Here is a 72,089-nt window from a genome sequence, read left to right as displayed (position 1 = left end):
ATGCGGATGACACGATATGTGTCAAAGGTGGCCCTGACCTTACGCAGCTGATAATTGCAACAAACCACTCCCTAAATAAATTAGATACCTGGCTAAAAAACAATTTCTTGCTCCCAAATAAAGATAAAACGGTTTTTATGGTATTTTCTAACATTAAAAAATCGCGCATATGTCATGCGCAAATTAAAATGGATGACGTTCTTCTAAACGAAGTTAATCAATATAAATACTTAGGGGTGTGGTATGACCCTCACCTAAGCTTTAAGCAACACACGGACGGGGTAGCAAAAAAGGTAGCTCACGGTATCTATATTCTGAAACAAAACAGAAACATCTTTAAAAATAAAATTCGTCTACAATTATACTACGCCCTTATATACCCGCATTTAACGTTCTGTATCTCAATTTGGGGGAATACGTCTCAAATAAACTTAAACCGCCTCTACCTGCTCCAAAAACGAGCCGTCAGAATAATTGATTGCAAGCCGTTTCTGGCTCATACTGACCATATTTTCAAATCTCTGGATCTTTTAACCATCTTCGAAATTTATGACTTCTTTGGTTTGGTGTTAATTTATAAAGCTCTGATATCTAAATTATTTAATCCCTTCAAATTTAACGATCGAAATATGTATAATACACGACAAGTGAAAATTGTAGATCCTAGTTTTGCACGTACTTCTCTTAAGCTTAATTCTATTTTCTATAGATCGGTAAACCTTTTTAATGCTTTTAATCCTCCGGCCAATAGCAGCTTAGGTAGCTTTAATGCTCTGGCCCGTAAATATCTACTAAACAAATGTAGTAATGTAACTTAATCTTATTGATTTTGTTAATTTAGGATTGTTGAATTATTTTATTCTTTTTCTGTTGTTTGTTTATTTAAATTTATATTAATGTCATATATATTGTACGATTTTTTCTGAAGGCCTAAAAGTCGCTTTTCGACTTGGCCATACCATAACTTATGTACTAAGACAACTTTAAAATAAAATAAATATTATTATTATACACAGCGCTTTCCCCCACGCTTAACGCTATGGAAAAGTTAGCCCGTTTGGCATTCAAAACCTATGGTAATTTAGCATGGGCTTCACGCTATGGGAAAACCAATATGCGCTATGGTAATTTTTGCCGATTTTTAACTTAAGATCTGTTTAGTTGAGTGTTTTAAAATTTTTAAGGGAATCTTAATTAACTTTTTAAAACACATTGATTTACAAATTATCGTCAGATGGCGATACATCTACCGGTCCAGAAACTTTTAATTTGAGGGTGTAGCCTTCATTGGTTATGTCTCTGGTCAATCATCCGAATAATGCGAAAAGTAAAATGGCGGATTGCCGCCATGCTCTAGCTCGTCTTTTATATAAGCCTTGGCTAACACAATGAGTGTTACCCATTTCGTATTTTCGAATATCACGTTCGAGTGTAGTCGTATGGTTAAAGATGAAAGATCTACGCTACTTGCTCCTGGAGGGAACACGAGTTCGAATCCCCTAAATAAGCTTAATAAAACGAAATTGATTTTAATTATTTTTTAATAATAATTATTTAAATTTATTTTTTATTAATAATTAATTAATTTTTATTATTAATTATTAAACTATAGGTAGTGTTATTTTAACATTTTAATATTAATATTATTATTCATAACTATACATATATATATAATATAATTTTAATAATTATATATATATATAATTATATTATATTTATAATATTATAATATATAATATTATATATAAATATTATATATAATATAATTATTATATAAATATTATAATATTATAAATATAATATAATTATATATATATATAATTATTAAAATTATATTATATATATATGTATAGTTATGAATAATATTAATATTAAAATGTTAAAATAACACTACCTATAGTTTAATAATTAATTAATAATAAAAATTTATTAATTATTAATAAAAAATAAATTTAAATAATTATTATTAAATTATAATAATATATATATATATATATATATATATAATATATATATATATATTATTATATTATAATATAATATATATATATATATATTGAATTGAATTGAAGTGAATTGAAATGGAGTTTATTGTGCTATAAAACAGAAAATACATTCCAGCAAGTTATAACACACTAAGTTTTAAAAATAGCCAAAATAAGAGCAAGGTATAGTATAATTATCGCGGTTTGAAGGGGGGAAAAGGGGGGCAAGACCCGGCGTCCATGGGATTATTTTTAAAAAAACGTCAAATAAGTTAAAAGAGTCCGTTAATTAAAAATAGAAGTAAATAAAATAAAATAACAATTAAAAATTTGGATTACGTTATTATGACATTTCGTGATGCGATACATTTTTGGAAAATATTATTTCTGTTTCCATGGTTGTTAAAAATTTTCATAATTCAATTAGATACAGATTTTTGTTGTAGGTCTGGGTAAAATATGTTCCGATTCTGATTACGCCGTATATTACAATTTAGTTTTACTGTCTGCCGAAGCTCAGGACATTGAATACGTGACACAATTAGATTATTTAAAAATTTTATATCAATTTTTTTAGAGTGTTCCTAAGCTTGTCTAGTTTGTGTTTTATTAAAAATTGATTGTATTCCGCATCTGTTAATTCTACGTTCAGGTTTCCATTAATGGCATTAAATAAGTAATAAACTTTTTTCTGTATATTTTCCAGTTTATCTAAATTGGTCTCACACGTACTACTGTAAACTACGGAACAATAGGTGATAGAAGGCTTAATTAAAGATTTATAAAGACTAATGAGACATTTGGTAGATTTCAATTGTCTCGAGATTTTATAAGCCACGCCTAAAAGTTTATTGGCTCTTGTAATTACATGACTTATATGAGATGAGAATAAAAGTTTACTGTCAAATGACATACCTAAGTCTCTAACTATATTTTGCGTGTTTAGTAATTTGTCATGTAATTTATAATTTCCATAAATTTGATTAATTTTGCACGTGAAAGAGACTACAATTGTTTTGTCATTGTTAATCGGAATGTTGTTATTCTCACACCATTCATTTAAAATGTAGAGGTCGTTTTGCAGTGATTTGCAGTCGTCATAAGAAATGATTTCTTTACAGAGTTTGTGATCGTCTGCTAGTTGAAACAATTTAGAACTTTTAATAATGTGAGCAATATCAAATATATATATGTTAAAGAGTAGAGGGCCCATCGAGGAACCTTGGGGTATTCCGCACGACACGTGATAGGACACTTTTGTAATTTCCCCATTTATTTTTACAAAGTTTGAACGACCCGTAAAATCAAACCGGATAGACCATGGTGCGTTAATTTATGCTACAATCTTGGGCGAGGGGGTAACCACTAGGTTTTTTAGTGTACACCGGACTACAGATTACTTGGTACTACAGAAATATTACTTGTACTACACGTATTACTGAATATTGATTGTATTACTAATTATTACACCGTACTGCCATATATTACACATTGTATTACACGGTACTACTCGGAATTACATGGTACTACGCCGTAGTATTACAGCTACTACACCGTATTAAAGCTACTGCACAATATTACACTATACTACAATTTCTGAAAGGAATTTAACGGTATTACGCAGTGTTACAGGTTTTTAATGGTATTACATAATAATACCAAGAATGTATTTATTTATACCTAGGGGTAATGTCTATGTCGAGATGTTTTTTAGAGTTTCTCCCAATCCACCCGTGGTCCCCCCCAGTACGCTCCGCTTCTTAAAATAAATCCAAAAGTCCTGGTATTTCATTGGTGGCTAATATTTACGTCAAAGGTTTTCATTCGCTCGTACAAAGTACACCCTTTTGTAACTCGACGCACGGCCAACTTCGATCACGCACTGTTCGCGCTACAGCGGCCAACCAATTCGTTGAGTTTCTATGTTAACCTATGAGCAAAAGATATGTGTATGGTTTGAGCGCCTCTAGCAGAATATTATTTTTAGAATAGTTTTCGCATTGAAGCCAATATAAAAACGAGTGTGGCGCTGAACTCCTACCGGTTATAGTACAGTTTATAGGGATAAAGGTTTTGCTCACGGTATTTCAACGAATGGGTTGGCCGCTGTAGCGCGAGAGATCAAAGTTGGCCGTGCTCGACGCGATGGAATCAAACGCTGGTGACGTTTATTTCCCCCCCCCTACCCCTCGCGACGGGAGGTAAGGAGTTCAACGTGCCCGCCGATTATAGCGATATAATATTTCTTCCTAAATATAAATAATTACATTATTGGTAATACCAGAAATAAGTAATGTTATTGTAAAACAAGATGGCACAGCCAAAATAGTAACCTCCTCCTCTTAAGACCTAATTTTACCGCTAGCGTTATCTAAAATAACATTTATTCGATTATCGAAATAGCAATGATAGCAACCTATACGAAGAAATTCCCAATCGGGGAGAGAAATACCCCTTTGATTAAAATCCGCGGCTCAGCTTTTGCACAGATAGATAGAGATAACTAATACCTATCAAATGACGCCTGAAAAGGACCCCGAGAGCGACCCCGAGCCCCGGATTAAGAGGGAAGAATACAGTAAAAGCCTCTTTTTCGTTCAAGCTGAACGTTTCTGTTTTAACAATTACATAATTGAATTATATTTTTCTTATTAGGCTGAACCTCCCTCTAGTGCTTAAAATAATATTTATAATTCTAATATTAATAGTTAACGATTTATAAGGTCCTAACTAAAGGGTAGTTTGGGCGCTTGCCCAACTTGTTTAGCTCCGGGGATCCGAATTAAAACGTAATAATTTAATAACTTTTAAATTTAAAATTGTCAAAATTATTTTAAGCACTAAACAAGAGGCTGTTATACACTTAAATATTAATTTTATAAGTTAAAATACTAAATTAAAAGAGTTCAGCTTGAAATAGCGCGAAAGTAGACTTCCCCCTTAACCCGAGGAAATAACATTAATTATAACTTACTGAGTTTACAGCATACATTGCTGCGATCGGACGATATGACCATGGACAGTAAATTAAGAGGACAGGTTTTCGATACCCTTCCACAGTGCATTTTATTTCTCCCCGCGTATCAATCAGCTCGAAAGACTCCGAGGGAGTCTTACAAGGTCGTTTGTACCACGTGATCTTAAAATTTCAAAATGGCAATCTATTGCGGTTGATATTGTTACGTAATTATTTGCGCTTTATATTTTAGTAATTTTTATTTTTGGTTTTTTAATTCAATAAAAACTATCAACTGATATTTAGTATATCATATTTAATCTAAAAACCGTGAAAAAAAAACCTTTTGGTGTAAAAATGTACTTCGTATTTATCTTTTTTCTTTTCGAACACTTTTAGCAATACTAACCTTGGACGACTCCCTTAGTGTGATTGGTTTACGGGGGCTAAAAACCAGGCTTTTTAACGATCCTCTAAAATCTACTATCCATGATATGACGATACCTTCGCTCGACTTACGCTCTCAGTTTCTTTGACGAAAAACAACGAGAAAAAGCCTCGGAAAAAGCGCTAACCGAGGAGTTAACGCGAGCGGACTGTCGGAGTGAACTACCGTCGGGACAGGAGCGGATCCAGGCCATCAAGTAAGGAGCCTAGGCGGGGCGATCATGGGCATTCAAAAGTCGTCTGCTATTTCTTCACAAATTTAGTTGGCAGGTATTAAAGTAAATGGCGCTATCGTTTCTAAGCTCGAAGCCTATATGGAGCGTGATTATGTAACGTGGAGCTCTCATTTTCGTTTGCTTAAACGAAGTACTTTCTACAACTAGAAAGTCTAGTATACTCTAGTATATATAAATATATTTCAATAACTTCAAAAATTGTTATGTTTTTTCAAGTATTCTAAGGGGGGGGGGGGCGATCGCCCCCATCGCCCCCCCCCTATGGATCCGCCCCTGCGTTGGGAACTAACCCATTCCCATTTCCATAAAATGGGGGATGATGGGTTGTTGTCTCAGTTGTTGTACGCGTAAAACGAGGCATAAACAACGTCATACCATCGGCTCGACCATTGGTGATTTTCCCGCTCGGGCTATGCGAGTAAACGTCGTCGTCCACCCCCTCTTCACTTTCAACTGGAATTTCACCTTCGCCCTTGCCTCAGAGTTCCACTGGTTCCCTCCTATGTTCCCTCTGTCTTTCCTAAATCGAATTTGAAAAGTATTTTCCCCTATATTTACAATATTACTTAGGTATTACACAAACTCATTTGGTAATACATGAGTTTAAAATATTACGCAATAATGCACTGTACTATATAATACTACATCTTAATAGACAACGTACTACACTTACTACGCGCCATATTACTTGATATTACGTGATATTACACAGTATTACACGGTATTACACAATAATTCACCATATTACAATACTACGCTGTATTACAAAGTAATTTGTAGTATTTATTCGTAATACAAATAGAAGTGTACACCTACTACACGAAGTGGTTACCCCCTCGATCTTGGGTGAGACACACGATCGAATGCCTTCGACAGGTCGACATAAATAGTGTCGCCCTGACCGCGGTTGGATACAATGGGTTGAACGTAGTTTGTAAAGCACGTTAGGTTGGTGTCCACCGATCTTCCATTTACAAACCCATGTTGCGTTTCGGGAAGGTATAGTTTGAACCATTCATATAAGTATTTGTTCATTATATAGTCAAAAACCATCGCGAAAGAATTTAATACGGTGATAGGTCGATAATTTTGCGGAACACCTTGGAACCCTTTTTTGAAGATCGGGGAGATGACACCAATTTTCCAGGTAGAGGGAAAAATTCCATTTTGAATCGAGAGGTTGAAGATATACATGAGCATCTTGATTAAAATAGCGCTACACCCTTTAATGATAAAGTTTGGAATTCCGTCAAATCCTGAGACGGAAGTGGATTTAAGTTTCTTAATTGCGTTTTTTACATTCTCCTCAGTGATTCCTATATTTGAAAAGTTATTATCCTGGGCCACATTAGAAAAACAAGTGGCGAATTCTTCAGCTATTTCGTGATTTGAGTTGAGTAAGCGGTCGTCTTTTAGTAAATTTAGATGATGTCTTGAGGTTTTCCGTTTCTTGTTTACATACGACCAGAATGTTTTACTATCCCACCCAATGGAATCCGCGATGCTTGCTTCGTACGCGGTTTTGTCTCTGGTCATGAGACTCTTCGTTTCTGATCGTTGTTTGGAGTATCTTTCTTTATTATTTGTGGTTGGGGCACGTTTAAATTTGCGATGAAGAGAACGTTTGGTCTTCAAAGCTTTGTTAAATTCTAGGGAAAACCAATCGGGAAAATAAATGTTGTTTTCCCGTTTGCTAGTAGAGGTTTTCGTAGTTTTAATTGGAATATGAAGGTCGATGGCCTCTTTTATGTATAAGGTGAGGGATGCAACCGCGTCGTTTACTTCGGGTTTTTCGTACAGTGGTAGCCAGTCAAATTGTTCTAGGTGCTTATACAGTGAGAAGTAATCCCCCTCTTTAAAATTATAAACGTACGTTTTTGATCCAAACAGATATCCAAGCCATCATAATACGTTACGCAAAAGGCGGGGTGTAAATTATCTTCCTTAACTAAAGGAAAGTGCTTTTTGATGACGGCTTTATTTTTTTTATAAAGCATAAGTTTAGAAGATTTCCTTGGAGATTAGGAATATGATTTATTTGCGATAAGCCGAGAAATAGAGATAAATCGAAAATTTGTTCAGATTTGGCTTTTGGATAATATCTACAATTGTTATTATCAAAATGTTCCCATTCGACGCCTAGTAGATTAAAATCTCCTAAAATAATTATCTGCCCTCTGTAGGTCACGAGGTTTTCTTTAAGTAAATATGTTAGTTTTTCGTAAGTTGTCACGTCTTTCGAGGGTGAAAGATATATATTTCATAATAACAACGAAGTTCCATCGACTAGTTTTAATTCCAGCCAAACAGCTTCAAAGTCAGATTCTAGATCTTGTCGACGTATATGGGATATGTCATTACGAATTGCGATTAAAGCACCGCCTGCAAAACTATGACGGTCAGTGCGATGAACAACGTATGTGTCTGGGAAATAATCGGAGTTGAATTGTTGATCTGGGGTAAAAAACGTTTCGGTAATACAATAGAGTGGTAGGTCAAAGGAGGTTATGTTTGTAAAAAACTCGTCTGCTTTAGTGCATATACCACGTACGTTCTGGTATAATATTTTAATATTGTTATCCATAGTTAAGATATTAAAATTATGAAATGTATAAAAAAAATAAAAATTGTTAATTGGTCTGGTTCGCGTCACCTTGTTTGGTAGGCGTATATATATATATAAAAATACATTCTTGATTCAATATATAATATATTACATATATATGTATATGTAATATATTATATATTGAATCAAGAATGTATTTATTTATAGTCAGGGGTTATTGTGAATATGTCGAGATTTTTTTGAGCGTTTTCCCAGTATGCTCCTCCGCTTAAATAAAATAAAATAATACTGCAAGCTCATTATTTCTTACAAAATGACGTTTTTCGACGCGAATAACTTGCTGCGAGTGAGCCTCCTATTTCCCCCCCATAGCGTGACCCACTCAGACACACTAAGTCAACATTTCCATTTTGGAAATAAAAGCGTCAATAATAATTAATTTGTACAAAATAATTAATTTGTACAAAATAATTAATTTGTACAAAAAAATTAATTTGTACCAAAAAATAAATACTCGTATATTCTTGAATACTCATTATTATTATTATGCCCTGTTTTTAAGTAGAAACGGAACTGAACATCTGCGTAATAGGTCTTTCGATAAATTCAGCTACGCTTGCCGAACTTGTTTAAATGTTGCTCTTACGTCAGGATGTCATAGCTTTATTTTAATAGTTTTGACACGCGCTCGCGAAATTCCGAGTTTAATACACCCTGTAAATTGCAAAAATCCGGAGGGTATTTTAGACTTTTTTCAAGTAAAAAAAATAGAAGAAAGTGGTATGAGCATTTGGGAAAAAAATCTGGATTTAATGTGTTTTCCGGACTTATTTGTTAGTGGTAATTATGGAAATCAAAGGTTTCTCGAATAGCATCGACCATTTGTCCCGTATGAGTGGAAAAAAATATTTCTGTTAGTTCGCTAGTTAATCAAATGGAAAGCAACGATAAGGAGCTGGAAGCTAGTTTGACAGCTTGCATGCAAAATATGCGAGGTACTCAAGAATATTGGTATAAGCGATGCGGTGAAGTGAAAAAAAATGTGTTTTTATTATGGTCCACCTACGTGGTTTGTAACTCTAAATCCAGCAGAATACGATTGGATTGAACTACATGATCATTTGCGATATTTTTACCCGTCAAATGAAATGGGTTTAAAAGTTCCTGTTGGTGAACTTTGCAATAACGACCCAGTTGCAGTAACACTACATTTCCACAATAGGTTTCAAGCAGTTTGGCAAAATCTCATAATGAGTAAAGAAAACGCAGTTTTGGGGGAAGTTGAACATTTTTTTTTGGAGGGTAGAATATCAAAGTCGAGGTGCTCCTCACATTCATTTTATTTTATGGATAAACAAGTTGGCGAGCCAAAATATACCTCTCCTCGGAAGAATTGTCCCTAGTGGTATTAATCTCTCGAGATGACCCTTAAAGATATATCCGCAATTCAGAGTTATTTACTAAAAACGTAATCCCGGTCGAATCCCACCCGGTATAAAATTTAAATTTAAATTTAAATAATTGAGACCAAACAACCGAGTTAAATTTATTCAGAATAATATAAATTAAGTAGTTACAACAGCGAGTTAGACGTACTAAAACAATTCACAATTGAATTTAACCCTATTTACAGAACAAGTTTATCAGTTAAATATAATACGAAGAAAATTTTAATGAAAGAAATATCTACAGAGGGTATTTGTATTTTTATCACCCAGGAAATCAACGACAGCATTAGGAATCGTAGATATCCAAATTTCCACACCAAATGTATTAACAAGAAGCAAAAACCTTACCATCAACAATGCACAGAGAGCCACTTGACGAAACGACCGCTCTTACATCAATACACGTTAAATAAACGCTTTTGCATTAATACAACTTTTTTAAAGACGATAATAAAACTCGTAAATAAATAACAAAAAACCCACAGGTTCTACCCTTTAACCCTCTTATCTCTGCTGATAAGATTTGACCTTTAAAATAAATGTTACATGTATCGGTGGTTCTGTGGTAGAACATTCGCCTGCCATGTAGAAGGGTTCGGGTTCAAAACCTGGGCGGCGCATTCTTTTTAATCAACAGAGAAGACGCTACATTATAATGTCTTTGATGCAATAATTTAAATGGAACCCGAAATTTCGTTATATTTTAATAAAAACCAAAATTTAATACTCTGTTAATTTGTAATAAACGCTTCCGCTTAAGCCGAGCTTATAATTTTCTGTGAGCTGTAACATGTATCGGTGGTTCTGTGGTAGAGCACTCGCCTATCATGCAGGAGGGCTCGGGTTCGAATCCCACTCTATGCTATCACAAATTGAAACTAAGACGATTACCGTAAACAATTGGTGGAAACCCTGCCATTGGAAGTTGAGAGGTTGACATAACACTCAGCATTCGGTCCGTCCCAAAAGTCAACAAGAACAAGTTGGAGAGAAAATGCACGTACACACTACCAACACAAACATAACACAACCAACACTAACATAAAACACTCAACACCCACAACCGTCATAACACAAACTAAACATTCACACCGTACACATAAACTTTAAAATAACGTAATATCCAATCAAACAGCATCTACAGTCGAGAAGACACTTGTTTGTATGATTGGGCCCAATTCTATTATCGAGTTTCACTAAAACCTAACTCAAAGAAACCGTCGGGAATATTGGAATTAAAGGAAGGAGTGGGTTTCGTGAAAATGAGGGTAAAGCCCTTTCTCGTTCAACATCCGAAACACGATCCAACTAAATCTAAATCATAAGCTGAAAAATTCTACTATGGCATGTTGATCCTGTTTTTACCTTGGAGAGACGAGACTTCTTTATTAGGTAATTTTATGTCTTTTAAAGATTCTTTTGAAAGCCATTTACCGAAGTTAAAAGAGATGATGAAGTGTCATGAAAAGTTAAATACGTTATTGGACGCTGAAAAAGCACTAGAAGAAGCACTGGCTAAAAATACACCACCTAACGGGCAAAATACTTTGTGGAAGATCTCACTGATAATCCGATTGAAGGTAGAGAATTAATAGAAGCTGAAAAGGCAATGAAAGAAGTGACCTCAGTTGTTAATGAAAATTTAATTTTAACCCCTGAAAGTCTTATTGATAAACTTATACCTATGTTTGCAGATCAAAGGAGTATACTTGAAAATATTGTAAGACATTTCTGTGGCTTAGATCCACCAAAAGAAGGTTTATTCGTATTTGTTAGTGGATACGGACAGGGGGTAGAAACGTACGAGAAATGCGTTGTCTCATGCGATTCCCTAGTGGGAGAGGTGGGGGGGGGGGAGTTTAGTCTGAAAAGTTTCAGCGGGTTCGTCTGCTTCGATATATGGACCTCGTGTCCTCGTTCGGGCCTCGGGCTAAAAAGGGATCACGCTTATTGTCAAAAGAAACAACCAAAATCTAAAAAGCCGAATGGTTAGTATTACAACTTTAATTATCATCGATGTAGTCATAAATTGTTTGTTTTAAATATAATTTCAGGGGTAAACTTTAAAAAACGCTTCAAAATTCATATCTTTGCCCAATGAAGAGATTGAATCTCCTGATTTACCTTTTGTAAAAATATGTTTTAAATGCTTATTTTCAAATGTTTTTCTATATTTTTATTCTTTTTAAACAGCTTTGCTTAAATAAAAATTAAGGCAAATCCAATAAAAATGATGACAAATGAATCATTCCATTACCAACGTATTAATAAACTTCGCTACAATTTCAATTTAACCCAACTTATGATTAAAGATGATTTGAGATAGTTCTTACAACTCTTGAATTGGCAAGATTTTCCCATACTTAGTTTACACCTTGGTAAAATAAAATAAACCTTAGTTTAATATTATATCTGGTTAATGTAACTTAAAACAAATAACTTTGAAATCCAATCAGTAAAATAAAGAAAATTTACGCTTCAAATCAAACTTGGTCGAACCCTTGGGCCTCGTCCTCGAGTCCCGATTTTTTTTATTTAGACTGAAAGCAGTCAGCACCGACCGCGAATATGAGATTTAAAACTGAACGGAACTGAATTTTTCAGACTTTTTACCCCACGCTATTACATTGCCCCCCGCAACTAGGGAATCGTGTGGTTAGATGGGAGCCCGTAGGAATCTCGCCGCATTTCCAATCTAGGGTACGTAGTCTAGATTATCTTTGATACGGAGGAACAGGAAAGAGTTTCTTGATAAAAACTCTGAGAATTGTTCTGTGTAGCCATCTTCAGGACCCCCTTTGTGTGGGTTTGGCAGCTCCTACCGGATTGGCTGCTCATAACATAGGAGGGGTTACCTTACATCGTTTGTTGATGCTGCCGGTTCAACGCGGCAAAACAGCAAAGTATTATAAATTGGGTCCCGACTGTTTGCGTGTTATGAGAAATGCTTTAGGTTGTTTGAAGCTACTTATAATCGATGAAATTTCGATGGTGTTTTCAGCTTTGCTCGCTTACATTCATTTGATATTTTGCGAGATAACTGGAAAAGAGGAACCATTTGGTGGTATTTCAATTTTAGCATTAGGAGACTTGTTGCAATTACAGCCTGTAAAAGGGGATCCGGTATTTTCAATTTTATCCCATATAAAAGCTCGTAAACTTATTGGTTCAGTTGGTGGTTCTAATCTATTTCGTCAGTGTTTCAAGTTTGAAGAATTAACAATTAATAAGAGACAGAAAAATGACCATGCTTATGGAGAAATGCTTGCTAGAGTACGGGTGGGTGAGGTAACAGAACGTGATGTTGAAGTTTTGAAAACGCGTTTAATTCCCAGAGCGGACAATGTTGAAGAGATTGCTGACTATTATGACATGTTGTCTAAAGAAGGGAAAAACCAGTTTGTTTATTACCAACTAACAAAATATGCGACACTATAAATAATATTATGCTACAAAAATGTGGTAATCCTATTTTAGAAATAATGAGTGTTGACCAATGTCATGGTCACCAAGAAATACAAAAATCTGTGAAAAATGAGTTAAAGAAATTGGAAAGTAATATCTCTGTTACAGCTGGTTTGGAATCGAGATTGTTGCTTTGCGTCGAAGCTCGAATAATGCTGAGGATAAATTTAAATATGGAAAAGGGGCTTGTTAATGGAGCCATGGGTACTGTGAAAGCTATTAAAACCAACGCAGAAGGAATTATTTCTGAGCTATTTGTTTTGTTTGATAATCATGCCATAGAAGAGAAAATTGAAAGAGTTAGGGTGACGTTCGAAATTATGACAAATGTTTCTGTTCTAAGAACTCAGTTCCCTGTGGTTTTAGCGTACGGAGTTACCATCCATAAAAGTCAAGGTATGAGTGTAGAATGCGCCATGATAAACATTGGAGCCAGTGTTTTTCAAAGTGGAATGGCGTATGTGGCTCTTTCAAGAGTTATGTCTTTAGACGGTGTCCATTTACTTGATTTAGATCCTTCCAAAATATTTGCAGATTGGAAGGCTATATCAGTGTATAATCGCCTCAGAGCTGAGTTTAGGCCGGATTTGCTCAAATAGGGTTGTTTAAAAAGAAGAAAACTAAATCAAATTTTGCAATACCTGTTGAGGTATTACAACAATCGGGCAACGACATCGATACGTGTGCTGAACTTGATTCTTCTAGAACTATGGTGCCTAAAAGCAAAAGTGCATATGTTCCGAGTGAAGTTCCTTCTCTTACATTGAAAGGTTTCATCAATAACGGTAACTCTCGGTATGCTATATCTATTTTGCAAGTTATTTTATACGTTCCTGAATTTCTTAGAAGTATTCAAGAAAAGGTTATTACTCCAGGGTCAACAACTGCTGCATTGCAACAATTGCTGATAGATAAATTAGATTCTAATATTCCTTATTTACGAACCACTAATTTAAGGAACACACTTGAAATTCGATTTCATGGTTTTAGTCAAGAGGACCCCGTGGAATTTTTAGTTACCCTTTTACAGAAACTTAAAGACGAAAATGTTTGTATAGGAAATTTATTCTCACGTCTGCGGCGAGTTTTAAATCATTCCCCTGAAGATGGTTATGTGTACATCGTTAATGTTTTGGCTGATAAAAGTAATTTAATTTTTAACGATTTGTTGGACCATTGGGAACTGTTTGAAAACAAATGTGTCCAATGCCACAATGAAGTGAAAGAACGTCGAGCCATATTATATTCTTCCAGTAAGTACCTCTTTTTAAATTTGGCGAGATTTTCTTATAGAGGGGTTGAACGGTTTAAAATTGACACTCCAATTAAAGGCTTCGTTTCTGACAAAGTGAAAATTAATGAAATATTTTTTAAAACTAAAGCTGCTGTAGTTCACATAGGAAGTGACTGCGAAAGCGGTCACTACATAGTTGCTCTAAAGAACCCTGGGATTGGGACAGGATGGACAGTTTGCAACGACAGCAAAGTATCTTCGAGAAAAAGGTTTTTCAGCAATTTGACTGATGTGTATTGTTTACTCTTAGAAAAGGGTTGAATTTGCGAAGTATTAGGAATTACAGATACGTGAGATCTTCCAAAAAAAATAGCGCGAGGAAAAATTTCAATATAGTGCTGAAATAAAGAATGCGTAAGACATTATTATTGGATAACTAAAGGATGCTAATTGAAAATGCAACTTATATACATGTTTTGCCGAAAGTTACAAATGCACCAGCTAATTAATGGTAAACCGGACCTTAAATATTTTTTCGCTTGAAAACAACAAAGTTTATTTGTTTCGTTTTTCTGCAGCAAAGTAAGTAAATTGAAAAGTAATAGTTGGTATGTGTTTATAATTGTTGAAAGTATGGTGAAAAAATAGAAATGGAATTTATTTGGCGATTTAAATATCGAAAGTGTGACTGAAATTAACTACTTAGTTTGTAAAGGCCGTTATATATAGGCTGAAAAGCAAAACCCCCTTCTCAATACACTGATTGCATTACCAAATTAGGTACGATACTACTTAGAGCGATGCCACTAGGTACTATATGCCATTTAAGGCTATGCCACTAGGTACGATTCTACTTAGGGCGACGTCCCGTGGTACGATTTCACTTAGTAAAATGTCATTAGGTACGATGCTAGTTAGGGCCTTTCAATTGGCACCATCTTCTCAAATACCTGTCCCTTCTTGGCCGCAGTAAAATGCCCAGGGTTACCTATATATCACCTTCTTTACTCAGCGTAGCTGAGCTTTTTCCTATAATTATTATTATTATGATTATTAACTATCCAATTTTTGATGAAATTTGGTTAAAATTTTGGTCCACCATTTTCGTAAGGGTAGTTAGTTATTTAGAACCTTGAACAATTGCAATAAAACAGTTTCTTAGATTCCAGGCCGAATCGTAAGCGCCATTACGAAGAGACATTGAATCATGTGTCATCGCGAGACTTGGATAAACAAAAGAAGAACACGATTGAAATTTGAAGTTAAATCACGAATGACAAACGCAACAACTGGAAGAACAGAGAAAGTGGGAAGAGAAGATGGCCGAAAAACAGAATAGCGATTTGAAAACGTTATCCGAATCATGGCTCAATCGTTTAGTGACGCTGTCGATAAGCTTGTTACCCAATTTTCAAAGACTCCCAAAATTCGTTTTCTAATATATTCCCTGCTAACCCACCTGCTCCTCCCTCTACTGCCCATCCCAACTCAACGTTGTTACCTCGCACTACTTTTGATTACAACTTATTATCAAAATGTTCCTCTTAATATCCCATATTTTCACCATATTTCGACCATCCACTCTCCCCATCCCAAGTACAGAAATCACCCTCAAACTAATCAACCCAGGAGCGATAATAATTCGTTCTTTTCTCAACTGTATAATTCCGTGTATCCAGCTACCCGCCCCTCTAAATAAATAATGAACAGAAATTGTCTGACAATTGAATAATTTCTTTAATTAACGGATATTTTTTCTCAAATCAAGTCTTAATTAAATGGTCTCATTGTTTTCAATAGTTTGAATTGGGCCATAACGCGTCTCGGATATTAGTGGAATTTTCTGCTGGTTGGGTAAAATCTTCTGTAGGCCTTGGTTGGGGATGTTGGTGGTTGGTTTCATTGACGGCATCGCTCCTCGACTGATTAACACTTTCCTTGGCTCTTTCGCAAATGTTATGAAGAACGCAACATGTCGCGACAACTTTTGGCATGAATTTATAATTAATTTCACTCCTTTTGTACAATCTTCTCGATTTCAGTCTACCAAATGCAATTTCCACGCAAATTCTTGAAGAACTCAAATATACATTAAACGATTCTTTTTCTGGTGAAATATTTGACGTCATAGTGTAGCCTTTCAAGAGCCAAGGTAACAGTGGGTACGTAGGATCTCTCAAAACTAAAAACGGAATGTCAACTCCTACATTTTTGGTGCCCTAATTAATATAAAGCAACTTTAATGTTCTTTCATAAAACTACAATTCTAACAGTTCATTATACAAGAGATAATTAGACTACACATCGCTTTCAAGTGAAGAATTACGAAAAAAGTAGTATAACCCCAAGTCTTTCTTTATGAAAGACCCCAGGAAAAAACACTAAATGGCAACAAAAATATTTTAACCCAAAGGCGGGAGCGCCATATATTGGAAGCTTGACCGACCCGATTAAAACGCCAAACATTAATCTCCCTTTACGAAATAGAATAACCTTTAAAGGGGAACGGCCAAGCTTTTCCAAATATGGCCTTATTTCCGTATCAAAAGATTAACAAGACGTTCAATATACTAACACGTACCTTTTTTGTCTTGAAAAAATAGCTTTTTGCCCAAAAAGTTGAAACGAAAAAAAACGCCAGGTGTTAAGGTTTGAATTTTCGCCGCCATCTTAGGGGCTGCCGCCAGCGCCCCTAACCCGGTATGAGTGATTTGCGAAATATCCTAACTTTTAAAATCGCGCAATTTAGGCTTAAGTCTCTTATAACTGGAAGGCGCTGCGCGTGCGAAACAATTTTTTTGCGTCTTCAGCAGCGCGCGCTTTTACTTTGTTTTCCTGTCTCACCGACTTCTCACCAGGTGTCGCGGCAGACGCGCGCTTTTCGATTTCCCGAAATTTCTTTATTTTATAAAAAAATAACCACTATATTTTTTGATGCGGTTTTCTCCATAAATTTTAGTTTTTAATGGGCTATAGGGCTATCTAACTGGTTAAAGCTTGACCGTTCCCTTTTAAAGGGTTTTCTGCGAATACAATAGGTCTTTCTAAATATCAACGTGGCATTCTTGTTTCGGGAATCGGGAGGTAACGTTGCCTTCAACGTCACCGCTCTAGACTGAGAGCCCGTGTCCCGAAATTTGCCTCATCGAGTTCATGAAAAACAAATCGCCAGTAAAATGTTCGAAACTCGAGCTATTTAGGGGGCGGATCACATTTCAGTCCATCGAGTATGGTATCAATCGAGAGATCTCGTCCTTTGTAATCGGATATTACAAAAACCGACCATTTTAGATGTAAATTGCCGAAGTAATGAAAAGGAGAAATTTGCATTGTTCCCAAATTCACTGTTTTTAGACGGCCATAAATACTAAATGCCTCAACGAACCACGTCATATGTTATATTTATCAATTCCAAACAATGATATATCTTAGATGATATCGATTTTTTGTGCGTACTATATGAGTAAGGGTGAGTCTTGAGGAATTTTCTAATTTCCTATGGGTTTTTAAAACCAACCCAAACAATAACCTAATGCAAAAGTACACGAATGAGGTTGAAATCATCTGAAAGCCCTTGGTGCTACAATTTGTTAAATATGAAATATGGCACTGTCCGTTGAGGCATTTTACTTTTATGGCCGTCTGAAAACGGTGATTTTGGGGAAAATGAACATTTCTTCTTTTCATTGATTTCGCAATTTAAAACTAAAATTATTGGTTTTTTACGATACGATTCCGAAGGACGAGATCGATTGATACCATAATCGGTTGAATGCAATTTGGTAAGGAAATGTGACCCGTCATTTTTTCTCACACCCAAACGCCCCCTATGTGATTTTAGAAAATTTTCTGTCGAATTTTTGTTCATGTACTCGATGAGATAAATTCCGGGACACGGGCTCTCGGTCTACTCGTAGTACTGTGGAAGCTACGCGCGGTGAGTCCGTGACGTAGAAGGCAACGTGTTCTCCGGAAACAATAAGACCACAATAATTTATATAAAGACCTATTAGTCAGTTAGAAAGTAGGGTTCTAACATAACGTTTGTTCAATGGTAGTTTTTATTAAGTTTATAACATTTCCCTTCAATAATTTATTATCATACCTTGGGTATAATGGTATTAGAATTTCGGTAAATATGTGAATTATAGGAAAAATCTCAGCTACGCTGAGTAAAGAAGGTAATATATAGGTAACCCTGGGCATTTTACTGCGGCCAAGAAGGGACAGGTATTTGAGAAGATGGTGCCAATTGAAAAGGCCCTAACTAGCATCGTACCTAATGATATTTTACTTAGTGAAATCGTACCACGGGACGTCGCCCTTAGTAGAAGGAAGGTAAGGGCGAGGCATCGTTCCTAGGATCGAGGATCGAGGATCCAGGATTTAAGGGGTGAGATGGGGGTAAAATCGTCGAAAAGTCAATGTATTTATGATATTTCTCGCGACGATTTGTTTTTTCGTATATCAACATATTGTGTTCAAGCCACCTTGTTTATTTATCTCCGCTTATCTCGAGTGACTCTTGAACGTATATCTTATCACGTTTTATCGTACGGAATAAGTTGAAATGATGTAAAAAGTCATAACCTGGGCGGCGCGCGTGCGCGGGGACGCGGTTAATTTGAATTTAAAACACCGAGTGTTTTGACGTCATGGAATATTCGTTGTTAAAATGACGTAGAATGGGAATATTTTTAAACTTCATTTTAATATCATTGTAGTACTTAAATACGATGGGCACTTGAACCTATCTCACGAGTATTTCACCTGGGTGAGAGATAGCGCGCGCGTGCGAGGATTACCTGGGCGCGGTTTTCGCGGCGCGGTTAATTTAAATGAAAACATGGATTTGAGTGTTTAAAGGGTTAATGAAAATAAAAAAGCTCTCGACTAGCTCATTTCAAATGGCTATACGAATACGTTAAATTACATTCCAATGTACAAATTTATACAGGGTGTCTCAATTTGCTCGATCAGGCCATTTTTCTCAAAATGTATTTATGCTAGGATTATGAAATTTTCAGGGTTTATTTGTTAGGTATTGAAGGCTTTGGTTACTAAATTTCAGAAAAATCGAACGATTTTGTGCCGTTTTGGAAAATTTATTTTTTCACCGGTAGGTGTCACGCAAAATGTTTCAATAGAAAAGTTGTAAGGCATAGTCGAAAGTGTAAAACTAATTTTGGTTCGGTTGAAAAAGACCTCTTTTTCACTGAGTTTGGAGGTCGGGGGAAAAACAAGTTGTACTAGCTGGCAATAGCCTTTAACGAATTGTTGGTAACATGCATTTCAGTTATAAGATTTCGAAAAATAAACAAATAATAATTAGCTCAAGTGACAAATGTTTTTTAATGACTTTTACAAAATGTTTTCAAAAATGCCACCTTTTGATGAATGCACAAATATGCACGATGTTGCATATAGCGAAATGCTCCCCGAACCATTTCTGGAGTCACCCGGCGACATGCTTCGATGATTCTTTGTCGTAAATCTTCAACGCTCGTCACAGGTGTTTGGTATACGTAGTCCTTTACGAATCCCCCAAAAAAAGTCGAGTGGTGTTAGATCAGGGGATCTTGCAGGCCAACGAACAGGACCAGTTCTTCCGATCCATCTTCCAGGAAACTCGTCGTTTAGATATGCAACCACGTCACGATATTGGTGAGGTGGCGCCCCATCTTGCTGGAACCAGATGCGTCTGTACTCGGCCAGAGGAATGTCGTCCAACACGTTGGATATTTCATTTTGAAGTAGTTTTGACCGTTCAGACGATTTGGCCGGAAGAACGGGCCAATAATTCTGTCCCCTAAACAGACCAGCCCACACATTTAAGCGAAACTGCACTTGGTGGGGGTGAGGAAATCCCCAGTGTGGATTCTCGTAGTCCCACATATGTTGGCTTTGACGGTTGAAAGGCCCATCTCTTCCGAATGAACATTCGTCGGACATCAGTAGTTGATCGTGAAAATCCTGGTGTGCGTCAGCCATGAGGCAAAACCAATTGCAGAAGTCGAGTCGGCGCTGTCTATCACCGTCATGCAGTCCTTGGTGAAGTGTCGCTCGATAATGATGCAAATGGTGTTTTTTGAGTGTTCTCCAAACGTAGTTTCGATCCAACCCTAAGTCAAAGCTGGCAGTCCTGACACTCGCTCGAGGATAGGCGACGAAGTAGGCAAGTATGGTGTTCTCCATGTCGATGTCCTGGAGACCACGACCATGAAACCTCGGATTGATATTACCCCAGTTGTCGAAGTCGCGGACCACTCTAAGAAACGTCGTATGACTTGGTCTGCAATTGGGAAATCTTCGTCTAAATAACTGACTTACTAGAGTAGCATTACGACGACCTTCTCCGTAAAATAATTCTAGCATATGAGCGCGCTGATCTCGAGTGTAAAGAGGCATACTGGAAAACAATCGGCCAAGCTGAGATAATGTTTTAACTTTTAATTGTAAACGCTTTAAATACTACTCGGACAATTGATATTTCACGTTAAAAAACAACAAAAGAAAAATAATCGTAATTTTTGGTCTACAAATCTTTGTTTGATGTTCTTACTCGTAACAACGTCGAAATGGAAGTCGCGGTCTTTGTCTACTTTGTCTAATTAGGTGTTGAACGTAATAATTTTCTTTAACAATAACTTTTTGCAGATCTGATTATTAACTACATAGCTGAAAGCATAAGTTCCCTAAAATAAATGTACATGTGTGTTGTGATTATGTACGATTGTTTACGTTAAAGGCTATTGCCTGCTAGTACAACTTGTTTTTCCCCCGACCTCCAAACTCAGTGAAAAATAGGTCTTTTTCAACCGAACCAAAATTGTTTTTACACTTACGACTATGCCCTACAACTTTTCTGTTGAAACATTTTGCGTGACACCTATTGGTGAAAAAATTAATTTTCCAAAACGGCACAAAATCGTTCGAATTTTCTGAAATTTAGTAACCAAAGCCTTCCATACCCAACAAATAAACCCTGAAAATTTCAGAACCCTAGCATAAATACATTTTGAGAAAAATGGCCTGATCGAGCAAATTGAGACACCCTGTATGTGTATATACTCTACGTTCAATACGTTTAATGCAACAAAATACAATTCCGATATTCAAATATTTAAAAATACTTAATTAATGTACTAAGTTACGTTTAAAAGAACCTTTTGTAAACACGCTTTCTAGTTTTCTGCTCTCTTCCAAATATCTTGCAATATTTTCAATCCAATTATATCTGTTTTTATATCTTTAACTTTATTTCTCAGTACAATTTCTCTTTGACTAACTTCATCAAGCTTAAATTTCCACTCTTCAATATGCTTTTCCATGTCTTCCAAATGCTTTCTTATGTCTTGCACATCTAACTACGTCTCATTATACTCTTACACTATTTTACTCGCTTCTTCAAATGTATTGAAATCCATATAGTTATAAGTAATAAAACATAATTAATATAAAAAGTTCAGAAATGCTAAAATTTAGGTCGTCTGAAATACCCTTCTCTCTACTACGTCACAAGAGTTTTGTTAAAGTGAATCAAATTAATTATAAACTCCATTTAATATCATTAAGTGCCTATACCAAAGTAGTGCTTATTATATCTCAAGTTTTAGTATGAGAAACGTATATTTCTCAAGCCAATTGAAATAATAACAATTTCAATGTGTAAATATAGGTAAAAATATGATAAAAACAACTTACCTATATTTTAAATACGGTAAAATACAATTCTTATACACAAATATAGTCGGAAAGATTCTATATAAAATCACAAAAATGAAAATAAAATAAAATTTGTGTGGATAAGATTTGTAAATATAATTTTGAAACTAATAATTTTCACGCTTTATTTAAGTTAAGCAATTACATTTTTAAAAATGAAAGACGTTAAACAAAATAAAAAATAAATAAAATATTGTAAATTTTTTAAGACAATAAAGAAATTAAGAAATGTTTTAATTAAAATCTCATTTATTTTCTACAATAGTTACCTTTTATTACTATAAATATTCCAATATTAAATAGGAACCGCGTATGCGTAACAAATCCAATATGCAAATATATTTTAATTACGGTAAATTAAAAATACTTAATTAATGTACTAAGTTACGTTTAAAAGAACCTTTTGTATTAATTCCAATATGTAAATATATTTTAATTACGGTAAATTAAAAATACTTAATTAATGTACTAAGTTACGTTTAAAAGAACCTTTTGTAACAATTCCAATATGTAAATATTGAAATATATGAAAAAATACTTATGAACCCGCCGGAGAGAGAATTTTAGTTGAAACGGATATAAGCATTAGGGTACCTGCGGGTTCATATTGACGTATAGGTAATTATTTATTAATGGTTACTAAAATTATTCTTCTTTAATTTATTCTATAGTACATGTATCTTTAGCTCCACGTTCAGATCTAGCAATACGCAACGGCATCGACGTTATGGCCTAAAGTCCATTTTTCAGGTATTAGTAAGTATTTCATACAAACTAACTTCTAAGTTTGAAGAAATTATGAATTTAGTTCGTAAATAAAATCCTTTTATAGTAATTTGAAGGACTCTTAATAGGTTTTGAACTTGACTAAAATTAAAAACAATAATCTAAGATACCCTTGAAAGTTAAATTCCTTTAGAGATTATCAGTAAAACCTATATTTACATATTGGAATTGTTACAAAAGGTTCTTTTAAACGTAACTTAGTATTTTTAATTTACCGTAATTAAAATATATTTACATATTGGAATTGTTACGCATACGCGGTTCCTATTTAATATTGGAATATTTATAGTAATAAAAGGTAACTATTGTAGAAAATGAAAGAGATTTTAATTAAAACATTTCTTAATTTCTTTATTGTCTTAAAATATTTACATTTTAATTTTTTTATTTTGTTCAACGTCTTTCATTTTTAAAAATGTAATTGCTTAACTTAAATAAAGCGTGAAAATTATTAGTTTCAAAATTATATTTACAAATCTTATCCGCACAAATTTTTTTTTATTTTCATTTTTGTGATTTTATATAGAATTTTTCCGACTATATTTGTGTATTAGATTTGTATTTTACCGTATTTAAAATATAGGTAAGTTGTTTTTATCGTATTTTTACCTATATTTACACATTGAAATTGTTATTATTACAATTGGCTTGAGAAAGATACGTTTCTCATACTAAAACTTGAGATATTTATTATAACAAAATTCTTGTGATGTTGGCTAAAGCACTACTTTGGTATAGGCACTTAATGATATTAAATGGAGTTTATAATTAATTTGAATCACTTTAACAAAACTCTTGTGACGTAGTAGAGAGAAGGGTCTTTCAGACGACCTAAATTTTAGCATTTCTGAACTTTTTATATTAATTATGTTTTATTACTTATAACTATATGGATTTCAATACATTTGAAGAAGCGAGTAAAATAGTGGAAGAGTATAATGAGACGTGGTTAGATGTGCAAGACATAAGAAAGCATTTGGAAGAAATGGAAAAGCATATTGAAGAGTGGAAATTTAAGCTTGATGAAGTTAGTCAAAGAGAAATTGTACTGAGAAATAAAGTTAAAAATATAAAAACAAATATAATTGGATTGAAAATATTGCAAGATATTTGGAAGAGAGCAGAAAACTAGAAAGCGTGTTTACAAAAGGTTCTTTTAAAAGTAACTTAGTACATTAATTAAGTATTTTTAAATATTTGAATATCGGAATTGTATTTTGTTGCATTAAATGTATTGAACGTATAGTATATACATAAATATATTTGTACATTGGAATGCAATTTAACGTATTCGTATAGCCATTTGAAATGAGCTAGTCGAGAGCTTTTTTATTTTCATTAACCCTTTAAACACTCAAATCCATGTTTTCATTTAAATTAACCGCGCCGCGAAAACCGCGCCACAGGTAATCCTCGCACGCGCCCGCTATCTCTCACCCAGGTGAAATACTCGTGAGATAGGTTCAAGTGCCCATCGTATTTAAGTACTACAATGATATTAAAATGAAGTTTAAAAATATTCCCATTCTACGTCATTTTAACAACGAATATTCCATGACGTCAAAACACTCGGTGTTTTAAATTCAAATTAACCGCGTCCCCGCGCACGCGCGCCGCCCAGGTTATGACTTTTTACATCATTTCAACTTATTCCGTACGATAAAACGTGATAAGATATACGTTCAAGAGTCACTCGATTTTACCCCCATCTCACCCCTTAAATCCTGGATCCTCGATCCTCGATCCTAGGAACGATGCCTCGCCCTTACCTTCCTTCTACTAAGGGCGACGTCCCGTGGTACGATTTCACTAAGTAAAATATCATTAGGTACGATGCTAGTTAGGGCCTTTTCAATTGGCACCATCTTCTCAAATACCTGTCCCTTCTTGGCCGCAGTAAAATGCCCAGGGTTACCTATATATTACCTTCTTTACTCAGCGTAGCTGAGATTTTTCCTATAATTCACATATTTACCGAAATTCTAATACCATTATACCCAAGGTATGATAATAAATTATTGAAGGGAAATGTTATAAACTTAATAAAAACTACCATTGAACAAACGTTATGTTAGAACCCTACTTTCTAACTGACTAATAGGTCTTTATATAAATTATTGTGGTCTTATTGTTTCCGGAGAACACGTTGCCTTCTACGTCACGGACTCACCGCGCGTAGCTTCCACAGTACTACGAGTAGACCGAGAGCCCGTGTCCCGGAATTTATCTCATCGAGTACATGAACAAAAATTCGACAGAAAATTTTCTAAAATCACATAGGGGGCGTTTGGGTGTGAGAAAAAATGACGGGTCACATTTCCTTACCAAATTGCATTCAACCGATTATGGTATCAATCGATCTCGTCCTTCGGAATCGTATCGTAAAAAACCAATAATTTTAGTTTTAAATTGCGAAATCAATGAAAAGAAGAAATGTTCATTTTCCCCAAAATCACCGTTTTCAGACGGCCATAAAAGTAAAATGCCTCAACGGACAGTGCCATATTTCATATTTAACAAATTGTAGCACCAAGGGCTTTCAGATGATTTCAACCTCATTCGTGTACTTTTGCATTAGGTTATTGTTTGGGTTGGTTTTAAAAACCCATAGGAAATTAGAAAATTCCTCAAGACTCACCCTTACTCATATAGTACGCACAAAAAATCGATATCATCTAAGATATATCATTGTTTGGAATTGATAAATATAACATATGACGTGGTTCGTTGAGGCATTTAGTATTTATGGCCGTCTGAAAACAGTGAATTTGGGAACAATGCAAATTTCTCCTTTTCATTACTTCGGCAATTTACATCTAAAATGGTCGGTTTTTGTAATATCCGATTACAAAGGACGAGATCTCTCGATTGATACCATACTCGATGGAGTGAAATGTGATCCGCCCCCTAAATAGCTCGAGTTTCGAACATTTTACTGGCGATTTGTTTTTCATGAACTCGATGAGGCAAATTTCGGGACACGGGCTCTCAGTCTAGAGCGGTGACGTTGAAGGCAACGTTACCTCCCGATTCCCGAAACAAGAATGCCACGTTGATATTTAGAAAGACCTATTGTATTCGCAGAAAACCCTTTAAAAGGGAACGGTCAAGCTTTAACCAGTTAGATAGCCCTATAGCCCATTAAAAACTAAAATTTATGGAGAAAACCGCATCAAAAAATATAGTGGTTATTTTTTTATAAAATAAAGAAATTTCGGGAAATCGAAAAGCGCGCGTCTGCCGCGACACCTGGTGAGAAGTCGGTGAGACAGGAAAACAAAGTAAAAGCGCGCGCTGCTGAAGACGCAAAAAAATTGTTTCGCACGCGCAGCGCCTTCCAGTTATAAGAGACTTAAGCCTAAATTGCGCGATTTTAAAAGTTAGGATATTTCGCAAATCACTCATACCGGGTTAGGGGCGCTGGCGGCAGCCCCTAAGATGGCGGCGAAAATTCAAACCTTAACACCTGGCGTTTTTTTCGTTTCAACTTTTTGGGCAAAAAGCTATTTTTTCAAGACAAAAAAGGTACGTGTTAGTATATTGAACGTCTTGTTAATCTTTTGATACGGAAATAAGGCCATATTTGGAAAAGCTTGGCCGTTCCCCTTTAAAGGTTATTCTATTTCGTAAAGGGAGATTAATGTTTGGCGTTTTAATCGGGTCGGTCAAGCTTCCAATATATGGCACTCCCGCCTTTGGGTTAAAATATTTTTGTTGCCATTTAGTGTTTTTTCCTGGGGTCTTTCATAAAGAAAGACTTGGGGTTATACTACTTTTTTCGTAATTCTTCACTTGAAAGCGATGTGTAATGTAATTATCTCTTGTATAATGAACTGTTAGAATTGTAGTTTTATGAAAGAACATTAAAGTTGCTTTATATTAATTAGGGCACCAAAAATGTAGGAGTTGACATTCCGTTTTTAGTTTTGAGAGATCCTGCGTACCCACTGTTACCTTGGCTCTTGAAAGGCTACACTATGACGTCAAATATTTCACCAGAAAAAGAATCGTTTAATGTATATTTGAGTTCTTCAAGAATTTGCGTGGAAATTGCATTTGGTAGACTGAAATCGAGAAGATTGTACAAAAGGAGTGAAATTAATTATAAATTCACGACAAAAGTTGTCGCGACATGTTACGTTCTTCATAACATTTGCGAAAGAGCCAAGGAAAGTGTTAATCAGTCGTGGAGAGATGCCGTCAATGAACAGTTGAGAAAAGAACGAATTATTATCGCTCCTGGGTTGATTAGTTTGAGGGTGATTTCTGTACTTGGGATGGGGAGAGTGGATGGTCGAAATATGGTGAAAATATGGGATATCAAGAGGAACATTTTGATAATAAGTTGTAATCAAAAGTAGTGCGAGGTAACAACGTTGAGTTGGGATGGGCAGTAGAGGGAGTAGCAGGTGGGTTAGCAGGGAATATATTAGAAAACGAATTTTGGGAGTCTTTGAAAATTGGGTAACAAGCTTATCGACAGCGTCACTAAACGATTGAGCCATGATTCGGATAACGTTTTCAAATCGCTATTCTGTTTTTCGGCCATCTTCTCTTCCCACTTTCTCTGTTCATCCAGTTGTTGCGTTTGTCATTCGTGATTTAACTTCAAATTTCAATCGTGTTCTTCTTTTGTTTATCCAAGTCTCGCGATGACACATGATTCAATATCTCTTCGTAATGGTGCTTACGATTCAGCCTGGAATCTAAGAAACTGTTTTATTGCAATTGTTCAAGGTTCTAAATAACTAACTACCCTTACGAAAATGGTGGACCAAAATTTTAACCAAATTTCATCAAAAATTGGACAGTTAATAATCATAATAATAATAATTATAGGAAAAAGCTCAGCTACGCTGAGTAAAGAAGGTGATATATAGGTAACCCTGGGCATTTTACTGCGGCCAAGAAGGGACAGGTATTTGAGAAGATGGTGCCAATTGAAAGGCCCTAACTAGCATCGTACCTAATGACATTTTACTAAGTGAAATCGTACCACGGGACGTCGCCCTAAGTAGAATCGTACCTAGTGGCATAGCCTTAAATGGCATATAGTACCTAGTGGCATCGCTCTAAGTAGTATCGTACCTAATTTGGTAATGCAATCAGTGTATTGAGAGGGGGGTTTTGCTTTTCAGCCTATATATAACGGCCTTTACAAACTAAGTAGTTAATTTCAGTCACACTTTCGATATTTAAATCGCCAAATAAATTCCATTTCTATTTTTTCACCATACTTTCAACAATTATAAACACATACCAACTATTACTTTTCAATTTACTTACTTTGTTGCAGAAAAACGAAACAAATAAACTTTGTTGTTTTCAAGCGAAAAAATATTTAAGGTCCGGTTTACCATTAATTAGCTGGTGCATTTGTAACTTTCGGCAAAACATGTATATAAGTTGCATTTTCAATTAGCATCCTTTAGTTATCCAATAATAATGTCTTACGCATTCTTTATTTCAGCACTATATTGAAATTTTTTCTCGCGCTATTTTTTTTGGAAGATCTCACGTATCTGTAATTCCTAATACTTCGCAAATTCAACCCTTTTCTAAGAGTAAACAATACACATCAGTCAAATTGTTAAAAAACCTTTTTCTCGAAGATACTTTGCTGTCGTTGCAAACTGTCCATCCTGTCCCAATCCCAGGGTTCTTTAGAGCAACTATGTAGTGACCGCTTTCGCAGTCACTTCCTATGTGAACTACAGCAGCTTTAGTTTTAAAAAATATTTCATTAATTTTCACTTTGTCAGAAATGAAGCCTTTAATTGGAGTGTCAATTTTAAACCGTTCAACCCCTCTATAAGAAAATCTCGCCAAATTTAAAAAGAGGTACTTACTGGAAGAATATAATATGGCTCGACGTTCTTTCACTTCATTGTGGCATTGGACACATTTGTTTTCAAACAGTTCCCAATGGTCCAACAAATCGTTAAAAATTAAATTACTTTTATCAGCCAAAACATTAACGATGTACACATAACCATCTTCAGGGGAATGATTTAAAACTCGCCGCAGAGGGCACTGTGGGCATCTATCTTGATATTGAATGCGACGTGAAAATAAATTTCCTATACAAACATTTTCGTCTTTAAGTTTCTGTAAAAGGGTAACTAAAAATTCCACGGGGTCCTCTTGACTAAAACCATGAAATCGAATTTCAAGTGTGTTCCTTAAATAAGTGGTTCGTAAATAAGGAATATTAGAATCTAATTTATCTATCAGCAATTGTTGCAATGCAGCAGTTGTTGGCCCTGGAGTAATAACCTTTTCTTGAATACTTCTAAGAAATTCAGGAACGTATAAAATAACTTGCAAAATAGATATAGCATACCGAGAGTTACCGTTATTGATGAAACCTTTCAATGTAAGAGAAGGAACTTCACTCGGAACATATGCACTTTTGCTTTTAGGCACCATAGTTCTAGAAGAATCAAGTTCAGCACACGTATCGATGTCGTTGCCCGATTGTTGTAATACCTCAACAGGTATTGCAAAATTTGATTTAGTTTTCTTCTTTTTAAACAACCCTATTTGAGCAAATCCGGCCTAAACTCAGCTCTGAGGCGATTATACACTGATATAGCCTTCCAATCTGCAAATATTTTGGAAGGATCTAAATCAAGTAAATGGACACCGTCTAAAGACATAACTCTTGAAAGAGCCACATACGCCATTCCACTTTGAAAAACACTGGCTCCAATGTTTATCATGGCGCATTCTACACTCATACCTTGACTTTTATGGATGGTAACTCCATACGCTAAAACCACAGGGAACTGAGTTCTTAGAACAGAAACATTTGTCATAATTTCGAACGTCACCCTAACTCTTTCAATTTTCTCTTCTATGGCATGATTATCAAACAAAACAAATAGCTCAGAAATAATTCCTTCTGCGTTGGTTTTAATAGCTTTCACAGTACCCATGGCTCCATTAACAAGCCCCTTTTCCATATTTAAATTTATCCTCAGCATTATTCGAGCTTCGACGCAAAGCAACAATCTCGATTCCAAACCAGCTGTAACAGAGATATTACTTTCCAATTTCTTTAACTCATTTTTCACAGATTTTTGTATTTCTTGGTGACCATGACATTGGTCAACACTCATTATTTCTAAAATAGGATTACCACATTTTTGTAGCATAATATTATTTATAGTGTCGCATATTTTGTTAGTTGGTAATAAACAAACTGGTTTTTCCCTTCTTTAGACAACATGTCATAATAGTCAGCAATCTCTTCAACATTGTCCGCTCTGGGAATTAAACGCGTTTTCAAAACTTCAACATCACGTTCTGTTACCTCACCCACCCGTACTCTAGCAAGCATTTCTCCATAAGCATGGTCATTTTTCTGTCTCTTATTAATTGTTAATTCTTCAAACTTGAAACACTGACGAAATAGATTAGAACCACCAACTGAACCAATAAGTTTACGAGCTTTTATATGGGATAAAATTGAAAATACCGGATCCCCTTTTACAGGCTGTAATTGCAACAAGTCTCCTAATGCTAAAATTGAAATACCACCAAATGGTTCCTCTTTTCCAGTTATCTCGCAAAATATCAAATGAATGTAAGCGAGCAAAGCTGAAAACACCATCGAAATTTCATCGATTATAAGTAGCTTCAAACAACCTAAAGCATTTCTCATAACACGCAAACAGTCGGGACCCAATTTATAATACTTTGCTGTTTTGCCGCGTTGAACCGGCAGCATCAACAAACGATGTAAGGTAACCCCTCCTATGTTATGAGCAGCCAATCCGGTAGGAGCTGCCAAACCCACACAAAGGGGGTCCTGAAGATGGCTACACAGAACAATTCTCAGAGTTTTTATCAAGAAACTCTTTCCTGTTCCTCCGTATCAAAGATAATCTAGACTACGTACCCTAGATTGGAAATGCGGCGAGATTCCTACGGGCTCCCATCTAACCACACGATTCCCTAGTTGCGGGGGGCAATGTAATAGCGTGGGGTAAAAAGTCTGAAAAATTCAGTTCCGTTCAGTTTTAAATCTCATATTCGCGGTCGGTGCTGACTGCTTTCAGTCTAAATAAAAAAAATCGGGACTCGAGGACGAGGCCCAAGGGTTCGACCAAGTTTGATTTGAAGCGTAAATTTTCTTTATTTTACTGATTGGATTTCAAAGTTATTTGTTTTAAGTTACATTAACCAGATATAATATTAAACTAAGGTTTATTTTATTTTACCAAGGTGTAAACTAAGTATGGGAAAATCTTGCCAATTCAAGAGTTGTAAGAACTATCTCAAATCATCTTTAATCATAAGTTGGGTTAAATTGAAATTGTAGCGAAGTTTATTAATACGTTGGTAATGGAATGATTCATTTGTCATCATTTTTATTGGATTTGCCTTAATTTTTATTTAAGCAAAGCTGTTTAAAAAGAATAAAAATATAGAAAAACATTTGAAAATAAGCATTTAAAACATATTTTTACAAAAGGTAAATCAGGAGATTCAATCTCTTCATTGGGCAAAGATATGAATTTTGAAGCGTTTTTTAAAGTTTACCCCTGAAATTATATTTAAAACAAACAATTTATGACTACATCGATGATAATTAAAGTTGTAATACTAACCATTCGGCTTTTTAGATTTTGGTTGTTTCTTTTGACAATAAGCGTGATCCCTTTTTAGCCCGAGGCCCGAACGAGGACACGAGGTCCATATATCGAAGCAGACGAACCCGCTGAAACTTTTCAGACTAAACTCCCCCCCCCCCCCCCACCTCTCCCACTAGGGAATCGCATGAGACAACGCATTTCTCGTACGTTTCTACCCCCTGTCCGTATCCACTAACAAATACGAATAAACCTTCTTTTGGTGGATCTAAGCCACAGAAATGTCTTACAATATTTTCAAGTATACTCCTTTGATCTGCAAACATAGGTATAAGTTTATCAATAAGACTTTCAGGGGTTAAAATTAAATTTTCATTAACAACTGAGGTCACTTCTTTCATTGCCTTTTCAGCTTCTATTAATTCTCTACCTTCAATCGGATTATCAGTGAGATCTTCCACAAAGTATTTTGCCCGTTAGGTGGTGTATTTTTAGCCAGTGCTTCTTCTAGTGCTTTTTCAGCGTCCAATAACGTATTTAACTTTTCATGACACTTCATCATCTCTTTTAACTTCGGTAAATGGCTTTCAAAAGAATCTTTAAAAGACATAAAATTACCTAATAATCGAAGTTGGCCGTGCCTCAACCGATGGAGCCCGATTTTTCTGAGGTCACGTGCCGGAAAAGGGTAAACGCTTCGTAACAAAACCGTCAATGGGAAAGCTCTCAGTATTCGAATCTAGGGAACGAGTTTAAATTATCTTTGGTCTCACCCAAGATTGTCGCATAAATTAACGCACCATGGTCTATCCGGTTTGATTTTACGGGTCGTTCAATTTTTGTAAAAATAAATGGGGAAATTACAAAAGTGTCCTATCACGTGTCGTGCGGAATACCCCAAGGTTCCTCGATGGGCCCTCTACTCTTTAACATATATATATTTGTTATTGCTCACATTATTAAAAGTTCTAAATTGTTTCAACTAGCAGACGATCACAAACTCTGTAAAGAAATCATTTCTTATGACGACTGCAAATCACTGCAAAACGACCTCTACATTTTAAATGAATGGTGTGAGAATAACAACATTCCGATTAACAATGACAAAACAATTGTAGTCTCCTTCACGTGCAAAATTAATCAAATTTATGGAAATTATAGATTACATGACAAATTACTAAACACGCAAAATATAGTTAGAGACTTAGGTATGTCATTTGACAGTAAACTTTTATTCTCATCTCATATAAGTCATGTAATTACAAGAGCCAATAAACTTTTAGGCGTGGCTTATAAAATCTCGAGACAATTGAAATCTACCAAATGTCTCATTAGTCTTTATAAATCTTTAATTAAGCCTTCTATCACCTATTGTTCCGTAGTTTACAGTAGTACGTGTGAGACCAATTTAGATAAACTGGAAAATATACAGAAAAAAGTTTATTACTTATTTAATGCCATTAATGGAAACCTAAACGTAGAATTAACAGATTCGGAATAAAATCAATTTTTAATAAAACACAAACTAGACAAGCTTAGGAACACTCTAAAAAAAATTGATATAAAATTTTTAAATAATCTAATTGTGTCACGTATTCAATGTCCTGAGCTTCGGCAGACAGTAAAACTAAATTGTAATATACGGCGTAATCGGAATCGGAACATATTTTACCCAGACCTACAACAAAAATCTGTATCTAATTGAAATATGAAAATTTTTAACAACCATGGAAACAGAAATAATATTTTCCAAAAATGTATCACATCACAAAATGTCATAATAACGTAATCCAAAATTTTAATTGTTATATTATTTTATTTTATTTACTTCTATTTTTAATTGACAGACTCTTTTAACTTATTTGACGTTTTTTTAAAAATAATACCATGGACGCCGGGTCTTGCCCCCCTTTTCCCCCTTTCAAACCGCGATAATTATACTATACCTTGCTCTTATTTTGGCTATTTTTAAAACTTAGTGTGTTATAACTTGCTGGAATGTATTTTCTGTTTTATAGCACAATAAACTCCAATTCAATTCACTTCAATCCAATTCAATTCAATATATATATATATATATATATATATATATATATATATATATATATATATATATATATTATTATATTATTATAATTATTTAATAATAATTATTTAAATTTATTTTTTATTAATAATTAATAAATTTTTATTATTAATTAATTATTAAACTATAGGTAGTGTTATTTTAACATTTTAATATTAATATTATTATTCATAACTATACATATATATATAATATAATTTTAATAATTATATATATATATAATTATATTATATTTATAATATTATAATATTTATATAATAATTATATTATATATAATATTTATATATAATATTATATATTATAATATTATAAATATAATATAATTATATATATATATAATTATTAAAATTATATTATATATATATGTATAGTTATGAATAATAATATTAATATTAAAATGTTAAAATAACACTACCTATAGTTTAATAATTAATAATAAAAATTAATTAATTATTAATAAAAAATAAATTTAAATAATTATTATTTAAAAATAATTAAAATCAATTTCGTTTTATTAAGCTTATTTAGGGGATTCGAACTCGTGTTCCCTCCAGGAGCAAGCAGCGTAGATCTTTCATCTTTAACCATACGACCACACTCGAACGTGATATTCGAAAATACGAAATGGGTAACACTCATTGTGTTAGCCAAGGCTTAGATAAAAGACGAGCTAGAGCATGGCGGCAATCCGCCATTTTACTTTTTGCATTATTCGGATGATTGACCAGAGACATAACCAATGAAGGCTACACCCCCAAGGTAAAAGTTTCTGGACCGGTAGATGTATCGCCATCTGACGATAATTTGTAAATCAATGTTTTAAAAAGTTAATTTTCAAACATTTATTTTGCAATTTATTTTATCAATTATACCAAAGAAAATACACTACACTTAAACGAAGATTTCCTTAAAAATTTTAAAACAATCAACTAAACAGATTTTAAGTTAAAAATCGGCTAATATTACCATAGGGCATATTGGTTTTCCCATAGTAATAATAATAATCAGCTAGGCTAATACCCAAGGCCCCACCTTAGGCCTAAGTCATCATGTGACTTTTGAAGCCATTAATTCAGGTGACCGGGTTACAATGCGTAGGAGGGTGGTGGCAAGCCCTGCATGCCACGCGTTCGAGCCAACAGCTCCCTACACTAACTATTACCGTTAACCTCAACAGGTTTTTGTGGAAGGGGAAACCAAAGATCTCGGGGGGAAACCCCTTAAACCCGTAGGGAGAGAACTTGCAAACTCTACGCAGAAGGAGTTGTTCCGAGTTTTGACCCAGTGCCACAAGCAGGGATCGAACCCGGCTCCTCTTGCTGCGAGGCGAAAGTGCTAACTACTCCGCCACCCCACCTATTGATAAACTGTGAAATAATTGAAATTTCGCCTATTCATAACTATATCTGTGAAATTATATTATAATACCGGCTCGCGTTCCTGTTATGAGCGCCCTCTAGTTCAGAAAAATTGTTGAAGGTTATTTCTGTTTTTACCTCTCCGAGGGGACAAAGTCCCCTAGGAGGGGTTATGCAATCACCGTGTCTGTCCGTCTGTCTGTCTTTGTGTCTGTCTGTCTGTGTGTCTGCCTGTGTGTGTGTCTGTCCGTCTGTCCTGCGAACGCGTTCGCATTATTCGTGCAAAGGTTAATCATTGCGTACGCAATTTCTCGAAATTTCTGCCTTCGCAGTTTCTCGAAGGGTTGGCAAAACCACCGTGTGACGGTGAGCGTTAACGGATACATTTGCGGTTTGGTTTGGATGGTGTTTTTTCGCTCACCGTCGTGACGGCGAGGTGTATTACGTTTTTGTAATGTTTATGCGTAGGTTGTGAATGTCGAGTTCGTGTTATGACGGTTGTGAGTGTTGAGTTTGTCGTGTTTGTGTTTTGATGGTTGTGCATGTTGAGTTCATGTTGTGATGGTTGTTTTCTCTCCAACTTCTTCTAACTGACTTTGGGACGGACCGAGTGCTGAGTGCAATGCTACCTCTCAACGTCCAATGGCAGGGTTTCCACCAATTGTTCACGGTATTCGTCTTAGTATCAATTTGCGAATTATTGGCGCCGGCCGGGAATCGAACCCGGGTCTGCCTCGTGCTTGTTAAGTTGCGGTGTTTTTCTAAAAAACAGCTTTGTCGAATGTCATTTACAAAGTAATAACGTTAGGTACTATAATTTATTCTACATCATTTTAAATATTTATAAATTATATTAATATTATATTTAATGAAATATTTATAAATTATATTAAGCTTATATTTAATTAAATATTTATAAATTATATTAAGCTTATATTTAATTAAATATTTATAAATTATATTAATCTTATATTTAATTAAATATTTATATTAATATTATATTTAATTTAATTAAATATCTGAATATTTTAATTTATTTGACCGTGTTCAGGAATTGAACTCGGGTTGCATAGTTACAATGTAGATATTTTACCGCCGAGCCATTGACTTCCTTTAGGAAAATAAAAAGTATAGAAACCATTATGATAAGGCGGGTTTTTATCTTTTAATAACGCTTAGAAAAAGGATAATTATTCAAAAACTCCCGCGGAAACTATATCAAAGTAATAATATAGCGCAACCGTGTGGAGAACTATCAATCAAACCGGGTAAAAAATATAATCTCTTCAATTTTTCGAGCTTTAGTCAAATCTTGACGGGTCTAAAAAACGCCAAATAAACGTATATAAAGCCGTTGCCGTCACTAAAGAAGATTTAGTCTTTCTTAGTTCTTGGCTGTCAGACGAACTACTACAGGACGGGGTCCTGGTGTCGGTCAAAAGTTATGAGGTCACTTTGCGGTTTTAATTAGTATGTTCGGTTTTCGGTCAAGAAAAGAGTTAAATTGTGTTTCGCGTTTGGAACGTGAGTGAATGGACTTAAGTGTATGAACAGTGCGTGTTTAAGACTGAAAGTGTTAAAGTAATTGTGAACTAACTCAAGTCAGCTGTAAGATAAAATTGATTGTTATTATTTTTTGTATTGGAATAACCTGATTATACCCTAGAAATTATCAACTCAACCTGTGAGGCTTATTAAGTAGATTGGAAGTAATTAGTAGCGAACAGCTCTCAGCTGTTAATGAAGACAGAGTTTATAGTTAGTAATTTTAACTAAATTCAAAGTACCTCAGTATAATTTATGATATTTACTGAAGTGTGTGGTTTGGTTTATTTTTCAATCACGATGAACTAAGACAAATCTAGTCTTAGACACTTGAGTACCAGTTCTGTACAATTACGTAGGAGGGATATATATTGTTGGGTTATTGATGAAAGTTAAATCTAGAACGGTCCATAGACTGTTGTGAATAAAAATAAGCATTTATAAATTTTGCATAATTCTGGTTGCCATTTTATTTTCTAATCACTCGCCCACAACATTAGAGTTCTGGCAATCCCGAATCAAATAAATTTTCAATTTAACGGCGAGGGGAAATTATTCTCGTAAATTTATCGCGCGGCCTTAAGGAATATTCTTTTAACAAAATTTCGATAAACTATCGTTTAATTAAAATCGGCCTGATTCCGTTAAAATTATAAACTAAAAAGCGAACGGTCGTTATAATATCCTCTGTAGATATTTTTTCATTAAAATTTGCTTTGTATTATATTCAACTGATAAACTTGTACTGTAAAAAGGGTTTAATTCAATTGTGCATTGTTATAGTACGTCTAACTCACTGCTTTAACTACTTAACTTATGATATTCTGAATAAATTAAAATTGGTCGTTTCGTCTCAATTATTTTAATTATAATTAAAATTCTATACCGGGCGGGATAGAACTGGGATAACATTTTTAACAAATAACTCTAAATTGCGGAGATATATCTTGAAGGGTTATCTCGAGAAATTAATACCACTAGGGACAATTCTTCCGAGGAGAGGTATATTTTGGCTTGCCAACTTGTTATTTTGAGAATTTTGCTGCTTCGGTGTTTCGTCGTGAATACGCTAAAAATGAATGTCGACTAGATTTACATAGTATATGCCTAAAATTCTAATGTTTTTATCACGCGAAGGGAAATATCATACAACTAAAGTAAGTGCATTTTCCATATAAAAAAATATTTTGAGTTTACTAATTTACGGCATTAGAAAAACAAAGACCGAAGCAGCCGAATTCTCAAAATAAAAACCGAAATAACCTTCATCGATTTTTCTGAACTAGAGGTAATGAGATAATGCCTATTTCAAAATTATTTCTGAATTTCAAGTTGGAACTTTTTATTTTTAGGAGTTGATAAAGCTATTTCTAGGGACCCCACATACTCAATAAATTCAAGGTTGACTGTAACTGAAGTGAGCGAATCACACATTGTTCAGAATCCATTTAGACTTTAGAGTTGTCATTTCGGGATCTACCTTAAGAGCGAGTTTTCAGGTTTTTGGTGTAGAAAAATATTATACAAACAATGCTCTTACATGGGAATTAGATGGTTGGAGAGTGTCAGAGGATCTGCATTTGTTTTTAAGATATGTTTCTGCAAAGGGAAATTTAAATGTTTGTGACGGGATTGATCCAGAAGCTTTACTTTCAAATAAGGAGAACTCTATTAAAATCCTTTCTTTAGTTACGAGAACTAATCCATTTTCACGGTATGAATCTCCTAAATGCACCTTTGTAAAGCCAAACCAAATTGAAGGTAGTCGAAATTGCCGAGAATGTTTGAAGTGGCTGAGTAATCTGAGAGGGTACACAAAGAGGAAAAGAACTTCCGAAGCTACAGCTGAATCAAAACCGTCTAAAATATCGAAAACCGATGTCTCCTCTCGAACCACACTATCAGTTCTAACTTCACGCAGTTATAAGAAAAGAGTCTCTAACATTCGCAGAGAAAGGATCAACCTTAGAAAAAGAATCGAGACCTAGAAAAGAAAATTGAAATATTGACTATTAAATTAAAGAAGTCCCAAAGCGATGAACTAAGTGAGATTGTAAAAATTATCAGTAAAGATTTTCCCGATGTTATTGACCAGGTTTTGGAAAATTGCCCACAAAATTAGGATGGTCTGGAAGTTTCTAAAAAACTAAGGGAAATTTGGAAGGCAGATCGGTTAAAGATTCATCAAAAACAGAAGACTCAATTTTTTCAAGATCAACTAAAGAATGGTAATTTATACGAAAAAACTTTTTTTTTAAATTAATTACTGAATTATTAAATATGTTTTTATATTTTTATAGAAACTGGGAAAAACAGTAACATCTAGTCAATGGTTACGTACAGATTAGCTCTCGCTGTTTATATTCGAAGTCCTTCAGCATACAAAGCACTGAGAAGCTTCAACATTCTACATTTACCCAGCGAAACTTAACTCAAAGGCTTCACACGTGCCAGACGGCAGAAGGCTGGAATTCACCACGAATATTTGGCTGAACAAATGGTCCTGTATGAGAAAATTCAAAACTAGCAGATTAACAAAGGTCTAAAGAAGCCTTTGGGTGAAGGAGTAATTATATTCGGCGAAGTCCATGTGATTTCTAAAGTGATTTGGAATTCCAAAAGTAATGAGCTTGCCGTCTTAGCGTTGCGCCCTGAAGACTATACTACTCTCACCGATGTTTATAAAATGATGGATAGTTCAACACCTGCTCCAACTGTCTTCATACTACAGTTTCTGTGGCGAGACGTATCATACAACTTCAATGTCCTTGGCCCATACATAACATCAAATGGTCCGATAAAACATTGTACGCTATACACAATACTTCTTGATATTATCGACAGTTTTCACAGCCATGGGTTTAAGACCCGGGCCCTTGTGTGTGATGGTGCCTTTTCAAACTTGGCTTTAATCAAACATACGTTAAAGCGTCAATGGGCAATTTGGTTATAAAGTAAAAAATGATGGAACAAGGGACTACACGATATCACCTACTTTTAAACACCCTTGCTGGCCATTTCACTCTTTGTCATGGATTATTTGTCCTTCACACGAGTTGAAGAGTATTATCTCAGCTTTGTTTTCCTCTCGTTTGGAAGGAACAAGGTTTTTTGAATTTATAGGCATTGTATTTGGGTGGAGTGCTCTTAAACAAGTCTACGATGAGGACGTAAACCGATCAAAGAATAAACTTGCAGGAGGGATACGCAGACAAGGTTAAATGTTAAGCCTTCGAAAATTATGCAGCAGGAGGAGATGCTGTTAGCTTTGTTTGAAATTGCCAACCCTCCCAACACGTCTAATTTTCCACCAAATAGACATGAAATAACGATGGCTCGGGAGTATTTGCTTGCTTGCAACAAAATTTTTGAAGAAGGAATACTCCAGCGAGTGCGGTTAGATAACCTAGACCACCCAGTATTGAAGTCAGTAGAAGAAGGATTTGATTTCTTTGAAACTTGGATCACTGATGTATTGGAATCCTTCCCTGATATCAATTTAAATTCACCAATACAAAAGGCATTCCTTTCGTTTCAAACCTGGGATTTGTTACGTATTATGATCTTCGACTTTAAAGATTTTACAAAAGGTTTTCTCGAGGAACATCCGGGATATTGCATTATTTTGGGTCTAATTAATGGTAGCGCCATTGAATCCGTGTTTGGACAGTGTCGCGATGCAACATCTGGGAAGCTTTCGGGAGTGAACAACAGCTACTCTCAACGTTCTCTTCTTTTAAAAGGTGATGTTCATGGTAAACGTTTTAATCATGATGACTATCGTGGTTGTCATATTGCAGTTGCAGATTCTACTTAAAAAAAATTTAAAATCTTATACTAAGATTTATTATTTGATCAAAGACAAATGTGTTACGTAATGTGGCTATTTTTCTCCTTACCGTTATAAAATACATATATAAACTGTAACTGAGTTTCAAATCATAAAAATTACAATAAATTATAATTGACCAGTTAATTTATTATTTTATTTATGAAATCTTTGGCAGTACAAGTAAATTTAAAAAATATTTTTAGGAACAAACTTTTAATCCAAGTTTATTAAGCGCTTAGGAACTATTTCAACAGGTGAGAGACTTTGTAAACATGACATGTCTTCTTTCGATCGGTCTTCAGGTTCTTGTTTCCCCTTTCCGTTGAATTTAAAATCCTCCCTCTTTCTCCCTTCAATCTTCCGTACTTTGGCTTTAGGTTCTATGTTCTTTATCACTTCAGGCTTTGATTTCTTAATAACTTTAGGCTTTGATTTCTTTATCACATTAGGCTTTAAATCCTTTATCACAGGCTCAGAATACTTTTTCACGTTTGTCTCCAAATTATTTATCACGTTAGATTTTATCTTATTAATCACAATAGGCTCTGATTTTAGACTTATTGCTGTCTTTTTTAGGGGGGGGGTTCTTCTTTCCCAAAATTCCCAATCTATCCCTTAACAGGGAACCACCTTTAGGTATTTGATCTGTGTAGTTTGCAAACATAAAATCGTTGAAGCGGGCATGAATCATATTGGGAACTAGAAGCTTGTAAAATTAACCTAAATAATGATTGTTTTCGGTTAAAAGCATGGCTGCTTCCAGAAATTATTTTTCCAGTTGTTTGTCCATTTTCAAAGTTGGTACAATCCTCTTAAAACGAAGGTTATATGTTTCAAATTTACAGCAAGGGAAATAATTTTAAAATACCTTAGCAAATTTAGATCCCATGGCATTTAAATTTTCTGTCTTTACGTGGTATTTTACCTTTTCATCAAACAGCCACAGAAATCCTTCTTCGAAAAAAACATAAACCCTTTATCCCTTGTTTGGAGACTTTCACTTAAATCTTCTAATTTTTCATTTTTTGACATGGTAATTTTTTTAATTATCCATTTGTGGTTCCTAGCTTCACATTTGAAAGACTTCCTTTTGATGATATTGATGGCCACTTTATGCACTCCTTTAAGGGCTGCACCTCCTAATTGAATGAGTCTGTAGTTTAATTTATTGATGTTGAGGTTTGGCTCATCACACGTTGCTTCGATATCTTAAAATATAAGATTAAGATCTAATATTAGTTTACCATTAAAATTGAAAAGTGTGATTTCAATCTTACCTTCATTTTCTAGTTCGAAAGATGAAGCTGGTTCAAATAACACGTTTGTAGTTAATAATTCTAAAATTTCTTTTGCAATGATGATAACGACGATGGAGAAATTGTCCAATTTTGAACTTTCTTCGTTTATTTCAATTGCTTGGAGCCACATTTCAGATAATAAATTTCCTAACTCTGTACTATCATCTTCCAATATTATCTCAAAAATCTCTGGTAATTTCACACATTTTTCAATTTCATGTATTAACGCCGTATGCATTGTCATATTATTTATAGTTGAGGTACATTCTTCAGAATAACACGATTGAAAATTGTTAATGCATGCTTCCCAAAGAAGTAATATCAAACAATCTAATTATGTCTCTTGTGGCTCATTCACCCGTACACCCGTATTCTGCGCTTAAGGTAAGTTGAACGTCATCTTTACTAAGAGCTTTCATTGGGCGGAACGCTGACGACCCCGGCGTTTCACCCCTCTTGACTAAGAGACCTAATTAGCGGGATCTGAGTGAGTCGAGTGACGTAAATTGCAACTTCGGTCATGTTTTCCATAGACTCTCAACAGTATTCAAAAGTTTGAAATTTATTTAGTCTTTGCTATTTTCCGCCATTTTTCCCATTATTTACCAAAATGCCTCTGGCTGGAGCTGTTGCTGTTATAGCTGCTGTTGCGGAACTAAGCTTAGCTGATAACGAAATTTATAGGAGGCAGCGACGAGATACGTTCGAACTGCCGAGTAGAGACTGAGTTTTAAGCGCAATATCGAGTGCCGAAAGACGATATAAGTAACTTTTGCGAAATATTAAGGCCTCATTTAGAATTAGACCAGCAGTATGTAGGCGCGTACGTGATAACTTGAACAGGAAGCTCTAGCTGCTCTGATGTTTTATGGCTCTGGGAGCCTATTTTTGTCTCGGTTACGATTCATCGGCTCCGCCTAATCACATCGCCATAACGACATGACAGATAGCGCCTGTCGAATTTTGACGTAACCATCCGGTCACGTGCTCATCGCACGGGCCAATTTGAATCGAAATTTAAAACATATTACTTTTTCCGTCCTTTTTGAAGTTTTCGCCGCTTTGGTATTTTTAAGTTCGATTTTTTTTAGTTTTTTTATCAAAATAACAATGAGTCGAGCAACTAAAGTTTCGGGAGAACAAAAGGTAATGATAGTTGAGTTTATGGAGGCTTATGAGCGTTTTGTAAGTCGTAAATTCGACGCGTCGTTTTCGAATGATGCATACAACGCGCTATGGCTGAGAAAGGAAAACGCACGAAATACGTTCGCTAACCAACATTACAATTTACTATTGTGGAAGCTGTGAGAGGAGGAGAGGGTTATTTCATTTTCAAAAACATCGTCTATGCTGTCGTCTGCACAAGCAGTTCAGAGCTATGCTTTGTTATATTGCTTATAAAGTTATTTTTAAATACTAAATGTGTAATGTTATGTGGTGGACATAAGAACTACACTCAGATTAAAACAAGAACAGGGTTTATTAACATAACATTAAGATTTCAATGAGTTATTACAACAGCTATTTATACTAAAATTATTTACACTAAAAAACAACATTGATAAGAATATATTCTTTTTTACATTATCACCAGCGTTATTACACATCCTTTCCCAAGCTTAGTGAACCGTCGTTAAAGATTCAAACGAACTGGAGGATTGACTACTCTTCCGGACCTTGTTGTCGTCGGTGTTGACGTAGACGGTCGACTGGCTGGTTGAACTGATTTAGACCCACGACAGGATACCGCACACTTGGAACCAGAAGTTACCGGGCTGGGCAGTGGACTGAGAGGAGACCCCGAGATAGGATCACCACCAGGTAGTGGTTTTGGTAACGGTACCAGATGGAACCGATTGCGTTGGTTCCCCGTTATTAGTAGCCACGACATACGACCTTGGACGCTTGGCACGGCTAACGACCCGACCGTCGATACGTTTGTCGACAATCCAAACTCTGTCCCCCTCTACGAGATCAGGTAAGACTCTTACGCCATGACGTCTGTCATAGTTGGACTTCCGATCCGGTTTTCAACGCTGCTCTCTTTCAACCACCACTTCTCGTGGCGGAACCAACGACCGTAGAGATGAAGATAACACCGGAACAGTGGTGCGAAGACGGCGATTCATTAGAAGCTCTGCCGGACTAAAGCCATTCGCCCAAGGAGTTGACCGATACGCCAACAACCCAAGGTAGACATCATCGGACTTCTTGATACGGCTTTTAACAATCTTGACCACCGACTCTATGAAACCATTGGTTTGGGAAAATTTAGGACTGCTGGTGGTGGACTGGAAGCCGTAGTCCTTAGAGAATCGTTCAAAAGCCTCTGACCTGGTGGCAGTCAATTGTGAGCCATTGTCCGTGCGAACAACCTGAGGGATTCCAAATCTGGCGAATACTGACTTCGCAGCTTCAATAATCGTGACCGTTGACTGATCTCGAAGCGTAATTAGCTCGAAGTAACGAGAATAGTAATCGGAAATTATTAAGTAAAATTTGGACTCACAGTGGAAAATTTCCATCGCTATGATCTGCCAAGGTCGATCCCGGAAGACAGGGAGGCTGCCTGTGGCACCTTCTTAGTAGTCATTTTCGTCGTCCTTGGAAGTACAACCAACCCTTGTCGATTTCCTTAGACCCTTTCAGCCTGGACGTTGACGATAGACCTCAGATACTACGGATAAATTTGACACCAGGAACCAGGAAATCAGGAACACAAGAACAGTAACTTTTCACCATCTCAACGGAAACCAGGAACTTCTGACACCATGTAATGTTATACGGTGGGCATAAGAACTACACTCAGATTAAAACCAGAACAGGGTTTATTAACGTAACATTAAGATTTCAATGAGATAACTGATTATCAAAGTTATTACAACAGCTATTTATACTAAAATTATTTACACTAAAAAACAACAGTGATAAGAATATATTTTTTTTACATTATCACCAGCGTGATTACACAAAATGCAGATAATTTTAAGTGTAATATTCAATTTAAATAATAAACAAGTTGCCAAGCCAAAATATACCTCTCCTCGGAAGAATTGTCCCTAGCGGTATTAATTTTTCGAGATGACTCTTAAAGATATATCTCCGCAATTCCGAGTTATTTACTAAAAACGTAATCCCGGTTCAATCCCGCCCGGTATAAAATTTTAATTATATTTAAAATAATTGAGACGAAACAACCGAATATAATTTATTCAGAATATTATAAATTAAGTAGTTACAACAGCGAGTTAGACGTACTAAAACAATGCACAATTGAATTTAACCCTATTTACGTTACAAGTTTATCAGTTAAATATAATACGAAGCCAATTTTAATGAAAGAAATAACTACAGAGGGTATTTGTATTTTTCTCGCTTACGAAATACTTGCCGCATCTTTAACGCTCATTTTATTTCAAATTAAACATCTTAATCAGTCGAGAAAACGTTTAAAATAAATTACGAAGTAATGACGACCCAGTTAAAAACCAGACCAACATAAGTGTAAGCGCACGATGTATACAACTCGATAAAAATATACGACTGAAAAAACGAAATAAAATACAAATAAAACGAAAGATATTTAAAATTAAAAAAACTGATATTAATAAAACGTGAAAATACCCTCCACGTCACGCACATTCGAAATACGCAGAAGTAACGTTATACTATATCCAGTTTAAAATATTAGAGTATCAAAAAATAAAAATAACGAATAGAAAAATACACAATAACAACCCAATCAATCAGACTTCAGAAACAAAACTCATAGAAAAATATTATAACGCAGTCAAGCAATCAGACTTCAGAATCAAAATAATTCATAGAAAAATATTATAACGCAGTCAAGCAATAAATTAGTTGAAATACTTAGAAATCAAGCAATAGAAAATATAATATCAAGAAGCGCAACACCTTACCATTCACAAATACGATTTTTCACGTTATTATAATGAAATCGGATAAGCTTTTGGGCTTATCTAAAACTGGACGATTTTGCGGGGAAAAAGAAATAAACTTAGCAAATAGTAGAAAAAAACAACAATACCAAAGATTAGACAAAAAAGAACGTAATCTCGATCAGTTAAAAACAAAACAAACAAGATTAAATCAACATAATTTCATTCGTAAAAAAAACCAGATTAGGCCTTCATAAATTCATTCATAAAAAAATTCCAGACTTTTTTACCTATTATGCTTACGATGAGTGTCTTATTTTCAGTGAAGCTAAGCAGCTATCGGTGGTTCTGTGATAGAGCGCTCGACTGCCAAGCCGAATGGCCTGGGTTCCAAACTTGAGTGGCGCATTTGTTTTTAATCAATAGAGAAAACGCTAAATTAGAATGTCTTCGATGCAATAATTTCAATTTCAATTCTATTTCAATTAAACCAAAATTTCGTACTCTATTAAATACGCTTCCGATAAAGCTGATGGTCTAATTTTCAATGAAGCGTAACAAGTGTCGGTGGTTCTGTGGTAGAGCGTCCGCCTGTTAAGCAGGAGGTCTCGGGTTCATATCCCGCCCGATGCGATCGCAAATTGATACTAAGACGAATACCGTAAGCAATTGGTGGAAACCCTGCCATTGGAAGTTGAGAGGTTGCCATAACACTCAGCACTCGGTCCGTCCCAAAAGTCAATAAGAAGAAGTTGGAGAATACGCACCCATAACAAACGTAGCGACGGTGGGTGTTAACGAAAAGAAAAAACCTCAACGCAACAAATTTATCCGTTAACGCTTACCGTCACACGGTGGTTTTGCCAACCTTTAAACTGCTAAAACGGTTGCCCCGAAAATGCGAACGCGTTCGCAGGCCACACACACACACACACACCCACACACACACAGACGGACACGCTGGTTGTATAACCTCTCCTAGGGTACAAAGTCCCCTCAGAGAGGTAAAAATGCTATATCTGGTACATTCGAATAGTAATAGCTCATTATAGGTAAGTGATAATTGTTTATTTCAAACGAATATATCACACACGCGGTCTAAATTCGCCAAGGCTTAAGTTGTATTGGCTTGTCGTCAGAAATTTTAATTTTAGAATTATATAGCCTGCGTTGTATAAAGTATTTTAAAAGTTCAGTGGCTTAGTCATGGGGGGGGGTGGACACGCTTAACATTTTTGCATTTGATATGAGAGGCCTTAATATGATGCAGGCTATTACCTACTGTCAGGGCTCCCTTAGTTCTTTTACCTATGAAAACATAAAAATTACCAGAAATATTATGGAAAAGGGCAGCGATATTGCCATAAATTGGTTTAAATAGGATTATTAATCGTCAAGTTAAAATATATATTTTTAATCGTCAAGTTAAAATATATATTTTTAATCGTCAGTTAAAATATATATTTTTAATCGTCAAGTTCAAATATATATTTTTAATCGTCAAGTTAAAATATATATTTTTAATCGTTAATTTGAAATAGGATTATCAATTGTTAATTTGAAATAGGATTATCAATCGTTAATTTGAAATAGGATTATCAATCGTGAAGTTGAAATGGGATTTTCAATCCTGAAGTTGAAATGGGAATTTCTATCTTGAAGTTGACATGGGATTTTAAATCGTGAAGTAGAAATGGGATTTTCAATCGTGAAGTTGAAATGGGATTTTCAATCGTGAAGTTGAAATGGGATTTTCAATCGTGAAGTTGAAATGGAAATTTCAATCGTGAAGTTGAAATCGAAATTTCAATCGTGAAGTTGAAATGGAATTTTCAATCGTGAAGTTGAAATGGAATTTTCAATCGTGAAGTTGAAATGGGATTTTCAATCGTGAAGTTGAAATGGGATTTTCAATCGTGAAGTTGAAATGGAAATTTCAATCGTGAAGTTGAAATGGAATTTTTAATCGTGAAGTTGAAATGGAATTTTCAATCGTGAAGTTGAAATGGGATTTTCAATCGTGAAGTTGAAATGGGATTTTCAATCGTGAAGTTGAAATGGAAATTTCAATCGTGAAGTTGAAATGGAAATTTCAATCGTGAAGTTGAAATGGAAATTTAGTATTATATCTGTTTCTCAGTTTCTCTTGTCACTTTCCAAGATTAGGTCTGTCCCACGATTAAGGCGAGTAATTTTTAATTTTACAGACGAATTGATAAAAAATGGAATAATTGATATTTTAAAACGTTTTTTGATTATATAAGAAATTAATTTTTCGGATTTAATAGACGTTTGATTTAGATGTTCATCGCTAATGGCAGGTAGCATGCGGCACTATTATTATTATTATTATTAGTGAAGGGCTTGGGACATGCCCGTTCGCGCAATTCGATCAGAGGTCCATTGTGCAACCCCGAACCTTAACATGACATTTTACAACTGATTTTTTGATATTGCTCCAAGTATGTTTAAAGCTTAATTGCGAGGCTAATTTATATTTTATAAACCTTAAACTTCTTCTGGCATTCATTTATTGGTGGTGGAATATCCTAAGCCTTTGCTTTTTCGTTTAAAATGACAGCTTTGTTTTTCCGACCTTGGATTAATAATAGGACTATTATTAATTAGTTTTCTTTGTTGTAAGAATATCGTAATCGTGTTGAACGTCGCGATCTATGAATTCAAAGAGTTTACAGAGTTATGAATCAAGTGTGGCAGTTAGATGACCTTCGTTTCCGAAGGAATCTCTAGAACCACCGCTTTGCCAGTAGATTTGAAGGTAAGAAATCTCACAATTCTAACAATTTTGAACTATTATTATTATTAATCTTTTCTTTGAGTCAGCCAACTTAGTGTAGGCCGTTGTCTTGGTGACGTTACAAAGGCTATCAACCAGCATCTAGTACTATTGTACATTAAGTTTCCTGTGACTGAAGTGCACAAAGCTGCTGTTTAATTGAGGTACCAAGAAGAGTGCAACTTTCCCGGAACAATTGGAGCGATAGATCTCACACATGTAGCAATCGTCCCAGACTTTCCGGAGAATCGTCACACTTGTGGATTTCATAGTCGGATACCCTGTGGCAACGAGCTTATTTAAAATTTGGAAGCTCTATTTTGCAGGTATTTACTGTCTAATGACACTTGAAGTTGCGCTTTATTCCCTTAAATAGACTAATATCGTTGAACATGTGCGGAGTATGTTGCCTTCTCGTGGCAAGTGTTGAATACTTGCTTTTGCAAGGCCATAACATGCACGCTTTTATTAACCTCGAAGATAAACTTTTAATATTTTTGGGGCCTTATTTAGTACCTTTTTATTAGTGAATTTAAATTGGTACCTTTTGTTAAACTCCTCTGAGATAAAATTTAAATTTAAAAAATTTCATTTTTTTTAAATATCGTAGATTCAACCCATTCAAGGGTTTAAAATAAATAATTTTTTACAAGAATTTCAAGGTTTTTATAATAATAATCAGCTAGGCTATTACCCAAGACACCATCTTAGGCCTAAGTAATTTAGCGACTTTTAGTGTCTTTATCGTAGGCGGCTGGGTTCCATGTGTAGGAGGGTGGTGGCAAGCCCTTCGTGCCACGCTTGGAAAAGGGAAACCAAAGCACTCGAGGGAAAACCCTTGTGGTTAGATAACTACCAAACTCAACGCTGAAGGGGTAGTTCAGAGTTTTCACTCAGTGCCATATAAATATCAATCATCTTTCTCCCCAAATTCATTTCATACACTAATTTTTAGATTTCCACGTATACTATTGTCAGTTGCTTGAAGTGCTTACTTACCATATTTTTAATGTTGTACCTTGTTACTATTTTATAAGCGTATTGTACTGATGCACTAATAGGAGCCCGCTTGCGGCTTATATAGCAGTTTATATACATTAAATAAAAAAGATTTACATTATTAATTTTGCTATTAAATTATATGAGTAATAATTTATGTATTGTAGGAAAGCGTGTATGTTTTGACCTTTCACAAGCAAGTTTTCACACTTGCCACGAGAAGGCGAGATACTCCGCACATGTTCAACGATATTTGTCTATTTAAGAGAATAAATCGCAACTTCAAATGATTAATGAAAAATTACTTTTGCAGATTCAACAACTGTCTCCAAAATGTTCCCAACAAGGTCTTCATTTTTTATGTGCACAAAATTAGTATTTGCTTCTAAAAACTCAATGTAAATAAGTTGCTTTGAATGTACTTTAACACCCATTGTACTATTCAGTTAAGTAAAATAAAAGATTCTAAAACCAAAATTTTCTCAAGACCTTTAAAAAATACCACTAGCTTTGAAGAGCAAAAGCCTAAGAAAAGAATTTTGTCTTATGATGAGTATTATTGAGAAATATAATAAATTCTTGGAAAGAAATTCTTTGACAGTGTCGAAAAACACATTTGAAAACCCGCCAAATGAAATAACCAATAAAAAAGGACGTTTCAAAAAAAACATGACGTAGTGCGAGAGGAAATGACGTTCATTTAGATTTGGAAAGGGAATTCGAGCGATCCAAATGACGATTTGGATTTGGGTTAGAGAATACGGTTTTTTACGCCCTATCCAAATGAAGCCGATCCAAATCATTTAGATTTTGAATTGTCTAAACGATTTGGATTGTTTACAGAATAGCCTCCCAGCTCCTTAGCTCTCTGCCTAGAGGGGCCTGAGATAAACTCTTTAGCCTGCCTTTGGCCATCCATCTCAAGCCAAAGCTTGAGTTGACGGTCAGTCATGGAGTTAGAGAGGGGATAGGAACGGCAGGTTCAGGACCAAAGAACCCAGCCTCTGCCCCCTTCTTGGCTAAGACATCGGCTTTCTCATTACCATAGTACCCCCGATGGCCAGGAACCCAATAGAGCTGAACTTTATCGTTGGTGCCTAGCTCCGAGAGGAGATTCAAACAGCTATAAACCAGTTTTGAAGAGACCTGAAACTGGTTGAGAGCCTTGAGGGCTGCTTGACTATCCGAATAAATTTGGATAACCTTGCCATGAAGCTTCTTTTTTAGACAAAAGTCAACACAAAAGCAAATAGCGGCAATTTCCACCTGAAAAACACTAGCATACGCACCAAGGCTTTCAAAGAAGCCGAGATTACTAGTAAGACAATACATCCCCGAACCAGAGCCAGAGTGGGTCTTAGACCCATCGGTAAACCAGACTATTTCTCATCTGGCCCCGAGGGTACTGTGGTTGGCCCACTCCTTACGGCTTGGAGAATAAGCATTGAAAGACTTACTAAAATGTAGCTTCGTAGCCATCATATCAGAACCCATTAGGTAGACAGGTAACTGACATGAAATTTCCCGATAGATCTTGGTGTGGCTATTATCCCAAATATTCGCCTTCCACCAACCATTCTGGTTGAGCCTATAGGCTCCCATAGCAGCAGCTTCTTCTATAAAAAGATGGAGAGGAAGAATGTTCAGGAAAATTTCTAGAGAAGCACTTGGGGCTGTTCTCATAGCTCCTGTGATGCTGACACAAGCCAGCCTTTGTAGGGTGCACAGATCACTCTGCACAGTCATAATTCGGACTCTAGGCCACCACACTACTGCAACATAAGAGAGCAATGGTCTGATGATCATGGTGTACAGCCAGAAGACCACTTTAGGGCTAAGTCCCGATGACCTGCTGACTGCACTTCTGGTTCTCCAAAGTAACATCTTAGCCTTCTTAACTATATAGTCAAGGTGAGGCTTCCACGTTAGTTTGTTGTCAAGAATAACACCAAGGTACTTTACCTCCGTGCTTTCGCTCAAAATAGTCGCGAATAAGGAGATATCATTAAAAGAGTTTTGCAACGTTTTACGAGTAAAAGGAACAAGAACCGTTTTATTAGGATTAACCGTAATATTAACTTCCTTGCACCAGTTTTCCACTGATGCAAGAGCCCTTCTTACTAAATTACTAATAGTGTTGGGGAACTTTCCCGTAAATATGATGGTGATATCGTCGGCATACCCAAAGCAGCGGCACCCATCCCTGTTTAGCCTCACCAAAAGTTCATCCACAACCAGGCACCGCAGCAGAGGTGATAGAACACGACCTTGCGGGCAACCGCGTCTGGTGGTGACCATAAGGGATTCACCAAGCAGGGAGGATACCACCACACGATTCGTCAACATAGCTTTGATCCAAAGACACAGAGTTCATTAATTCGAAAGCGCTTTGCAGCCTTCATGATGACTACGCTGGACACCTTATCAAAAGCGCCCTCTATATCAAGGAAAACTGCTAACGCTAGTTCCTTAAAGTTAATAGCCCTTTCAATGCAGTTAGTTATGCCATGAAGGGCAGTCTCAGTAGATTTGCCTTTTTGGTAGGCATACTGAGCCGTCGAGAGAGGTATATGAGAAATAACCTCCCCCCTAATATAGTTGTCTACCAATTTCTCCAAAATCTTTAGAAAAAAATGAAGTCAAACTGATGGGCCTAAAGGCCTTAGCCTAGAGATAGTTAGATTTCCCTGGCTTCGGTATGAAAATCACCCTAGAAAGTTTCCAGGTGCTAGGAATATATCCAAGGGCAATACAAGCCCTATAGATTCTACTCAACATTGGGAAGATAATATAAATGCCCTCCTGCAACAGAATGGGAAATATCCCATCCGGCCCCGGAGACTTATAGGGCTTAAAAGACTTTATTGCCCAAATAAGTCTGGAGTGTGTGAAAATTTTATTTGCCACCGCCCAATCCTCCCTTTTGGTACGTGCAATCCTAATGGGAAGGGGGTTCGAATCAGTACTGTTCGTGATTCTGGAGTCAGGAAAGTGTACATCTAACATATGAATTAGAGTCTCCTTACCCGACGAAGAATGACTGCCATCTTTCAACTTTTAGTGTCAAGATGTTTAGTCTTATCGTTGGCCATAATTTTCATTAATTTTGCCGTACTGGGAATATCAGATATACTCTCACAGAAATTCCTCCACGAGTCCCTCTTGGCCTCGCGGATGGCCTTATGGTATGCAGTGAGGGTGTGCTTGTAGTCAACTCAGTCACCCGACCTCTTAGCTTTGTTAAAAAGCCTCCTAGATTCTTTGCGAAGTCTGCCAATCTCATGGTTCCACCAAGGAACTAGCCTTAGCTGGTTGGTAGACTTCACCGGACAGTTGCGGTGGTAGGAGTCGATAATGGAATGTTGCATGCGATCAACAGCCAAATCAAAATCCAGCACCGATGATAGCCTAGGCTTATCATCCTTCAGATGAAAATTTAAATCATCCCTACCACCAGGCCAATTGGTTCGCCTGGGATTGCGAAGTTCGGTATGAACCTGAACCACTTTCATTCTGACTTTATAGCAAATGTGTGTGTGATCCGACAGTGATGGTTCACTTGACAAATGCCAGTCATTAATTAGAGCTGCGACATTTTCTGTACACAGCGTGAGATAAATGACCTCACTTCGGTTACGTGTAACAAAAGTTGGTTCATTGTTCTTATTAGGAATATGAAGTTTCGTACTAACCACGTATTCCATTAGCTTAACACCACGATCGTTGCAGTTACTGCTGCACCAGATAACATGGTGAGCGTTCGCATCACAACCTATAATGAGTTTCTTTCCCGACCGCTCACAGTGGTTGACCAGATTGGTCACCTACTGTGATGGGGGAGGGGTAGAGCATCATCGTAAGGAAAGTAAGCAGATGCCAGCGTGAGTTCATCGTTCCCATCAGCGGTGGGGGAAATGATTTTAACCACGGCAGTGTCCCTAGAGAGATAAATTGAGAGCGGAAGGGCATAAATGTCCTTGCGTACCAATACACAAGCTCTACGTGAAACGGAATTATAGTCATAATAGACATTACCTGCACTACTAAGACCAAGGATTTTACCCTTGGCAATCCAAGGCTCCTGAATAAGAGCAACATCAATTTGCTCCCTAGCAAGCCTTCGACAGAGTACAGCGGAGGCTGCCTTGCAGTGATGAAGATTTATCTGCACCACCTTAATGCTCATGGCGACGGGCATAGATTGGAGGTTGTCCGGTGTCACCGCCCCCCCCCCCCCCCCCAGTGGTGGGTGTGGAGAACACACCACTCCCGCTGATTAGGTTGGTAACACCTGTCTCCCCCACTACTGCTCCATCTGGCTGAGCCACCATGCCTTGGACATCTTCAACGTCCGAGACACTAAGGATTTTGGTGTCCTCTGCCAGCGTATCCCCTTCCGAGTAGTCGCTGAACAGAGGCTCTAGTGCCTCTAGTCCTGAAACGATCGAGTCGTTAGACTCAGACTCATTAACAGGTGTAGGATTAACCACACCCTCTACAGCACTTACGACTAAAGTTTGATTCTTGTTACTGAGTATCTTAAAGATACCCCTATCTGAAATGGAAATTTCAATTGTGAAGTTGAAATGGAAATTCCAATCGATCGTGAAGTTGAAATGGAAATTTAATATTTCGAGGTAGATTAAGTCGTCTGCTAGTATTATATCTGTTTCTCAGTTTATCTTGTCACTTTCCACGATTAGGTCTGTCCCACGATTAAGGCGAGTAATTTTTTATTTTACAGACGAATTGATAAACAATGGAATGATTGATATTTTAAAACGTTTTTTGATTATATAAGAAATTAATTTTTCGGATTTAATAGACGTTTGATTTAGATGTTCATCGCTAATGGCAGGTACCATGCGGCAGGTAGCATGCGGCACTATCATGTAGACTAAGGCTAATCATATTTTAAACGGTGTATTCCTATACATATTTACATTAGGAGGAATAAATAACCCAAAAAACCAATTAAATTAATAAAAACTAAGACAGAAGTACGATTTAGGTAATGAGTCAGGAAATGCAGAGCGATTGAGGATATTTGCAGTGATGAGGGGAGAGCATTCCAATTTTTTGCTGTGCCCAAAGGAATGTTGGCGTACAGTTTGAATATTCAATTATATTTTCAATATCGTAATAGGCGGAGTGGTTAACACTTTCGCCTTGGAACAAGAAGAGCCGGGTTTCATCTCAGCTTGTGGCACTGCGTAGAGTATGCAGGCTCGCTCCTCACTGGTTAAAGGGTTTTTCTTTACCGTAAAAACTTGCTGAGGTTAGCGGTAATAGTAAGTGTAGGGAGCTGCTGGCTCGCTTGACATGAAGAAGCTTGCCCCCACCCTCCTACATGATCAAACCTGGCCACCTGTTGTAACGGCATTTTATGTCCCTAGGTGACTTGGGCCTATGGTATTAATTTAATTAAGTACCGTGATATTTAAGTAGTACTGTAGTTAATTGGGTAGTACTGTAGTTAATTGGGTAGTACTGTAGTTAATTGGGTAGTACTGTAGTTAATTAGGTAGTACTGTAGTTAATTAGGTAGTACTGTAGTTAATTGGGTAGTACTGTAGTTAATTGGGTAGTACTGTAGTTAATTGGGTAGTACTGTAGTTAATTGGGTAGTACTGTAGTTAATTGGGTAGTACTGTAGTTAATTGGGTAGTACTGTAGTTAATTGGGTAGTACTGTAGTTAATTTGGTAGTACTGTAGTTAATTGGGTAGTACTGTAGTTAATTGGGTAGTACTGTAGTTAATTGGGTAGTACTGTAGTTAATTGGGTAGTACTGTAGTTAATTAGGTAGTACTGTAGTTAATTATGTAGTACTGTAGTTAATTAGGTAATACTGTAGCTAATTAGGTAGTACTGTAGCTAATTAGGTAGTACTGTTGTTAATTAAGTAGTACTGTAGTTAATTAGGTAGTACTGTAGGTAATTGAGTAGTACTGTAGTTAATTGAGTAAAACTGTAGTTAATTGAGTAGTACTGTAGTTAATTGAGTAGTACTGTAGTTAATTGAGTAGTACTGTAGTTAATTAAGTATAATAACTAGTACGATATGGTATTTTGCATTGGGTGTGTTTTCGGGCCGTGTAATTATTAATGGTAAAGTATTGGAAAGTTGGGCCATTAAAATTAGTTTACTAGATATTGGGAGCTACAACATCAACAATTATGTTCATAATGCTTCTTTAATGCCTTATGTAGAGTGCTCAATGTCTGCAGTAAAGAAGTTCAAATTTTGAATTATTTGTTTTCTTCTGGTTTTCGCAATTATCTGCTAGAATGGAGGACTTTCGTATTTGACAAGAACACTGATCAGTACTGTTACACAAATTTGTTAGATACGTTGAAACCAGATGGCTAATGCTACTGCTAGCAGCTGAGAGAACCTTTGACCAATTTGGGCCCTTACGAGGGGCCACTTTAGTATAGGTCCTACACAAAATCCGAACTCGCGAAAATGATTTTCATTGCTAGACTACACTAGAAGAAATTAAGCATAGAAAAATGTAATAAAGTAGAACTAATGAAGAGGTATTTTGAAAGTTTAGCTCCCATGTCTAATTTCAACGTAAATTAGAACTAATTAAGAGGTTTTTTCAATGCGTTTTTCGCCCATTTCAACGGCGCCCAAAACCAATTACCTTAACCGGAACTGTAGCCTATACTATGCGCGAAAGGTTAGATATCCATAAGTAACATTATCAAAACGGTATGATACGCTAAGTATTGGCACCTGACGCCGCTGCACAAGTTGAATAGAAAATAGCGTTCATTTTCAAAGTATTTTAAAGCATTTGATTTGTATGTAATGTGTTAACCTCATGTGATTCTTTTATTTGGTGTACCTGGCTTCATGCGTTAAATTTATTAATCTTACTCCCTATTACTAAGTAGAGGGGATGTAATGTAACATCATATCTCCCAAATTCACTGTCCTTTTCTATCAATTGCTTTTAGTTAGACTGAAATTTGTAAGTACTTTATATGAAAAATTGCAAAGCTTAGTGTATGCTTTTCACTAACCCACAAAAATTTATTCCAAAATATAGTTCATTTAATTATTTCCAGCGAAGGAAAAATTTCCTCATTTAACTGAAATGATTGTTAGCGTTTTTCTGTATTAAATTCTCCATTGCATTATTTTAAGAATTTTTTACACATTGCTTGATAATGTGGGGTTACAATAAGTTTCTTATATTGGGGCTGGAGATGGTCATATATATCTAATAATTTCTAACTTCTACCTTGTTGCACATCATTAGGCTTAATACCAACGATTTTGAACGTGAAATGGATGTGTCGCAGACTAATCTATTATTGGATGATAGAGTTGATGAAATTATTCAACTACATTCGTATGACAGTGAAATGTTATCTGTAAGCAAACTATAATTATTTTCTTTTTCCTAGTCCTACTCCAACTACACATCTACATCTTAAAAGAAATTTCATAAAATGGAACCATTTCTTCAAATAACTGTTCAATGTTAAACTAGAAACTTTATCAGATTCTGATTGAGATCAAACTTGTTTTTTGTTACAAGGTAACAAGTATGTTTAAAAAAAAATATTTTGATAAGCCCATGCTGCCACGTCGTCATCAACTTATTTGGATGGTGTATCAGCGAATTTCATATTTTTTCTTTATCTTCTAGTGTACATGAACAGATAAGATAATTGAGTCTTGCATAATGTTTGAGTTGAACTTCTTTTGTGTATAGTTAGATCCATTGGATTAGTTTTCCTAAGATCACTTCAGTTTCTTTTTTATAACATAGTGCTCCAATTTTGGGCAAAGAACTATTATGAAATTGTTACTTGCACATTTATTATTATTTAGTCACTGATACTAGTTAAAATGGAAGTTGCGCTTACAAATCTCATGCATTCATACACATTATCAATAACTTGATTTACAATTAAATTAGTATAATTTTTTGGTTTTAGGTTGATGACACAACAGCTTACAAATAGGAGATTTCTAAGAATGGTGTTATGATGCTATGTACAAATGAACACAATTGGTTCATTTCGTTAGATTTTAATCTATAACCAAGAACCTTCAAAGTAACTACATAAATCCAATAACAAGAAATATTTATTATAAGGAACATTTCTTTTTAATGAATAACGATTTATAGTCTATTTTCTTTTTACTTTTGAAAATTAAAGTGGAAAATCATATTCAAACTTAATCCTGATCTTATTTTTAACTTTGTATTTTAGGAAACTCCAGTTTTCATACAAGTTATTTCTAAAACGTTTACAGATGGTTGCAAAGTGGTATTGCAGGGTTTGTGTATGAACAGAGAAGATTTTTGGCACATCGTCAGAGCCAAACTGTTCATTTTCAGGTAAGAAGTTCCTTAATTTTTGTTTGATAAAATTTTCACAGTATGGGAGCTACTCTTTTCATAACAAACATTAAAATTGATAGTTTATTACTGTAACTAGTAGCCTAAACATAAAACTATTAGGGATGCACCAATATGGGTACAACCGATATATCGGCTATCCGTGGCCGATATTAACAAAGTCATCTATCATAACAGTAGTGTATATGATAAAATCAGCGTAAAAGACGGTTCGGTGCACTGTCATACCATTTTATTCTAATTTTCATTAAAAAGGTTTGCAAGAGTATATCAGAATAGGTTTCTGTCCTGTTTACGTGATAGATATTATCTATCACAAATCGAATATCGTTGATTTTATTTATTAAACTCGAAACCCCCTGTCTAAAAAAATGGTCTAGCTTCTGAAGTCTGGTGTACGTGGCGCGGCCAATCACTCTTTGGGTCTTTTAAAAACGTTCTTTGGTCTTATGCGCTTATTGGCAAAAAATTCTAAAGACGAGTTTTTCCTGCAAATATTTTTAGAATACCGGTATCGGCCAATATCGACTTCGATTACCAATATATCGGTGCATCCCTTAAAACTATAATTTGTTTGGTTGTCTATAAGTTTCTACAAATTTTCAATGTTCCTCATTAGTTGTGTTTATATGGCCTATTTGTTGTTACATTTTTGTAATGGTATTTGTTCTCTGGAACTCAGTTTTTAGGTCTACCTTAAGTTATTTCAAATTTAAATTAATCCCTGGGAATGATATTTGGTTGTTGATATACTTTCATCTCCACATAGAGTACAAAGAAATATAAACAATTCACCAAATTAAGTGTATATGACCTACAAGTAGTAAAGCTATAAACATACCTAGGTTTATGTAATTTCCACTTTAATAAGCACTCATAAATGTGCTATACCTGTAAATCGGGTGTCCTATTGTATACACGCTCCAGCTGCGGAACAATTCAAAAGCAAAAGGTCGGAAACTCTAGCTTCCACCTTAATTAAAAATAGACCTAAAATTGATAAAAACAATGAAACCGGTGTTGTCTACAAAATATCATGTGATTGTAATATGTCATACATAGGCGAAACGAAACGAAAATTAGCAGTAAGAATAAAAGACCATAAACAAGTTGGCAAGCCAAAATATACCTCTCCTCGGAAGAATTGTCCCTAGTGGTATTAATTTCTCGAGATAACCCTTAAAGATATATCTCCGCAATTTAGAATTATTTGTTAAAAATATTATCCCATTTCTATCCCGCCCGGTATAAAATTTTTATTATAATTAAAATAATTGAGACGAAACGACCAATTTTAATTTATTCAGAATATCACAAGTTAAGTAGTTACAACAGTAAGTTAGACGTACTATAACAATGCACAATTGAATTAAACCCTTTTACAGAACAAGTTTATCAGTTAAATATAATACGAAGCAAATTTTAATGAAATAAATATCTACAGAGGCTTTTTGGAATTACTCGCTTACGAAATACTTGCCGTATCTTTAACGCTCATTTTATTTCAACACTCGCCCTTGATGAAGATACCGTAGATATCTGGTAGTGGACGACTCGTTCACTTCCTGTTGACGTTGTGACGCATACCACATGAAAAAGACCAATGCCGTCCAATTTCCAATATCATATAATGACTCGCACACCCAAGAAATCATTGACTGCGTTAGAAATCGTAGATATCCAAATATCCACACCAAATGTATTTACAAGAAGCAAAAACCTTACCATCAACAAAGCACAGAGAGCCACTTGACTAACCGCCAGCTTTTAAAGCAATTAACGTTAAATTATCTCCTTTGAATTAACAGAACTATATATAGGTCGTTAAGAAAGTGGACCACCCACAGGGTCTACCCTTTAACCCTCTAATCTCGGCTGACTGCGCTAAAACAAGATTTAACCTTTAAAAAATACCAGATTAGGCGTTCATAAATTCATTAATAAAAAAAGACTTTATTACCTATTATGCTTACGATGCCTGTCTTAATTTCAGTGAATCTAAGCAGCTATCGGTGGTTCTGTGGTAGAGCGCTCGACTGCCAAGCCGAATGGTATGGGTTCGAAACCTGGGTGGCGCATTTGTTTTTAATCAATAGAGAAACGCTAAATTAGAATTTCTTCGATGCAATAATTTCAATTTCAATTCTATTTCAATTAAACCAAAATTTCGTACTCTATTAAATACGCTTCCGATAAAGCTGAAGGTCTAATTTTCAATAAGGCGTAACAAGTGTCGGTGGTTGTGTGGTAGAACGTCCGCCTGTCAATCAGGAGGTCTCGGGTTCAAATCCCGCCCGATGCGATCGCAAATTGATACTAAGACGAATACCGTGTACAACTGGTGGAAACCCTGCCATTGGACGTTGAGAGGTAGCATTACACTCAGCACTCGGTCCGTCTCAAAGTCATTTAGAAGAAGTTGGAGAGAAAACGCCCATATAAACACAACAGACTCAACATGCACATCCATCAGAACACAAACACAACAAATTCAACACTCACAACCTACGCATAAACATTACAAAAACCGTAATACACCAAACCGTCACGACGGTGAGCAAAAAAACACCATCCAAACCAAACCGCAAATGCATCCGTTAACGCTCACCGTCACACGGTGGTTTTGCCAACCCTTTGAGAAACTGCGTACGCAGTGATTACACTTTGCACCGAAAATGCGAATGCGTTCGCAGTCCTGACAGACAGACACACCCACAGACCCACCCACAGACCCACAGACAGACACGGTCGTTGTATAACCCCTCCTAGGGGACTTTGTCCCCTCGGAGAGGTAAAAATGTATAAAATTAGGAGAACAACACAACGGAATTGCGAACCACGTTTGGAAAACAAAAGGACACGACATAAAGTTTGACGAAGTGGAAATTATAACTAAAGAACCACAATATTATAAAAGACAATTTAAAGAAGCAATAGCTATAAAAAACCTAGGACAATTAAATTTAGATAAAGGAAAAATTAGTATAAACAATTGGGGTGTTTTAAAATAAAAAAAATTTTAAAAATGTTTTAAAAAAATACTAAATTTAAAAAACTAAATGTTTTTAAAAATTAAAAATTAAAATTTAAAATTAAAAAATATACACTGATAAGAGAAATGTAAATTGAATTTAGATTTTAGAATCATTGTAAACAGAACGCCTGAAGAGGGGTTTCGACCCGAAAGCTAGCGTAAACCTTTAATTTTAATAAAATATTGAACCATGAAGTATCCGTCGTGCAATAATTTTGTAAATTTAGTATAGAACTTCCACCATGGTTATAAAATTAAATATTTATGAATTCATATTGAGGTTTTCTGAAAAAGAAGACTTAGACCAAACTAATTTTTTTCATTGTCCAATTGGATTGGTAAGCTAGTATTCATTAATATATATATATAAATATAGTATATGTTTTTTCATTTGCTAAAATAATATAAATAGTGACCTAAATCGTTCAAACTATTAATTTTTTGGTTTTATATTTAAAATACTAAAAAAATTAATATGCACCAAAAATAAATTATATTTAACGCAAAAGTCTGGAACTGGAGCTCTGGTTTAAATCATATTTACCTAGTAATGATGCAATGTTTTTCTTGAAGATAATTTAAGAATGAAAAATTAGCTCAGTTTGTAAAATTTAAATCAATGGAATAAAACATGCTCCGTCGGGTCCTTGAGTCTCGCCGCACGTTCAAGATAAATTTTCATTAATTTCAAATCGAATGAAATAAATCTATTTGGGACCTACTTAGGTTAGTCATTCTGCAAAAGAATAGCCAAAGATCTCTAGTCGACCCAACCACCCAGCCCCTACTAATTATTATAATTAATAGGGGTGGAAAGCCACGCACTTCGACCTTAGGTCCGTTTCGCAACCCCCAGCCTGTGACTTTAGGTAAAAAAAAGTCCTATTTCCAACACAAAGTTAAGAATCTGTTTGGCCGGGATGTTGAAGAAGTCATGCGTCTCCAGCCGATGAATACCAAGATGCTCAGACCTTTGAGCCACATAATAGTCACAGATACAAAGAATGAGAGAGGCAGTTTCCTCCTCGGTTAGACAAGCCCTACAAATTGGGTCATCACTTACTCCAATAAGATTTAGGTGTCTGTTAAGTTGGCAATTATTATGTTTTTTTTTATAGCACCACCTTAGGCCCAAGTCATCTAGCGACTTATATAGCCTTTTTAAACAGGTGGCCGGGTTACAATGCGTAGGAGGGTGGTGGCAAGCCCTTCATGCCACGCGAGTCAACAGCTCCCTACACTAACTATTACCGTGAACCTCTACAAGTTTTTATGGGAAGGGGAAACCGAAGAACTCGGGGGAAAACCCCTTTATCCAGTGGGGAGAGAACTTGCAAACTTTTAAAGGCATATGAGACGAAACTAAATACATTTGAAACAGCTTTCGCATTACGTGCTTTTTTGGCTATTTTCATATCGTCTGATATTCTACATAAAACCCTCACTGAGCTTCGCTCCGATGAGTACTTGAATGTACTTCGACCAAATTTGGAAGGAGACTGAAATGATGGCTAAAACATTGCAGCTGAAGAGCCCTAAAGAGACAAGAAAGAAAAAGGTACTTCGTCGCTTCGAGCAAACAAAAAGTCCTCGCGCCGCTGTAACTCTTAGTCCACGCGAAAATATGAAGAAAGAGTTTTTTGGGATGTTAGATTATGTGATTTCAGAATTAAATAGACGATTTTCTCAGCCTGAAATTGATTCGTTGATTTATCTCGAAAGTGTTATATTAAATTCTAGTAACGGAAACTGTCCTTCTATAGACGTTCTCAAGAGGGAACTAAATATCAATTTATCGGATTTCCAAGAGGGTATTTTACACGCCCAGTTAAAGATGCTGTCAGCAATAACGCCTAAAGAACAAAGAGCACTCAGTGTCGATGAATTAACTGAAACATTAAGACCGCACGACGAAGCGGTGTTTTCGTTACTTAATCAAGCGATAAAACTCATTTGTTTAATTAAAGCCATACCGGCTTCAGCTGCTGGAGTAAAAAGAACATTTAGCGCTCTTCGACGCGTTAAAACGTATCTCCGCTCAACAATGACACAAAAGCGCTTAACTCATTTGTTGATTCTGCATGTGCACAAAACTGAGGAAATCAATATCGACGCTATTGTAACTGAATTTGTCGAAAAAAACTCCAAAAGGAAATAAGTCTTTGGAGTTACGATGTAAATTTTTTTCTAATGTATAGTTATTTCTATGCAAAGTAAAATAAAAATATCTAAATATTTCTTTATATTTTTTAATATTGAGAAAAACTACGTACATTCGTACAAATATATATATATAAACATAAAAATACATACTTAAACAAAAAAAATACATACATACTTATAAACATAAAAATACATACATACATACTTACTTATAAACATAAAAATACATACATACATACTTACTTATAAACATAAAAATACATACATAAATTAACATAAATATACATAATATAAATACACATATACATATACATATATATGTATATGTATATACATATATATTTCAAACTTCATATATACATGAAGTTTGAAATATTCTAGCCCCCCAGTCTCAAAAACGTTCCCTTTTGGGAAATTTCATATCTCATATAGGTCTTTATTACGTCCGACTTTGAACAAAATCGGCAATAAACACCTCAGTTTTCCGTGTCACGCGTTAAAAGTCTACCACGAGATCCCCCTTTATTTTAACGGCCTTCACAGGGAAGAGGAATTAAACTGCCTAGCAGTTCAGACAAATAAGTTCCCCTCCTTACTATTCCTTCATGTTCAGAAGACGAAATCATCAATAATCGTCCACCCCTAAAAATAATTGACTAATCCAATTTGTATTGGCTGTTAAATTGAATGAAGCGACTCATGCGAACTTTGCATCCACATAACACACGTTTATTTTTGGAAAAGGTCGTTTTTAACCGCCCATTTCGCGATTTTTCGAAGTTTAAATCGCTGCTGCCGTTTTTATCACCTAAGCCGCAGCTTAGGCCTGTATTTGGTAAGTTCTTTTATTTTTCAAAAAATTTAACCGTATAATGTAAGGGCCAATGTGAAGAATAGGCCCCCCTTTTTGTTTTCGTTTTTGTTACGATTTATTGGTAGAATTTTTTACGCTGAATTTAATGGTGTTTTAATTATTATCCTCAAACATGTAAATAAAAAGATATCGGGAATTTGAGATTTTACTGGCTGTTCTATAGAGTATTTTCAGTTCGTAGCTTTGGCTATGGCCGCCATTTTGTGCGGAATTTTTTATCTATGGGAAAAAGCATAGGTGACGTCGTGTCACGTGATACTGAAATAACTGTATACTTCTGCCCCCGAGATAGAGCAGGGCACATGAAATCAAACTTTCATTTTGGGCTATACTAATCAAAGACAAAAAAGAGAAAATGTTGGTGTAGTAGATCTCGGGAAGAGTTTTAATTAAATATTAAACCTCATTATACATATTTAAATTATATGTACCTCAATTAATTTCGTTTTCCGCGTATTAAGCACTTGGAGCACGTGATGCACGTGCCGTTGTTTTTAGAATTTTCTTTATTTTAGGCCAAAGTAGGCAACTATCGGAAGATATCGTAGGTTTCCTAGGTTTTGTCCTAAAAATTAGCTTTTGATAATAGTACCTTATCGTTCCGTGGCGTAGGTTGTAGCTTATTTTCGGGTAGATTGTAGCATACTACAGGGTATATTCTAACTCACTTTCTGGAAGATTCTCAGATCGTAGCATAAATTAAAATAACTTAGAGTAAGTTCATATATAAGTTTGAACATTACTACGTGCGTTAGGCTAAGTACTGTTCTCTCGGTTGCGTTATAGATGGCCCATCGTGATAGCAAGAATGGGGTTGCGGTGGCGCCGCGCGCCCCCAGCGCTCGAGCGAAGCGAGTGCACGCCCTCGTTAGGCGCCAATACGCGGAACACTTCAATACTAGATGCGTTAGGCTAGGTACTGCCCTTATAGTCAAACTGCCGACGGACGACGCTAAATTTCGGGGGAAAATTTCTTACATACATAACCAATCAAGCCGAGGAACGATAAGGCACTATAATCGAAAGCTAATTTTAGGCCAAAAACCTAGGAAACCTACGATAGTCGTCTACTTTGGCCTAAAATAAAGAAAATGCTCAAAAACGGCACGTGCATCACGTGCTCCAAGCACGCGCACCCCTGACTCTCAATAGTTTCTCTACTTATTTCTATCTCTGTGGGATGGATAGACTAAAAAAGTCAGAGCAATAACATTACCACGTCATTATTTAAAACTTAATTTATTTCATTAATAATAACTTAATTATAATACTTCACATCTTGGCGACGGAGATGGGATTAACTTTGCTTTAACATAATTTCGAACTCTCGAATTTTCACATTCTGGCAACATGGAGAAAGGTTGGTGGAGACGTTAGAAGCGCGTTTTCGTACTTGGAGGCTAGTCTTCCTCACTCCCATGCTGAAAAGTGTAAGAAGCTGCTTCTGGATGAAAATTAACTTTGTCTGAACTGTCGTCTGGCCAAAAAAGGTTTACAAAAACGAAAACTACGACAAAAGAAATGCTTGAGCAGTGTAAACAAACCCTAACAGAAAGTTTACTATTTCGAAAGAAATATAATTATTTATACACCAAGAGTTTAATCCAGAAAGCCAAATTAAGCGGTTACTAGAGAAAATAAAAAAAACTACAAGGTAGATGGAATTTTTATGTTCCAAAAAGAAAGCGCTGACTTTGAACAAATTTTAGAGAAGAATCCCTTTTGCAGCAAAACCATATTTCAAAAGTTGTCATTACGGGAGCAGTTAATGCTACATATAAATCAAGGCCACGTAAATGGCACCCATTGCCTTCAAATAGAACTTCGGTTAATTACAAAAAAGAGTGGTTTTTATGAAGCTACGCTGTTGGAAATGAGTCAACAAATTAATTTGGACCAACTAGAAGACCATCAAAAACAATTCAGCATAATATTGGACGAAATGCAATTTAAAACAAGACCTTGTATTTCGAAGTTCTACTGGTGAACTTGTAGGGGCCACTAATTTGAATACATTTAGGAATAATGTAGAATAATTTGAAAAGAAAGTTTGTAACGATAACAAAGAAGCCAACAGCAACGCAGTTCTAGCGACTCACGTATTACAACTAATGGTTAGGGGAATAATAACTAACTTTAAATACGCTTATATTTTCTTTGCGACAAACTAACTGCAGAAGACATTTATTTAATATTATGGAAAGCAATAGAGCATTTACAAGGAGCTAGTTTCCAGATTATTTCGGTTGTGTGTGATAAGGCTGCAACTAATCGAAAACTAATTAAATTTTGAACAGAGGCTGAAAAAAATCTGCCGTTTGATAAAGTAGGCTATCGTTGTAGAAATCCTTTCAATAACTTCCAACCTTTATACCTCGTTTCGGATGTTTGTCACGTAGTTAAAACAGCAAAAAATGCGTTAGCAAACAGTGGGATAATGAAAAAAACATTAAGATGGAGTTAAAAGGCCAATCAGGAAGCTAACAAAAATGGAAAGTATTTGCTCTGGAAGCATGTAGAAGACACGTATCATCGAGATTCATGTACTTTATTAAGGCTTGCCCCCAAACTTACTTACAATCACGTTAACCCAGACTCCTACAGCTGTATGAAAGTTAAATTGTGCGTACCAATACTCAACACTACAGCAACTTGTGGGAGAGGAAGCCTCGGAGACCGTTAAATTTTTAAGGATGTTTGATAAGTTCTTCGACATTCTTAATGTATCTAACTGTTCAGATGCGAAGGCAAAGCTAAAGCCAGCAATGCATTAGCTCCTTTTACTAGTCCAGATGATTGGCGTTTTGAGGTATTTCAATTTTTCTATCTTATTCTTATATAATATAATATAAAGTATTTGAAAAATTATTTTGTTTTAGTGGCTGATAAAAGAATTTCTTGGCTATCTGGATCAAATAGAAGAAGATAACTTGCCCCGGTCTAAAATACTTTTAAGTCAAGAAACATTAGAAGAATTACGTATCACTGGTATATATCATTAAGCTGGTCTTCGCTAAAACAATTTAACACTTAATTTTTCCTGTCTGGTATATTTCTGTTCATTCAACAACAGCCCTTATTAAATACATGCTGAATATGGGGTCGCCTTTCGTTTCAACTGCGAGGTTCAACCAAGACCCTGTCGAGCAATATTTCTCCAAGCAAAGGGCAGCGTCTGGAGCTGGAGAAAATCCTACAGCAAGTCAATATGGGCAAGGAGCGAAGAGAATCAAACTGATAAAATCACTAATTCCAAAAACTAGAAATGGAAATTGCTCCAAAACTACCATAAAAAGAGCGCTTAGAAAGAAAACTGCACTCAATGCACTTCGTTGTTAACTTTTATTCGCACTTTTAATTAAAATTTTCTTTTGAGTAATAACTTTCAGTTCTTTTCTAATTCCGCTATTATTTAAGCTATCTCTATTCAGGGACTGGAACTCTGTTTTAAATTTTCGCGTTCTTGGAATTTTCAATTTCCTTTCCCCATAATTTATCCATTAATAACGGGGTCCTTATCTAGTTCACCCTTTATGTTGGCGTTTCTCGTTGTATTTAACTTCAATGGTTCTTTTGAGTCAACAAATATTAAAATAATATCATAGACCAAGAATTATTTATTTATACTCAGGGAGAATGAATATGTCGAGACTATCGACGGAAACGTTGAGGCCCTAACCCCGTCACGCTAGTGGGGGGGGGGGAGGAAAAAAGGAGGTGGTCTTATTTTGGCGGATGTTATATAAGTTCCGTAATTATTCGACCATAAATCTGAATTTTTCTGTTTCATTAAATGTTCGAATAAATAAGTCCTTTCTATTTTGAAAGAATTCCGACGCCATTTTGCAAAATGGCGCATGTCTGAGAAATTCTGTAATTATTCGTCAACTATTCTGAAATTTTCTATTTCTGACCGAGTAAATTAGTCCTATTTCTTTTAAGAGAAATACGCCGTTTTTCAAAATAACGCACATCAATGTGCGATAAATTCTGTATTGTTATTGTTATAAAAAATTATTGGAAACTTCATATAAAATGGGTAAATTTTAATACATTTCGGCAAAATCCAATAGTTCTGGGTAAGCTCTTAAATCATTGGATTTATAGAAAATAATTATGGTTAAATTTATCATTTAGGCATAATTTAGGTAAATTGAAATATTATTAAATTTGTCAATTAGCATTGTAGAATTATTGGTAATTTGGGAAATAATTGGCAATTTGGCAAATAATTGGTAATTTGGGGAATAATTTGTTATTCTGGAAATTATTGGTCATTCTTGAAACTAATGGTAATTCTTGAAACTAATGATAATTCTGGAAATTATTGGTAATTCTGGAAATTATTGGTAGCTCGGGAAATTATTGGTAACTCGGGAAGTTATTGGTAACTCGGGAAGTTATTGGTAACTCGGGAAGTTATTGGTAACTCGGGAAGTTATTGGTAACTCGGGAAGTTATTGGTAACTCGGGATATTATTGTTAACTCGTTAAATTATTGGTAACTCGGGAAATTATTGGTAACTAGGGAAATTATTGGGAACTCGGGGAATTATTGGTAACTCGCAAAATTATTGGTAATTCGGGAGATTATATGCCAATATGTCAAAACATGGTCAAAATCAGTTATGCCCCAAGGTAAAGTAGAACTAATTAAAAATATTTTAATTTAGTTTTTTTAATTACGTTTTTTGCCTTGAAGGCCTATCGCCCGAAGTACCGCATATTTTCCCCCAATAAAGGTTAGTTTTCTCCCCCACTTCTTGGTCTCTTTACTTGTTCGCGTTTTTACTCCTCACTCTCTAGACCATTGGTGGTTCTCGTGTTTTTGCTCTAGCTGTTTTAAAAATATTTTAACGTTTGGACTTTACTACAGCAAAAGAATAGGGTTAAAGTATCACCTATAGGAGGCGTAATATTGGTCTATATATTTACTAATTTGTTTAAAGAGTAGTAAGTTTATGTGTAGACCCCTGAAATAGCCAATCACTTTATCTTCTCCATCCCACAATTATCTCGGAAAATCGTTGCAAAAATTTAAAAGCTGATTTCTTTACTCGTCTATTTACAAAATATAATATACATTTTTCCGATACTTATTTTAACCAAATAATATATTATAATATAAACTTACCAAAATTATTATAATTGCCCAATGGTAAATGAACTTACACTATATAAATTGAATTTAGTGAAAATTAATAGACTGTAAACAAAATTATGTGAATTGCACAATATTATTGGAATTTTCTCAATATATTCAAATATACAAAATATTTCAATTTACCAATTTTATATAAATATACACAATATTATTTAAATTTGCCCACTATTATTTCAATTAACCAAATATTATTTTAATTAATTAATTTACTCAAAATTGTTCCAATGTAATCAAAATTATTTGAAGTTACTTAATATTATTAAAAACACCAAATATAGTTTGAATTTCTCCAATTTATATGAATGTCGACAATGTAATTTGAACTAATTTAATGTTATTTCAATTTACCCAAATTATACGAATACCTAAATTTATTCCTTTCCTAAATTAATATGAAATTAACCGTAATTATTTCAGTTAACCCAATGATATAAGAACTTATACAACATTATATGAATTTGCCGAAATATACCCATTTTAAATAAATTTGCCGAAATATACCCATTTTAAATAAATTTGCCGAAATATACCCATTTTAAATAAATTTTCCGAGAATTTTTCTAATAACAATCAAGAGATAATATTGTTATGCGCTATTTTGCATACGGCAGATTTCAAATTAATGGACAAATAATTTCGGAAGTTATCGCATTATGAGATATTGATATCTGCCATTTTTTAAAATGGCGTCATATTTCTATCACAGTGTAAGGGGCTTATTTATTCGGTCAGATAATGTAATGTAGAAAATTTCATGTAAATCGACAAATAATTTCGGCAGTTATCGCAGCATAAGGTATATTTATATCCACCATATTTACAAATGGCTTCGAATTATTATTGGAAAACCCATAGGTCTAATTAACTCTGGCAGATAATGAAACGTAGAAAATTTCTGATTAATCGACGAATATTTACGGAACTTATCGCACGATGAGTTTTATTGATATCTGCCATTTTCCAAAATGGTGTAGGATTTCTATAAAAATCTATAGTACGAATTCATTCGGGCAGATAATGTAATGTAGGAAATCTCAGGTTAATCGGATACAAATTACGTAACTTATTGCACCATGATTTATATTTGTATCCGCCATTTTATAAAATGGCGTCGTTTTTCTATCGAAATCTAAAAATCTGTTTACATCGTTCAGATAATGTAATGTAGAAATTTTAAGATTTATCGGCGAAAATATATGGCAGTTATCACGGCATATAAAATAAATATTTTCTATTATACCTAAAATTTCGACCTAGTTATTCAAATTAGCTCGAGTTCACCAAAAATGGTTTTTATTCCCCCCTATTTTTCAAAAGTAATCCAAAAATGTTAAATTTATTATTTTTATTTTTGATTTATTGAAGTTTTGCACTTAGTATTTGACATTTTCGCATGTTATTTTACGTAGACTTTTTCTCATTTTATGTTGCCAAAAACATTTTTGGGTGCCATGTCAAAACGGAAGCCCAGCGTAACTTTTCTCTTTAACGGGTTTCATGTTACATCTAGGTCTAACAATCCCCCAACTTTGAACCAAATCGGTGAGAACCACCTCGGGTCGTCTCCTCGTAAGTGTTAGTATTAAGTATATTATTTTGTGTATAAAGAGTTGTTTTATATAAAATTTCCGTTGAGAATCTTATTCATTGTCAGTCAACCCTCTTCCTTTCTTCTTTATTGCCCAACGAATCTCGGGCCCATAATTATAGTATATTGTGCGCCGAGATTCCCGAGCTGTAATAAATTATCAATAAGCATAAAAAAAACATTCTTGGTTCAATATAAAATGATAAAGTATTGGTTTTTGACCGCAACTGTAAAGTTATTGAGATAAAGCCCGATATACACCTAATCCTAATCTAATTCTGACTCATTTAAGTGCTTGCTCGTGCTATGAATAGTCTTTATTCGTAGTATAAATATTAAAGCGAATGTGTGAAAATTGTCATTATAAGTCATATCTAAGCCACACCTTAAAATTGCCGCCATGACAAATCACGACGCAAGCCACCACGTGACCACGAGCGGCTTATGATATTTGTTTGTACTATTTTCACATCGATATTAGTTGGATAATTTTTGCCTGTTCTCGGACTAAAGGTACACTCCTTTAACCCAATAACGAACTATTCGCTCTTTCCTTGGGCTGAGAATTTCGCTACACCATAAACTATTCGTCTTTTCCAGGATTTTAAGGGTATACTCTTTTTTCTGCTTCTGAAAAGGAGGTGTAAAGAGATTAAATCGGATTTTGTCGTCTGCTAGCCAGAATCTGTTAAAAACGCCACAGGAAATAGTGTTCGTACGGGGCAAAATAAAGTTGGGGTCGGAGTTGGGAAACTATTTGCATGTATTATGAAAATGCCCCAGTTTTAGGTAGATGGGAATTTCAAATGAAGGCTATAGAGTAATGGCAGTGCTACGACACACGACGTCATCCATGCTTTTTTCTATTCATAAAATATTCACGCCCACAATGGCGGCCATGGTCAAAGCTACAGAGTGCTATTTACTCTATAGGTTTTTATTCAAGATTCCAAATAACTAGTTAAAACTAAAATTAGAAAAGCGAGTACCACGTCAGTGACCGTGAGCGACTCATTTCGAAGGTCATTTGACTAATTCCATTATCACCCTCGAAAAAAGTGAAGGAACCTATATTTAATTTTTAGTGGAGTGCAACCGTAAAGTCGGGGATGAAAACATAGTCCGAGATAGTTAAACTCCCGTGTCTCTTTCTTAACAGCACCTGAATGCCAGCGTCTCTTGACAGCGCGAGGTCGCGTGTTTGAAAATTACCTCGGTACAAGAATACAACTTTAGAGATAGCGTTGTAGAAGGCTGACCGAGAAGAGTCCTCTTATAATTCGTCCATGATAAGAGCATCCTCGATTCAAACTGTATGTGTCTTGTATCCAAGACGGGAAATGGAGTTATTGAAACGTTGAAATTGGAAACAACCTTTCAGATAGTAAAGCAAAAACCTTGGTGTTCGTCTAGGCTTAAGTATGATAAGGGAGGATTTGTATTAAAACCAAATTATATATTTTATCTTACATCTGATACAGATAAAATAGCTTTTAGGAGAATTGTTTTCGGAATTTAAATCTCTTTTACGTAAAGGTACGACCGTAGATCATTAGACGCCACGTACAAGTTGACGACTAGGGTAAGTTGAGCGTTAATTCAGCCGTTTAAATAAAGGAAA

The 72,089-nt window shown here is 35.3% G+C and overlaps 5 protein-coding genes across 5 annotated transcripts in view; 2 read left to right on the top strand and 3 right to left on the bottom strand.

Moving 5' to 3' along the window:
* Positions 1–13,120: 13,120 nt before the first annotated feature.
* Positions 13,121–13,702, top strand: LOC149942952 (ATP-dependent DNA helicase PIF1-like). Its single transcript, XM_090179560.1, has one exon. The coding sequence runs from the start codon at positions 13,121–13,123 to the stop codon at positions 13,700–13,702; it is 582 nt and encodes a 193-aa protein (XP_090035686.1).
* A 14,693-nt stretch (positions 13,703–28,395) lies between these two features.
* Positions 28,396–29,277, bottom strand: LOC149942951 (uncharacterized). The gene has a single exon (XM_090179559.1). The coding sequence runs from the start codon at positions 29,275–29,277 to the stop codon at positions 28,396–28,398; it is 882 nt and encodes a 293-aa protein (XP_090035685.1).
* A 110-nt stretch (positions 29,278–29,387) lies between these two features.
* Positions 29,388–29,969, bottom strand: LOC149942950 (ATP-dependent DNA helicase PIF1-like). Its single transcript, XM_090179558.1, has one exon. It carries the CDS (start codon positions 29,967–29,969, stop codon positions 29,388–29,390), a length of 582 nt encoding a protein of 193 aa, XP_090035684.1.
* Positions 29,970–30,013: 44 nt separating this feature from the next.
* Positions 30,014–31,846, bottom strand: LOC149942949 (uncharacterized). Its single transcript, XM_090179557.1, has 2 exons — positions 31,656–31,846; positions 30,014–30,671 (listed from the first exon to the last, which is right to left on the bottom strand). Exons 1-2 carry the CDS (start codon positions 31,844–31,846, stop codon positions 30,014–30,016), a joined length of 849 nt encoding a protein of 282 aa, XP_090035683.1.
* Positions 31,847–71,974: 40,128 nt separating this feature from the next.
* Positions 71,975–72,089, top strand: part of LOC149942948 (fatty-acid amide hydrolase 2-like) — a 21,523-nt gene continuing 21,408 nt past the window's right edge. The window contains exon 1 of the mRNA XM_090178735.1: positions 71,975–72,050. The gene's annotated coding sequence lies outside the window, so the exon portion shown is untranslated. The remainder of the gene's footprint in view (positions 72,051–72,089) is intronic.

Source organism: Leiobunum rupestre, chromosome 6, assembly GCF_980474605.1.
Source record: "Leiobunum rupestre chromosome 6, qqLeiRupe1.1.hap1, whole genome shotgun sequence".
NCBI classification, from domain to species: Eukaryota; Metazoa; Arthropoda; class Arachnida; order Opiliones; family Sclerosomatidae; genus Leiobunum; species Leiobunum rupestre.
The sequence above is the reverse complement of the archived record's forward strand: the minus strand, read 5'-3'. Positions and strand labels throughout refer to the sequence as shown.

Excerpts from the sequence above, each read along its gene's own strand:
- LOC149942952 (XM_090179560.1), top strand. The coding sequence starts at position 13,121 with ATGAGTGTTGACCAATGTCATGGTCACCAAGAAATACAAAAATCTGTG.
- LOC149942951 (XM_090179559.1), bottom strand. The coding sequence starts at position 29,277 with ATGGTGCCTAAAAGCAAAAGTGCATATGTTCCGAGTGAAGTTCCTTCT.
- LOC149942950 (XM_090179558.1), bottom strand. The coding sequence starts at position 29,969 with ATGAGTGTTGACCAATGTCATGGTCACCAAGAAATACAAAAATCTGTG.
- LOC149942949 (XM_090179557.1), bottom strand. The coding sequence starts at position 31,846 with ATGAAAGAAGTGACCTCAGTTGTTAATGAAAATTTAATTTTAACCCCT. Across the intron at positions 30,672-31,655 it reads TACGGACAGGGGGTAGAAAC|CCATCTTCAGGACCCCCTTT; the intron begins GTACGAGAAATG and ends TGTTCTGTGTAG.